This window comes from Diabrotica virgifera, chromosome 10 (assembly GCF_917563875.1).
Source record: "Diabrotica virgifera virgifera chromosome 10, PGI_DIABVI_V3a".
Classification (NCBI taxonomy): Eukaryota; Metazoa; Arthropoda; class Insecta; order Coleoptera; family Chrysomelidae; genus Diabrotica; species Diabrotica virgifera.
The window spans coordinates 79,666,998-79,739,086 of NC_065452.1; the positions used below are offsets into that span (position 1 = coordinate 79,666,998).

General features: G+C 32.9%; 2 protein-coding genes and 1 long non-coding RNA gene across 3 annotated transcripts; 2 read left to right on the forward strand and 1 right to left on the reverse strand.

Moving 5' to 3' along the window:
• Nucleotides 1-18,620: 18,620 nt before the first annotated feature.
• On the reverse strand, nt 18,621-21,016 carry LOC126878731 (uncharacterized). Its single transcript, XR_007695752.1, has 3 exons — nt 20,537-21,016; nt 19,744-19,901; nt 18,621-18,801 (listed from the first exon to the last, which is right to left on the reverse strand). It is a non-coding gene; the product is annotated as an uncharacterized LOC126878731 (long non-coding RNA).
• A 5,570-nt stretch (nt 21,017-26,586) lies between these two features.
• LOC126893081 (uncharacterized) lies at nt 26,587-30,916 on the forward strand. The gene is made up of 2 exons (XM_050663024.1): nt 26,587-27,468; nt 30,905-30,916. The coding sequence occupies exons 1-2, from the start codon at nt 26,587-26,589 to the stop codon at nt 30,914-30,916; spliced, it is 894 nt and encodes a 297-aa protein (XP_050518981.1).
• Nucleotides 30,818-41,665, forward strand: LOC126878722 (uncharacterized protein K02A2.6-like). Its single transcript, XM_050641596.1, has 2 exons — nt 30,818-34,834; nt 39,858-41,665. Exon 1 carries the CDS (start codon nt 31,053-31,055, stop codon nt 34,062-34,064), a length of 3,012 nt encoding a protein of 1,003 aa, XP_050497553.1. The 5' UTR covers nt 30,818-31,052; the 3' UTR covers nt 34,065-34,834; nt 39,858-41,665.
• The last annotated feature ends 30,424 nt before the right edge of the window (nt 41,666-72,089 follow it).

Sequence of the window (72,089 nt, forward strand, 5' to 3'; positions counted from 1 at the left end):
TGGAGTTGTTTTAGACTATACTACACCATATACGCCACAACAAAATGGCAAAGCTGAAAGGAAAAATAGAACATTGGTAGAACGGGCTAGAGCAATTATTTCAGAATTAGGGGTACCAAAACAATTATGGGGAGAAGCAATATGGTATTCAAATTATGTAATAAATAGATGTACAGCTAATACATTAAATGAAAATAAAACACCTGCTGAAATTTGGGACAACAAGAAAGTTAATGTAAGTAATCTTAGAGTATTTGGAAGTTTGGCATACAGTCATGTAAGAAAAGAAGAAAGAGGTAAGTTTGACTCGAAAGCAAATAAATGTATAATGATAGGATATGCTCCAACAGGATATAGATTATGGGATATTGAAAAGAAAAAGGTTATTGTATCTAGGGATGTCATTTTTAAGGAAAATTGTTTTGTTTATGGTAAAAGTAAAACAGAAGTTGAAGTCGAGGGAGAAATGTTGGAAGATGAATTAAATGAATCTGAGAATTCAGTAAATAACAAAGTTGAAAGTTTTGAGGAGAATGAGAATATGCATAAAAGGTATAGTGAAACTGAGAATAACCGAGAAAGCAGACGCCAGGTGAAACCTCATCCAAAATATGACGATTATGAGCTTTATATGGCATTTGATGCAATGAGATTTATTGATGATGTTCCTGAGAACTTTAATGATCTAAGAAATAGGACAGATAAAATACAATGGGAACTGGCTATAAAAAGGGAACTCGATTCCATAGAAAAAAATAAAACTTGGTTAGTAATGGATAGGCCAAATGACAAAATATTAGATACCAAGTGGGTATTTAATTACAAGATGAATGAAGAGAAAGAGGAGGATAAATATAAAGCTAGGTTAGTAGTCAGGGGCTTTGCACAAGAAAATTTAGACTATAATGAGATATATTCACCAGTGGCGAGGTTAACAACTATCAGGGCATTATTAAGTATCGGAAATCAATATGGTTATCATTTCAGACAGTTAGATGTTAAGACAGCATTTTTAAATGCAAAATTAAATGAGGATATTTACATTTATCCACCTGATGGATTTTTTACTAAGAATAATCAAGTTTTAAAGTTACAGAAATCTTTATATGGTTTAAAACAATCGTCTAAGTGTTGGAATAATGAAATAAATAATTATTTGATTGAATTAGGGTTTAATAGATCTATGAATGATCATTGTTTGTATGTATTAACTGACCAAAATACTAAAATATATTTACTGATATATGTTGATGACATAATGATAGTAGGATCAGACTTAACAAAAATTAATGAAGTTGTGAGCAAACTAATGAATAAATTTGAAATAAAGGACAAGGGGAAGCTTAAAAATTTTTTGGGAATTGAAATAGAATATAAAAGAGATATTGGAATTTTAAAAATAAATCAGTCAAAATACATTGATAAAATTCTTAATAAGTTCAACATGATAGAATGTAAGGGTTGTAATTTACCAATTGACCCAAAATTAAAAATCGTCTTATCTAATAATGATACCTTAACAACCAAGCCAATTAGACAGCTTATAGGTTCTATTATGTATTTAATGTTAGGATCTCGTCCTGATATTTGTTATGCATTAAATTTCTTTAGTAGATATCAAGATAAAGCAACAGATGAAGTTTGGGTATATTTAAAAAGGGTATTGAGATATTTAAAGAAAACACAACATGTGGGATTAGAATTTAAACGGCAACACGATGAAAGTCTAATTTGCTTTGTGGATGCTGATTGGGGAATTGATGTAAATGACCGGAAATCTATTACTGGGTATTTGTTCAAGCTATTTGGGAATACTATACATTGGGTTACTAAAAAGCAAAACTGTGTAACACTATCTACAACTGAAGCCGAGCTAGTTTCTTTATGTAGTGCTGTGAGTGAGGGCATTTGGTTAAAGAAATTGATGATGGATTTTGGAATTCATTTTAATAAAATAACTTACTTAGAAGATAATCAGGGATGCATTGCTCTTATTAAAAATCCAGAGAACAATCGTAGGGTTAAGCACATCGATTTAAAATATCATTTTGTAAATGAACAGTTTAAGAAAAATGAGATAGACTTGAAGTATGTTGATACAAAATGTCAGGAAGCCGATATTCTAACTAAAGGTTTACCATATATATCATTCTCAAATTTAAAATTGAATTTAGGTCTTAGAGATTTTTAGCGAGGGAGGGTGTTGAGTGAATCGCTAAAAACCTCCTAGTTACATTCTGTGTCATACAGGCTACTTTAGGTCAATGTCAATTGTCATGTCAAGAAGATAGAAGTTATGAATTATATTTTGTATATGAAAGATGTAAATGTAAAGAGTTTGATTTAAATAAATGTAGTAAATAGGAAGAAACTATTATTTGCTCCAGCTAATCCCAAGGGAAAATACTACAGATATCAAAAATACCTACATAGGTAGACAAATTAAAGAACAATAAATCACTGGGATCGGATCAAGTAGCATCAGAATTACTGAAGGAAGGAGGAGACGCACTACAGAAAACAATACATGTATTGATAACAAAGATATGGTCAAATAAACAGCTACCAGCGGAGTGGAATATAGTGGTATTATTGTACCATTACATAAAAAAGGGAATCAGTTAGAATGTGGAAACTACCGTGGAATCACGCTGCTGAATGCAGCATACAAAATAATGTCCAACGTCATTTATGAAAGACTTAGACCACACGCTGAAAAAATAGTTGGCAGGTACCAAAGTGGCTTCTGTAGACAGAAGTCAACAATAGACCAGATATTTGTTCTGCGACAGATCCTCGAAAAAACAAGTGAACATAACATCGACACACATCATCTCTTCATAGACTTCGAAAGCGCATATGACAATATAAACCGAGAATTCTTAACCCGCCATTACACGCGTCTTCAATTGTGACGTGGTTGCACGCGTATGAGCGTCGCCCTCACCTACATAAATTCGACTTATTTCGAGGAAGAATGAATGTCAACATGTAAAAATATAAAATGGGTTGTACTCACATATTATAGAAAGTCTCGTAAACCAATTTTTTTTTATTAATTTAACAAAACAAAAGTAACAATAATATAGATCAAAAGCAAGTTTTCTTAATTTTCAATTTCAGCAAGCCACTGAAGAAATTAACGTTCTTTACGCGAATTCATTTTACTAAAAATACAAATTAAAATTTTAAAACTGTTCTGAAGTTATTTCTTTGTGGCATTTATGTAACTAACTATTAATATTTTGTATTTTGATAACGACGTCCGAGGTGGAATTCGAAACGTCAATAAAATCAATTTTTCCAGTTAAATTGTGGCTTATTTCCCAATTAGAATAGGTAAATTTAAAAATGGATTCTTAACCAGTGGCGCACGTAGAATTTTCCTCTGGAGGGGGGTTTGCTTGGGCACCGAAAGTTTTTTGTATTATTTGTGAAAGACAAGTTACATTTTCCTACTTTCTTTTATATATGCTCTGGGTGGGAGTTTAACCCCCAAACCCCCCCTCGGTGTGCCACTGTTCCTAACCTAATCCAAACAATAATATTTTAATTAAACCTACCTAAATATTAAATAAAAACCTAAAAGTTTCTTTGAGATAATAGAAACGTGATTTCACTGTGATTGCACGCGCAGTGAGGAATTCCCTCACTTGAAGAGGGATGTCTCTTCTTTCAACTATCACACAGCACACTGGCCGCCTGAAATATTCTATAACTTTTTCATACCCTCTCATAAACCATGCTAAAGGCATTCCTGGGTGCTTAAGGTTATCGTATTAGTTTACACAATTTCATTGGTTATAAACAAATATGGTGAGGGATTTCCTCATAGCGCGTGTAATGGCGGGTTAATAAAAGCAATGAAAGAATTTAATATACCAACACAACTAATAGAACTGATAAAAGAATCTCTAAAAGTAGAGTCTCTAAAAGTAAAAGTCTCTAAAAGTAAAATCCAGATACAAAACGAACTAACGGAAACAATAGATGGGAAAAAGGGACTACGCCAGGGAGACGCTCTATCATGCATCTTGTTCAACATTGTACTCGAGAAAATAATGAGGGACACAACAGTCAATACTCGAGGAACAATAATTAATAAAAGTGTGCAAATACTAGCATTTGCAGATGATGTTGACATAATCGCAAGATCAAGAAAAGAAATGATAGAGGCATTCAATCAAATAGAACGAGCTACACAAAATAGTGGCCTTAAAATCAACCAGAACAAAACAAAATATATGCAGGTAAGTAAAAACACAGAAATAAGGCATTCACAAAATATAACAATAGGAGAATACAACATTGAGGGGGTAAAAAACTTTACATACTTGGGATCCCTAGTCACATCTGATAATAATGTAGCAGAGGAAGTGAAGAGGCGAATATTTATTGCCAATAAAAGTTACCATGGCTTAATTCGGCAACTAAGATCAGACAACGTAGCAAGGAAAACAAAATGCCAAATATACAAAACCCTAATAAGACCGGTACTCACATACGGCTCAGAAACCTGGACACTCACTAAAAGAGAGGAAACATTGATAGCCACCTTTGAAAGAAAAATCTTGCGACACATATATAAGGGCACAAAAGAAAATGGAATTTGGCGAAGAAGGTACAACTTTGAACTATACGAAATATACCAGGATCTGGATATCATAACATTCATTAAAATAGGACGGCTGCGTTGGATGGGACATGTAAAAAGAATGGAAGAAGGCGAAATACCAAACAAAATATTCAAACAGATGCCAGTAGGAAAAAGAACAAGAGGAAGACCGAAGCTGAGATATTTAGAACAAATAGAAAATGATATAAAAACCTTAAAAATAAAAACTGGAGAAAAAAAGCACAAAACAGATCAGAGTGGAGAAGAATCCTGGAACAGGCCAAGACCCAGAAAGGGCTGTCGAGCCAATGATGATGATAAAAATTTTATGGGGGTTTTGTTCCCTTTAACCCCCCAAACTGTTGGGTACGTTCCAATTAAATTATTTCTGCGGTACCATTAGTTAAACACTGTGTTTTTAAAACTTTTTTACCTCTTTTTATTTTTTCGATAAAGCTCTTTTTATCAAGATATGGCTTCTTTTTAAAATGGTTCAAAATATACCTAAAAATGTAAATCATAAATAAATTTTCATATTATTAGTCTCTACAATCGTACTTAAGCATATACAAATATGTGATGGATTTGACAAATATTCAAAATATCACGATAAAAACTGACTTCAAAAAAGTACCAAGAGGCAAAAAAGTTTTAAAAACATTGTGTTTAATAGTACCACAATAATAATTCAATTGTAACTTACACAAAAGTTTGGGGGGGTTTAAACGAACAAAACCCCCATAAAATTTGTATGGGGTGTCGGGTGTCCAAATTTCACTATACAGTGGAACCTCGATTATCTGTCTCTCTATTAACTGTCACCTCTGTTAACTGTTTTGTAAGAGAGACTAAAAACTTTTTTTACAGTCACCTTCTGTTTTCATATGATATTTTTTGACATGTTTTGTAGTAAATTCAATTATCTATTTACTACAAAACATGTCAAAATTTACATGTGAAAACAGAGATGACCCTAAAAATGGTTTTTCGTCTCCTACAAAATTCATGAAAAAGCAGATAGGAGGTATTGTCACATCACCGACGATATACCAGAAGTATATGTGGCCATATCAAATAATACATCCTTGATAAATATAAACATTTTTATTGCACAAAATCTTGTCATATATTTTTTTCCATAATCATCACTAGGATGATGATTCATTTGTATTGAATTGTACATTGCAATTCTCTGATGTTTGGGAAAAAGGGCTTAAGTCAGAATTGCACATCGATAATGTTTTGATGGTACATACAGTTTAAGTCTGCAACACTTTTTTTATAGTCCAGAAATCATCAAAACATTATTGATGTGCAATTCTGACTAAGCCCTTTTTGCCAAACATCAGAGAATTACAATCTGGTCATAACTGACCAATGAGCAAATTTAATTTAACCTAAATTACTACTGTTCCTTAAAATGAAGAGCTTACCCCATAGCGTCTCTTATCTAATCTAACAAGATCGTGCACTATTCTAACATACACAGGCACACAAGCACTACGCTCTGCTTTTCACTATCACCTATCACTCAAACTAGTTCAAAAGGCTTTGTCCTCTTCAATCTTCTAGTTTGTCCAGTAGTAGATATCGATGAGTGTGGATTTCCTCAATATTCTCATACTTATGAAGTTGTTGTTGCTCATTACTTCCTGCTATCTTCTTGATGACTATATTATCCAGGTTCCATTCCTAGGTCTTGATATTTGTTTATAAAGTAATATCTTATTATGCATCGACAATGTGGAGTTTCTTCCAACTAGTCAATACACTTTTTATAGGTATCTTTCTTTTGCCTTTCATAGCCACAACAAGGCTATAATACGTTTCCTTCCTGGTTTTTTTGTAGACCACTTTCAGCTGATTCTAAAAAATTAAAATGAATGGTAATTTTTCTATTCTTTACAATTAAAAATCAAAAGAAATAGGTACTACTATTTACAGGTAATAATATGCATAAATAATTCGTTTCCTAAAGAATACAGAAAATTGAAAACGTTTTTATAATACTTACATAATTGTTTAAACAAAAGAGACCCAGCCAGAGCAAAACGCAAAACTAACAGACAGAACTGCAAAAAAAGCCACTAATTTCCATTTTCCCACCCCCTTATCTTATATGCATTTTCCAATCAAAATTTTTAGTTGTCATGAACATGAAAGACTCAACCTCAACAAATAATAATAAACAAAAAGCTTTACTTCCACTTCCCGCCAAATGGACACAGGTTGGTGACACTGAATTCACGCCAAATAAATGAAAAAATAGAACGACGATGGTATGAGCTTTCGTAACGTTCGGTTGTGTGACAGTTCAGTGTGGAAGTGATAATTCAAAAAAAACGCAGGCGGCAAAAACAAAATAGGAACTACATAATAGAGGTAACTAACAAATTTCCTATCTGTTGAATTCCTAAATTTCCTGTACTTTCTTTGAATAAAATAAATTATACATTATCTAGTTAGGTAAAAAAGAGACAGCTTTGCATTACACGGTTAATTATGGGGGATACTACGGGGGGGGCTACCCCCCCCCCCCCCCCGGTGATGAGGAGATGTTAGATAATATAGAAAACACTGAAAATAATCGTAGTTTAAATAATACACCATTGCTTGATAGCAATGCTAATTCAATCACTAATAATAACAATGAAATAAAAAAAGGAAAAAAACATTTCTATTATCAGTACACTGATACCGGTCCCTTTGAGGTATTTATGGAGTCAAAAGGCGATAACGTCGGTAATTATAGTTTTTTGAAATTAGCAAAATACATAAATGACAAAAAAATCGAGAATGTACTTAAACTTAGCAAAAAAGGAAAAAACCGAATTAGCGTTGCTTTCAAGAAATGGGAGGATGCTAATAAATTTGTTTTAAATGACGTGGTCAGAAATGATGGATATGAATTGTTTATTCCGGCAAATAACGTAACATGTAGGGGAGTCGTTATTAATGTAGATACTAGTATATCTGATGCAGATCTAATCAAATTTTCGGGATTGGCTTCGGTCAACATTAAAGTACTAGAAATAAGACGATTTAAACGAAGGTCTAAATATGACAAGGAGAAATATATTGATACAGAAACGGTCGCATTTACCTTTTCGGGAAAAGTAATCCCGAAGGAAGTGAATATATATGGGATCCCTTTTAGGGTAAAACCATACATGATACCAGTGGTTCAATGTTATCGGTGTTTTCTTTTTGGACACACAAAAAATCTTTGTAGAGGGGGAGAAAAATGCAAAAACTGCGCGGAAAAAATACATGAAGGGGATTGTTCGATGAAATGTTTACATTGTAATAGCAGCTTTCATATAAGTACCTATGAGGAGTGTCCAGAGTATGTGAGACAGCGGAATATTAAGGCTGTCATGTCTCTGGACAATCTTTCATACTACGAGGCATGCGAGAGATTTCCTTATGTTTCTATCTTCTTGCAAAATCGCAATTGTAAATGAAAATATAGTAACACAAAAAAGTCATAAAAGAAATACAAAGAATGTCAATTGGGAGAATTATGCTTCAAAAATAGAAGACTTGATGAAGAATGGGTGTGAAGACTATAATTCATTTACACAAATTATGGAAATGGTGAGTGATGAGGAAATACCTCTCTTGAAAACAGAAAAATCTATAAGAAAAAAGAAGAGCCCTCCCTGGTGGGATAAGGAATGCTCTAATTTAATAAAAACAAGAAAAGAAAAAATTAAAAAATATAAGGAAGAAGCAAGCAATGAAAATTATATTGAAATCAAAAAAATATTTGCATACAGTAAAAAAATATTTAAAACAAAAAAAAAATAGCTTCAAAAGCTTTTGCAATGGATTGACAAGGGACACTCCTCTATCTGAAATATGGCGAACAGTTAAGCTATTCTCCACATATCAAAATGCTGTAATCCCTGCTAAACTTCCCAACAAAAACATAGCTCAGAACATATTAAATAATTTGGCAATTGACATAACAGATCCTGAGTTCACGGTTACCCTAACTAACGAGGATGTGGAGGACATTTCAAGGCAAGAAATAATAAGTGTCATAAATAAAAAGGATAAGGCTACTGGCTTAGATCTTGTAACATATAGCATGATAAACAGACTTCCCCTGGTGGCGCTAGATGCATTGTCAAAAATATTTAATCAAATAGTTAAAAGAAACACAGGTTTTCCACAAGAATGGAAAAACACCCTTGTCATTCCCTTTTTAAAACCCAATAGAGACCCTTTATGTGAGGATAATTATAGAAACATAGCTCTAGAGTCATGTGTAGGCAAAATTTTGCAAAATATAATTAAATTAAGAATAGAACAAATAACGGAAAAAAAATCGATACTAAGCCCTAAGCAGTTAGGTTTCAGAAGAAACAAAGGGTGCAACGATAACTTAGCTTTAACAATTAATTATATTAGAACTGGATTTAGTAAAAATTTAAATACAATTGGAATTTTTTTGGATATCAGTAGGGCATATGATACAGTCAATATATATTTGCTATATAAATACTTATTAAAGTATGACATCCCAATAACTTATGCAAACTTGATCTTGCAATTTTTGCTCAACAGAAATATCTATGTTAAAGACAAATCAAATAATATATTAGGCCCAATGCAAGCATCCACTGGATTGCCTCAAGGGTCTCCACTCAGTCCAATATTATTCAATCTCTATACTAGATCCCTACATGATTTAATTAACCATGAGATGGAGTGTTTTCAATATGCAGATGATTTTGTAATTCTGGTGCAAGGATCTGATATATATACAAGCTAATTAATTCCTTAAATACCCATATAATAAATTTACAGGAGTGGTTTGAGAAACACAACTTTAAAATTTCAGCACACAAATCAAAAGCAATAATATTTAGAAAAAGAAGTCAGGCTTATAACTTCCCACATTTGATATATCAAAATATGGAAATTCCATGGAAAAATGAAATAAAGTATCTGGGATTTCATTTACAGTGCAATTTGAATATGACAATTCAAATTAACGACATGATAACTAAAGCAAACAAAGGAATAAATGTCATGAGAGCAATTTGTGGTACAAAATGGGGAGCTGACCCGAACATTCTTTTGAGTTTATACAAAGGAATAGTTAGATCTCATTTAGATTACGCAGCCAATCTTTTAAATCCCTGCAGTAAAAGTTTGATGATGAGGTTGGAACAAGTACAGAATGTTGCCTTGAGAATCGTAACGGGTTGTCTACGTTCTACACCCATCTTAATATTGCAAGCAGAATGTTCAGTAACAACGTTACAAGTTAGAAGGGAGATACTAGCACATAAATATATACTCAAACAAATGCCGGAAAAAAACAATATCATAGTAAAGAGTCTAAATAAGCTAAATGAAGCAATAAATGCAAACAATAGATTCTGGAGGAACAAGGTCATACCAGATTACTCACTAGCATATACAAATATACTCAAAAAAACAAAAAACATAATTAGATATAAAATCAATCCTATATATGAGGTAGAAAGAAAAACTCTTCTATACCCCATTACAATTAAAAGTCTAGAATTTGAAAAATATGAAATTGAATCGAACGAAAGGTTCATAGCTAAATATGGTGGAATATATAATAATCATACCCACGTATATACAGATGGATCAATAGACCCACAAACAAATCAATCGGGATTTGGAATTTACATCCCAAGCATCAATTATAAATATTCGTCACGACTCCATAACTACACACAAATCTGCACAACTGAAATAATAGCGGTATACAAAGCCATGTCGGTATGTATTGAAAAGGAAATCATGAAAGCAGTGATCTTTGTAGATTCAAAAAGTGCCTTATCCAAAATATCTAGTCACAAATGGGACCAAATGGATTATGTAACTATAATGACCAAAAAACTACTGGTAGATGCAAATAATATGGGATTTTCAATAGGATTAGAATGGGTACCGGGACATCAGGGGATTAAAGGCAACGAGGTGGCAGATAGCTTGGCCAATATTGGGAGAGAATTAAGAGTACCATATGATGTAAAAAACATCAGCGCAGATATCTTTTGTGTTACAAAAAAGAACATCTTGACTCAATTTTACAATAACTGGTATTCCCAAATTAAAGGTAAATATCCGGACTATTATGGACGGCAGGATAGTTTCCCTATAAAACCTTGGTATAACAAATGTGGATATTTGGGTAGGAACAATATTACTAACCTTAATCGTTTACGAAGTGGACATTGCAAAACTCCTTGTTATCTCCACAAAATAGGCAAAACGGAAACACCGATATGCGAATGCGGTACTATGGGAACATTGGTACACATCATCTTTGAGTGCCCCATAAATAAACATAAAGATATGGATTTGTATCTAGAACTAATAAAAGCTGGAATAGACAGTCCAATATCTTTACAGAGCATTTTATATAAACCCTCGAATAAAGTTATTAAGATAATCAATAAATTTATCAAATTTTTTCAAGTAGATCTATAGAATTTTCAAAAAATAATAATAATAACAATAACAATAAATAAATACTTCAGAAAATACAGGGAATCTCCTAAAATGTCAAAAATTATATTTGTATCCTTAAAATCCTTAATCCTAACCGAAGGTAGCCAGCCCTAAACCTATGTGAAAATGTTTGGAAGCTACCCCCAAACGAGAAAAGTCTTAAGTTAACCTTAAATGTTGTAACACTTTTCCCCCTCTATCTACAGAAAAACAAGAAGAAGGACAAGGACCACATAGGACCAAAAAAAAATAGATCTGAAGTTGACAGGACACCTGGTTGTGCATTGCCTTGAGCAAGACGCGCATAACCAATAACATGTACTGGGTAAATGATTAAAAAAAAATCGAAACCCAAAAAAAAGGAAGAAGAAGAAGAAGAAGAAAAAATAGAACAATTTTTCTTTTTCTTCACGTGAAGTTTATAACGAACAAACTTAGATGTCAAAGTGTGCTTTAACACGTCAAATTTGGCCTTGAATAACTTTGTCAATTTATTGTTCAATTTATTAAGTCCACTTTACATCAACACTAGAGAGTTATTGCCAACGTCTTTTAAGTCGACCTGTAATAAAAGATCCTTTATTTTGACATATAAGCATGCGCAGTATTGCGTCTTTTATTTTTGTCTTTTAATAAAATACAGGCCGCCTGTATTTAAGAAAAATTAGAGGACACCTTTATTTTAATAAAAGTTCCTTTATTTTGACATAACGTGTCAAAAATGTGAAGAAAGGTCTAACTTCACTTGTATTTTGAATTTATCTTGTCGCTTCTTTGGATTGATAATTTATGTATTGTGAGATTGATATTTGATTAAACTTTCATCATTAAAGTTGTATGTTGGGTTTTAATTATTAAAAACAACTCTAAGTAATATTCTGAGATATAGATTATTTATGTTTTGACCCAAACGAATATAGAAAAGAACATTTTATTGAAGCTTGAGTTATTACAAGAAGTTGTAAAAAGGAATATTATGTAAATAATTTTAAATTGTTACTAATTACAATGATCAGACTTAAAATATCAGTAACTCATTTATTAAACTCAATATATTTTACATTTTTCTATAGAAATAAATATTTATTGCAGATATAAGAGATTGAAGATATAAGATCAATAAATTTTAATGAAAGTTAGGATTTGTTAAAATTCTAGATTCAAAATAGAGTTCTATTCAACAGATATATAACAACAGGTTAACAAAATAAAACAAAGGTTCAAGTATTTATTTTTGAAAATTTAATCTTTTATAGATTAGAATCTATAAAGTTTTTAATCAAAAGTATTAATACACTTTCATTTTCATGCCATCTTCTTCTTTTGGTTCTTATCCGTTTCGAATGTTGGAAATCATATAGCAATCGTAACCTTGCTAGCTGCGATTCGAAACAGTTCCATTGATATTCTCCCTCTACCAGGTCTTCGCTTACCTTTGACTGTACCTTGCAATATGTACTGCAGCAGGGAGTAACGGTGCTGATTTATCATATGTGTCCCAGATACTGCAGTTTTATGCGTTTAATGGTAAACACAATCTCCAATTCCTTCTTCATTCCTCCTTGTTCGTGATCCATTTCATGCCATCAGTATTTGTTTATTTAAACATTGCCAAAAAAATTAATAAAAACCAGCATAAAGCTTAATTCTTCTATTATCTTTTTGTATATCGGGAAGTTTATCTGACAGATTAGAGGTCTTTTCATTTTCAGATAACTAATTATTGGGAAGTTTATATAACAGTATCCTTAGTATCTGTCTTTTCAGCTCCGGATAACTAGTTAACGGGAAGTTTTTCTCTGTCAGATATCTATTAGTATCTAATCTGTCAGATAAACTTCCTGATAACTAGTTATCCAGAGGTGAAAAGAAAGAAAGAGAGGGCCATAATGGATAAAAGATCAAACGCCAATAGCATGTATGTATATATTTATAAATTTATTATTTAAAACCTGCTAATGATCATAAAATACTTAAAATCAGTCACCAATATAATATTTATATTTATTTATAAATTTATTAACAAACTGCAGTCCAATAAAAATAAAATTAGTTTAAGCGCTAGCTTTAAATGTCGAACAATAATTTTAAACAAACACACACACAATTTAGTCGCATTAGATTAGCTCCTGGTTGAAAATGTACTGCCACAGCTTCTATATCAATATCAACAGCACACTCATTTGCCAGTATTTCAACGTTTTCTCTATTATGTACTACTGCAATATGTAAAACTGAACAAGCTGATATTATTCTTTGAATAAAAGGTAACTTGCATCTCATTACATATGGTAAAATGGGAAATCTCTTCACAATACCAAATGTTCTTTCAATAACAATTCTTGAAGGGATTTGTGATGGATTATAAAAACACAACTTCTGTCTGAAAATTCTGGAATGGTGTCATTCGGTAGTTGTAGTTGAGGAATGGATATCCACTATTCCCTAATAATATATTCTCCAGAAATTCCCCATTACATATACCCATAATGCAAAAGTATTTAAAAACTCCTAAAATAGTATTTCCAATTTATTGCACTTCCATATTATTGAACGATGAGTATTATGGGATATATTATGTTGTTCTCTAAACATCTTTAAATGACAAAATAATTAAATTTAACGTTTTACTCTTCAATTATCTTATTTTAATTTATATCGACAAATGGAATTTTATAGGTTATTTTTATATTTACAAAAATATTTCATGTCATTTGTCAAAATAAAAGATTCTTTAACTGCGTCTGCAATACCACTCTTTTAGACCCGTCCTGTATTTGTCCTTTATTAAAGTATCCTGTAATAAAGGATCCTTTATTTGCCGGTGGCAATAACTCTCTAATAAATTGGACAAGAAATTGACCAAGTTATTCAAGGCCAAATTTGACGTGTAAAAGCACACTTTGACATCTAAGTTTGTTCGTTATAAACTTCACGTGAAGAAATTGACGAAAAAGAAAATTGTTCTATTTTTTCATTTATTTGGCGTGAATTCAGTGTCACCAACCTGTGTCCATTTGGCGGGAAGTGGAAGTAGAGCTGTAGAGCTTTTTGTTTATTATTAGGTTTGTTCCAACACGACTGAGAACCGTACATGTAACGATCACCGTCCTGCGCAGTACCATGGAACGTATTATTTCGTTCCCATGGAACCCATGGAACGTTAATTATCTAGTAACGAAACGGTAATCTGACGGTTCTTGGTCGTGTTGGAACAAACCTATTATTTGTTGAGGTTGAGTCTTTCATGTTCATGACAACCTAAAAATTTTGATTGGAAAATGCATATAAGATAAGGGGGTGGGAAAATGGAAATTAGTGGCTTTTTTGCAGTTCTGTCTGTTAGTTTTGCTCTGGCTGGGTCTCTTTTGTTTAAACAATTATGTAAGTATTATAAAAACGTTTTCAATTTTCTGTATTCTTTAGGAAACGAATTATTTATGCATATTATTACCTGTAAATAGTAGTACCTATTTCCTATTTCTTTTGATTTTTAATTGTAAAGAATAGAAAAATTACCATTCATTTTAATTTTTTAGAATCAGCTGAAAGTGGTCTACAAAAAAACCAGGAAGGAAACGTATTATAGCCTTGTTGTGGCTATGAAAGGCAAAAGAAAGATACCTATAAAAAGTGTATTGACTAGTTGGAAGAAACTCCACATTGTCGATGCATAATAAGATATTACTTTATAAACAAATATCAAGAGCTAGGAATGGAACCTGGATAATATAGTCATCAAGAAGATAGCAGGAGGTCATGAGCAACAACAACTTCATAAGTATGAGAATATTGAGGAAATCCAGCTCCTCGATATCTACTACTGGACAAACTAGAAGATTGAAGAGGACAAAGCCTTTTGAACTAGTTTGAGTGATAGGTGATAGTGAAAAGCAGAGCGTAGTGCTTGTGTGCCTGTGTATGTTAGAATAGTGCACGATCTTGTTAGATTAGATAAGAGACGCTATAGGGTAAGCTCTTCATTTTAAGGAACAGTAGTAATTTAGGTTAAATTAAAATTGCTCATTGGTCAGTTATGACCAGATTGTAATTCTCTGATGTTTGGCAAAAAGGGCTGAAGTCAGAATTGCACATCAATAATGTTTTGATGATTTCTGGACCATAAAAAAAGTGTTGCAGACTTAAACTGTATGTACCAATAAAAAGAGCCGATTTTTCTGGTCCAGAAATCATCAAAACATTATCGATGTGCAATTCTGACTTAAGCCCTTTTTCCCAAACATCAGAGAATTGCAATGTACAATTCAATACAAATGAATCATCATCGTAGTGATGATTATGGAAAAAAAAATATATATATATATAGAAATATATATATTTTGTGCAATAAAAATGTTTATATTTATCAAGGATGTATTATTTGTATATTATATATTGTACAAGGATATACATATACTTCTGGTATATCGTCGGTGATGTGACAATACCTCCTATCTGCTTTTTCATGAATTTTGTAGGAGACGAAAAACCATTTTTAGGGTCATCTGTTTTCACATGTAAATTTTGACATGTTTTGTAGTAAATAGATAATTGAATTTACTACAAAACATGTCAAAAAATATCATATGAAAACAGGAGGTGACTGTAAAAAAAGTTTTTAGTCTCTCTTACAAAATGGTTAACAGTTAATAGAGAGACAGATAATCGAGGTTCCACTGTATAGTGAAATTTGGACACCCGACACCCCATACAAATTTTATGGGGGTTTTGTTCGTTTAAACCCCCCCCCCCAAACTTTTGTGTAAGTTACAATTGAATTATTATTGTGGTACTATTAAACACAATGTTTTTAAAACTTTTTTGCCTCTTAGTACTTTTTTGAAGTCAGTTTTTATCGTGATATTTTGAATATTTGTCAAATCCACCACATATTTGTATATGGTTAAGTACGATTGTAGAGACTAATAATATGAAAATTTATTTATGATTTACATTTTTAGGTATATTTTGAACCATTTTAAAAAGAAGCCATATCTTGATAAAAAGAGCTTTATCGAAAAAATAGAAAGAGGTAAAAAAGTTTTAAAAACACAGTGTTTAACTAATGGTACCGCAGAAATAATTTAATTGGAACGTACCCAAAAGTTTGGGGGGGTTAAAGGGAACAAAACCCCCATAAAATTTTTATGGGGTGCACAAATTTCACTATAATTTTTCTTTAAGATGTTACTGCAATAATATTGCTTCATGTCCATTTTCAATAAAAAATCTTTAATAGTTTTCGATATATTCGAAAAAATCGAATTTTCATTTTGTATCTTCAAAGGGCTGTAACTTTTTTTGTGTGCATATTTGTACTAAGGTAAGTTAGGTTCATTCAAATTATTTTTGGTCCCAGAATATGTGATTTAATTTACGACCAATCTTTTCGGGACACCCTGTATAATAAATGGGATTAGCTGGCTTAAAAATTCATAATCTACGTTCTGTAGAAAATATACAGTTTTTGGTTTCTTTTTAACTAGATCTTAATATCTAACCAAGCATTTTAAGACCTTTTTATTATTTTTTCGATGATATATTCATGTTTTTAGTTTGTTCAAAATATTCTAGATGATTGTACACTATAATAGATAGCCAACTAAATAAACACAAAAATTTTATTTTTGTTACAGCCTGTATATGAGTTTACCTATATATACAGTGCATTACGCACCACCTTAAAAATTGGGCATTTTTGATGTCTCGAATTTCCTAAACCTGTTGTCCCATCTAAGTGATTTTTTTATAATAATATAGCCTGAGGCTATAGGTTACTGCCTTATGCTTGTCATGCACGGGGAGCTATACTGTAATATATATTATATCACGTCGCTCTCTATAGTAATGAGTGAGCCTGCACATACGGAACCATTAGTTCCCTGTCTGCAGGCTCACTCATTACTATAGAGAGCGATATGATATAATATACATATATTACAGTATAGCTACCAGTGCATGACAAGCTTAAGGATGTAACCTATAGCCTAGGCTATATTATAAAAAAATCACTCAGATGAGACAACAGGTTTAGAAAATTCGAGACATCAAAAATGCCCTATTTTTAAGGTAGTGCGTTAATTTCTTGGAGAAGTGTATTGTAATTTAATGTAAATAATGTAATATCCAATAATTGTAATTTAATATAAGATGTAATATAAGTTCCTTAAAAATATATTTTTTATTTCCCACCATACATTCTCCACAGGTCTAAATATCGATGCTAGACGTCCACCGGAGGTCCTCTCAGGACGTTAGATGGACGTTCGGCAGCAAGACATTGGACCAAACTGGGACATCCTATGAAGGTCCAATTGACATTCATTGAACGTCCCCTCGGACGTTAGGTGGACGTCCATTGGACGTTTGGCAACGTGGCATTTGGACCAAAATAGGACGTCCTGTTAAGGTCCAATTTACGTCCCCTAGGACGTCCGATTAAGGTCCAATGTACGTCCCTTCGGACCTTAAGTGGACGTCCAACAGACATTCGGTAGCGCGACATTTGGACCAAAATAGGACGTTCCTTGGACGAAAACGGACCTCCCTAAAGTCTGTGAAGGACATCCTTGTGCTATTAGGGATGTAGGTATATAGTATCTTTATTCTATTATATTCTACTCTATTTCAAACCTATTCTATATAAGTATCTACACATTACACCTATTATCATCATTCTCTTTGCCTTATCCCTATGCAGTGTCGGCTTCCCTAATTGCATTTCTCCACACAATTCTATCTTGAGTCATATCAATGTTAATCCCCTTTACCAACATGTCCTGCCTTATCGTCTTCTTTGGTCTTCCTCTCCTACTCCTTCCAGGAATCTGCACTTCAGCTATTCTTCGTATTGGGTGATTAACCCTAATAACACAAAACATTCCATGAATGTTCCTAGAATGTACACACAGGACATTGAAAACATTCCTGGAATGTCCCCAAATGCACACGAATGTCCCTGGAAAGTACCAGGAAAGTGCTGTGTCAGCATTTTAAATATTCTTAGAATGTTCTGTTGGAACATTCCATGAATGTCTACGAATGTTCTTTGGACATTCACAGTCTATTTTTTAGACTGAATGTCTTGTTGGAACATTCCATGAATGTTCTTTGGACATTCACAGTATATTTTTAGACTGAATGTCTTGTTAGAACATTCCATGAATGTCTACGAACGTTCTTTGAACATTCACAGTATATTTTTTAGACATTTACTGAAATATATCGTCAGTAATGTGACAATACCTCCTATATGTTTTTTCATGAGGTTTGCAGGAGACGAAAAACATTTTTTAAGGTCACTTTCTGGTTTCGTACGTATTCTGACTTTTTTTGTAGTAAATAGATAGTTGAATTTACTGCAAAACAAGTCAAAAAATATATGAAAACAGGAGGTGGCCGAAACAAGTTTTTAGTCTATCTTACAAATCTCTTGAAAAAAACAGATAGGAGGTACTGTCACATCACTGACGATATATGGCCATACCAAATAATACATCCTTGATAAATATAAACATTTTTATTGCAAAAAATCTTTACATACATTTTTTAATGTAATTTGCTGACATTCCTAAATATTATAAAAAAATGTGTCACATTTGCTTTGTAAACCTTTCTTTTGCTTTTCGTAGCCACATATTCCGTTTCCTTTCTGGTTTTTTGTAGACCACTTCTCTCAGCTGATTCTAAAAGAAAATAAAATAAAAGGTAATTTTTCTATCCTTTACAATTAACAATCAGAAGAAATATTATTTACAGGTAATAATATGCATAAATAATAATAATAAAAAAATAAATATTAAATAATATTTAAATAAATAATAAATAATATTTAATAAATAAAATAATAATAATGAACATTTTGTATTTTGACAACGACATCCGATGTGGAAGTAGAAACCTTAATAAAATTATTTTTTCAAGTAAATTGTGGCTTATTTCCCCATTAGAATAATTAATTACAAAAAAGCCACAAAGAAATAGATTTTTCACAAACAAATAAGTATTTAGTATTCATTATATTTATTGTTTTTATTATTTACTTTAATGTCCTACTGGTACATTATTTGACAAATAATGACATTTCGAAGTCTGTTAAGTACGATATAACGCCCTTGGGCATTAAATTTAAATAACGACTTAGATACTGTCAAGTTGACAAATATCAACCTAAGTAAAACTATGGTTACCACAATTACGTTACTACTGTTACTGGTAAATGTACTTATTTAAAAACTAATCAATTCAAAATTCATTCAAATTTTTCGCATATAAAGAATAATTTAGTCGGGCATTAAACGTTGAAGGCACCACAGGTATTATAATAATAACGCTTTCGGTCAACGTATATCCCTATAATACCCTTGGTACCTTAATAACTGTAACATAAGATTATACCTTAATTCTTGTTTTCGATTTCTGATGTTTTTATTTATTTACATTGAATATTAATCTGTTTTGTTGTATAATCTACTTCGCAATAATTATGTGATATATTTGACTTAAAATGAATTCAAAAATTTTTTGTAGTTGGGCAACAATGTCAACTTAGATCTCCGATGTAGATAATGAATTACAACAGTATCTATATTGTACGGACTGTATTATTAATTAGGTTATGCATATACCTGTGTGACATAAGCTATTGGAACAGCACAGTCTCTCAAACGAACAGATGAAAGTGAAGTTCTGTCAATATCTTTTTCTAAAAAGTGTTTTGAACATACTCCTCTATTAACAAATCTGATCTATACTTCATGTCTTCTTCGCAGGATCTTCTGGAAAGCTAAAAATACAAAATATATGCATTACTAAGCATTATTAACAAATTTTAGTTTTAAATAAAAAATATGATTAATGAACTCACAAAATTATTATAAAACAGCTTAGAAATTGTTTATTAGTATAGTCGGTTCCCCAAACTCAGACACAACTGGCTAGTGATTTTAGTAGGTAATTTTTTTTGTTTTTGGCCAATTTTGCCAAAATTACAGTAATTAGTACTGAGACTGAGTTTAGCAAATCGACTATAATATTCTGTGTATTCATTAGTTGGTACTGCATATTATAGTGTGTGGTCTACCATCCTATTTATAAACGCATACACTAGCAAAAACGCAAAAAGAATTATTTGAGTTTTACAAATCCTTTTGTTATTACCTATCTCTATTTACTATTTTAGTTAGGAATAAGCGAAGTTTGTGGCTTATTCACAATTATTATTAAAATAATAAATGGATATGACCAATTATTAACTTATAAAATAAAATAATAATTCTTCTGATTTATGCCTTTTATTCACTTTGTTATATCTACGTTACTTAAAAGATTTTTTATGAATAGTATTATTAGGGTATTAATAGTATTAATTTATTTTCTGAAATACAGGGCATGCTTTCGTTTACATATTTGCATACTAACCTTTTAATAGGGCTTTTCATTCACAGTCATTTGTTTTGAGCTTCTGTCATAATTGAAACGTTATTCCTGCAGATTTTTTTATCTACATTTGTTTCTGCTACTCCAACTGCGTTAAAAACAGGACACCATTTTATCCACTATGTTAATAATACTATTAAAGCTATTATAAAAGTATCCGAATTAAAAAAATATTCTTAAAAAGCACAAATAATACATACAACTAAAAACAATCCACGGCAAGGCAAGGTCGCCAAGATGAAGATGCCAAGATGGCCGAAGCGAGGTCGTTGGTTGGTCGTTTTTAGTCACGTGATGCCCTCTTAAGCGCCATGCACAAAAATATATGCACGGCGAATTTGAAAATGAACGCAAAAGAAATAAATATAAATGCCTCTCTTGGGTTTTGCATAAGTTATAAGTATTTTTTTTATTAACAAAATCGCATTCCAAATTGAATATTCGCGAACAATAATTTTTATTACATTTGTATGTTTATAATCTTGGGAAACTCTTTAAATTTGACATATTATTGCACTGTAGGCCTAAAATGTCACTTAGTTTGTCTGGTATGTTATAAGTAATGTTGTATCTCTTACACGTATGTATTATTTCGCAACTTAAAATATAGGAACATTGGTAGTATGTTCACAGAATGTCTTATGGTAACATTCCAGGAATAATTTAAACAGATGTTCACCGAATGTTCCCTAAATGTCCAGGACATTCAAATATTGATAGAACTTTGGTAGTACATTCCTGGAATGTTGTGTGTTGTTAGGGAACGTCTCGATGTTGAACATGACCAAACCATCTTAACCTATGCTCTCTCATTTTGGCATCAATTGGTGCCACACCTAGACTTCCCCTAATATACTCATATCTAATTTTATCCTTCTTTGTCACTCCACTCATCCATCTAAGCATTCTCATTTCCACCACATGCATTCGTTGTTCCGCTTTCTTTTTCACTGCCCAACATTCAGTTCCGCGCATCATAGCCGGTCTTGTGGCTGTTTTATAGAATTTTCCCTTCAGCTTCATTGGAATTTTTCTGTCACAACACACCACTCGCTTCTTTCCACTTCATCCATCCAGCCCTAATTCTACTGCATGCATCTCCATCTATTTCTCCATTACTCTGTAATACCGATCCTAGGTACTTAAAACTATTGCTTTTCACAATCATTTCACCTATTATATTATATTTTACTTTATTCTATACTATATATCTATTCTAATCTATCTATATATTTCATTTAATCTGTTACATTCTACTCTATTCTGTTTTAAATCAAATACTTTATTAGTAAGTATCTACATATATATTACATCTATTCTATTATATTCTACTCTATTCTATTTCAGTTTATTTTATACTATATATCTATTCTAATCTATCTCTCTATTTTATTTATTTTATTAATCTGTTCTATTCTATTCTGTTTCAAATCAAACACTTTACTCAAACAAAGAAACAAACGACATTCAAAAGCTTCTAATAAAAAAATCATTGCATTGGTACTACTGAAAATATTGACATTTTTACAACATTTATTCCAAGTTCCTTCAATTTTTGAGGACAAGAAAATTTTGCTTTCAAGAAATTCACGAATTTATTGGCGTCAAGTTAATAACGAACAAACTTGGATGTCAAATTGTGCTTTGAGAACACGTCAAATTTGGCCTTGAATAACTTGGTCAATTTATTGTTCAATTTATTGTTGATGTAAAGTGCACTTTGAGAGTTATTGCCACCGGCAAATAAAGGATCCTTTATTACAGGATACTTTCATAAAGGACAAATACAGGACGGGTCTAAAAGAGTGGTATTGCAAACGCAGTTAAAGAATCTTTTATTTTGACAAATGACATGAAATATTTTTGTAAATATAAAAATAACCTATGAAATTCCATTTGTCGATATAAATTAAAATAAGATAATTGAAGAGTAAAACGTTAAATTTAATTATTTTGTCATTTAAAGATGTTTAGAGAACAACATAATATATCCCATAATACTCATCGTTCAATAATATGGAAGTGCAATAAATTGGAAATACTATTTTAGGAGTTTTTAAATACTTTTGCATTATGGGTATATGTAATGGGGAATTTCTGGAGAATATATTATTAGGGAATAGTGGATATCCATTCCTCAACTACAACTACCGAATGACACCATTCCAGAATTTTCAGACAGAAGTTGTGTTTTTATAATTCATCACAAATCCCTTCAAGAATTGTTATTGAAAGAACATTTGGTATTGTGAAGAGATTTCCCATTTTACCATATGTAATGAGATGCAAGTTACCTTTTATTCAAAGAATAATATCAGCTTGTTCAGTTTTACATATTGCAGTAGTACATAATAGAGAAAACTTTGAAATACTGGCAAATGAGTGTGCTGTTGATATTGATATAGAAGCTGTGGCAGTACATTTTCAACCAGGAGCTAATCTAATGCGACTAAATTGTGTGTGTGTTTGTTTAAAATTATTGTTCGACATTTAAAGCTAGCGCTTAAACTAATTTTATTTTTATTGGACTGCAGTTTGTTAATAAATTTATAAATAAATATAAATATTATATTGGTGACTGATTTTAAATATTTTATGATCATTAGCAGGTTTTAAATAATAAATTTATAAATATATACATACATGCTATTGGCGTTTGATGTTTTATCCATTATGGCCTTCTCTTTCTTTCTTTTCACCTCTGGATAACTAGTTATCAGGAAGTTTATCTGACAGATTAGATACTAATAGATATCTGACAGAGAAAAATTTCCCGTTAACTAGTTATCCGGAGCTGAAAAGACAGATACTAAGGATACTGTTATATAAACTTCCCAATAATTAGTTATCTGAAAATGAAAAGACCTCTAATCTGTCAGATAAACTTCCTGATATACAAAAAGATAATGGAAGAATTAAGCTTTATACTGGTTTTTATTAATTTTTTGGCAATGTTTAAATAAACAAATACTGATGGCATGAAATGGATCACGAACAAGGAGGAATGAAGAAGGAATTGGAGATTGTGTTTACCATTAAACGCATAAAACTGCAGTATCTGGGACACATATGATAAATCAGCACCGTTACTCCCTGCTGCAGTACATATTGCAAGGTACAGTCAAAGGTAAGCGAAGACCTGGAAGAGGGAGAATATCAATGGAACTGTTTCGAATCGCAGCTAGCAAGGTTACGATTGCTATATGATTTCCAACATTCGAAACGGATAAGAACCAAAAGAAGAAGATGGCATGAAAATGAAAGTGTATTAATACTTTTGATTAAAAACTTTATAGATTCTAATCTATAAAAGATTAAATTTTCAAAAATAAATACTTGAACCTTTGTTTTATTTTGTTAACCTGTTGTTATATATCTGTTGAAGAGAACTCTATTTTGAATCTAGAATTTTAACAAATCCTAACTTTCATTAAAATTTATTGATCTTATATCTTCAATCTCTTATATCTTCAATAAATATTTATTTCTATAGAAAAATGTAAAATATATTGAGTTTAATAAATGAGTTACTGATATTTTAAGTCTGATCATTGTAATTAGTAACAATTTAAAATTATTTACGTAATATTCCTTTTTACAACTTCTTGTAATAACTCAAGCTTCAATAAAATGTTCTTTTCTATATTCGTTTGGGTCAAAACATCAATAAAACCCAACCCAAATAAAACCCAACATACAACTTTAATGATGAAAGTTTAATCAAATATCAATCCCACAATACATAAATTATCAATCCAAAGAAGCGACAAGATAAATTCAAAATACAAGTGAAGTTAGACCTTTCTTCACATTTTTGACACGTTATGTCAAAATAAAAGAACTTTTATTAAAATAAAGGTGTCCTCTAATTTTCCTTAAATACAGGCGGCCTGTATTTTATTAAAAGACAAAAATAAAAGACGCAATACTGCGCATGCTTATATGTCAAAATAAAGGATCTTTTATTACAGGTCGACTTAAAAGACGTTGGCAATAACTCTCTATATTGTTGATGTAAAGTGGACTTAAGATACTGCTGTCATAATAATGCCACATGTCCATTTTCAATAAAAAATCTCTAATAGTTTTCGATATATTGGAAAAAATCACTTCATCTTGTAACTTCAAATGAGTGATAAAGGCACAGAGACTTAGATGGCGAGGTCACATTGAAAGGATGCCAAACACGAGGACTCCAAAAAGGGTACTAAACTACACTACAGCTTCAAGAAAGAGAAGAGGAAGGCCGAAAAATAGATGGAAGCAAGAGGTCGAAAAAGATTTGGAAAGAATGGTGCTACAGGGTCAGAAAAGAAAAATGAATAACAGGAAGGAATGGAGAAAAATCACATATCAAGCCAGAGAAGATCTCAGTACATAAAGAAACGTGAAAATGAAGAAAAAAAAAACAAACTTTTCAAGCCATGGGCCTCTAAGGCCCTTAGTGCTATTATAAATATAATATATAACTTCAAAGGGCTGTAACTTTTCTTGTGTGCACATTTGTACTAAGGTAAGTTAGGTCCAATCAAACTATTTTTGGTCCCAGAATATGTGATTAAATTTATGACCTGTATTTTTGTTACACCCTGTATATATCTACATACTTCGTCGAATTTACCAACTGTTGCGCGTCATCCGCATCGTAGCCTGTGACGTCGCATGATACCAACACGAAATATTTAGGCGGTAGGTGTGTTCTTTTTTAGAATCACTTTGCCGAGTACACTGGAATTACAGCATTACTAGACATATTTTATTATATACGCGTAGAAATAATATTTGAAGATTTCTATTAATGTTAACCTAAAGAAATACACAATAATATGTTTCATTTAATTTGTATAAATGGATTATAAAGCGTTTTTATGAAGCAGATTTGTTCGGATCACACTGTAACTGTAATCGAACGAAGGTGACATTTTAGAATAAATTGGTAACATTTATTTGACAGTTGCGGTGATGACACTTCATATTTGTTTATATTCTTTACTATAAGTATCTGTTTTATTTATTATATTTACTGTTTTTATTATTTACTTTACTATAAAAAGATCCTCTACTATAAAAATATAAATTTCAACTAATTTTATAATGACTTGGAATAATCGAGGTATCTGACAACTTTTTTAGTTGTTATTGTAGACATACTTAAGGCGCAGTCTCTCTTATGCGATTGTCGCATGCGTTTGACGCAAGCAGCAGTCGCAAGCAATTAACGCAGTGGTTGGGGTGGTCTCTCTTGTGCGTTTAGACGCATCCGACGCATCAGATATAACAGCTGATGAAAAGCGGGAATTTTAAAAATAATATGTTATATCTAACGTGCTATGTACTAAGAGTATAAGTCATAAAAAAGATTTTTCGGGATGCTTCTATATTTTGAATTATATAATTAATAAGGTATTACCAAAGTAGAAAGTAAAATAGTTAATTACTAATTTATTAATCATATTTCGTCACCATTTTCATATTCAGTTGTAATAGTTATTTCATCAGTGGTAAAAAAGACTTTGAAAAGTCCTAATAAAATATTTTCATTTTTGACTTATACTCTTAATACATAGCACTCTAGATATATTATCTAATAGCACCAATAACAGTAACATTGCTTCAGAGTAATTTATAATAATATTGATATTGCTTCATAGTAATTTATAATAATATTGATATTTAGTAATTTATAATTATAGTAATACTTATTAATTAATAATAATAGGAATATTTAGTAATTTATAATAATGGTAATTGTAGAGTCAGCTCAGTATGCAACCACTTATACGTTTCCTTCAGAAACGTAGTCGGTACTTGAGACAGAACCTCTTTGGGGAGAACGACAGGATGTCAAGATGGGAGTGGAAGTTAGGTTAATAATATGGATTGTCGCTTGGAAATATAATTGTAATAAAGTGCTAAATAAAGATTGTCTCAATAATTCTACATGGTGGCAGCGAACTTGCAAATACTCCGAGGAATATTTGGCAAGTAGAACCTTCTTCGAAGAGCAGAAATAGAGTTAAATAATTCCAGGGATGGCAGAGAATCAAGCAGGAAGCCATGTGCTTGCCAACATGGCAACAGTATCAGCTCCTTCTGAGTTTAATTTCTCCCTTCCAGGATCATGGAATCAGTGGAAAAAGAGGTTAGAAAGATATATGTCGGTTAGTGGTTTTATAAACAAACCAGAAGCTGAAAAAATTGATATGCTAGTGTATCTAATGGGGGCAGAAGCAGAGGAAATTATAACTCAATTTAATCTAACACCCGCACAGCAAGTATATAGTATTATTATCGAGAAGTTTGACGCTCATTTTATACCCCAAAAGAACGTAATATTTGAACGATTCAAGTTCAACACACGTAGTCAACAGCCAGGGGAGTCGGTGGATGCATATATCACTGCACTTCATAGCCTGGCAGAGCATTGTAGTTATGGGGCTCTAAAAGATGAGTTAATAAGAGACCGCATAGTAGTAGGAGTTTTAGATGTAAAAGTAAGTGAGAGGTTACAACTCCAAAAGAACCTAACATTAGGGGAAGCTGTATTAACAGTACGTCAAGCCGAGCTGCAGAATTCTCAAAACAGGATTCTTAGGCAAGAACGAGTACAAGAAGTAGCTACGGTCAATGCACACAGAGGTAACTACTGGTCACAATCACAAGCAGAACCAAATAAATATGGACAACAGAACACATGGGGGAAATCCAACAAAAACTACAAATGTACATACTGTAGTGTACCAAGCTGCAACAGCCGAGAAAGATGTCCAGCAAAAGATAGTCGTTGTCGATTATGTGGAAAGAAAGGACATTGGCAAGCTAGATGTAGATCCGGCAGGAATGTAAGAGTAGTTGAAGGTCAAAACTGTGCTGAAAGTGAGGTAGGAATAGAAAATGAAATGGAAAACTTACAGGTAAATAACTTTGATTTTGGAATCTTTTTTTCAATCTTACGCTTTGGAAATGTGAACAAGAATGGACATCGTCCCATTAAAGTAATTTTTTCTTCAGCAAGTGATGCTCTTCATGTTATTAAAAACAAACAAACAGTTAGTCGTGAAAAAAAGATATATTTTATTTTAGATCAAACCCCTAACCAAAGAAAGCTTTTAGATAGTCTTAGGTCCGAGCTTTCAGAGAGACAAAATGCTGGAGAGGTTAATCTCACGATTAAGTATTTCAATAACATACCTAAAATCATTCAAAAAAACCTTTAAACTCTACTGACTTGGGCAAGTTTACAGTCTATTACCAAAATGTCCGGGGTCTCAGAACAAAACTTACTGAATTAAGCCTCAATGTTTTTAATTGTACCTATGATATTATCATTCTTACAGAAACTTGGCTCAATAGTGACATTGCTGATGCTGAAATTGGTCTTGTCAATTACAATATCTATAGACAGGATCGTACACCTGCCTCTAGTTCATCTCTTAGAGGGGGTGGAGTATTAATAGCTATTTTAAAGAAATATTCATCATTACGAATCCAATCTGATCCTTCTATTGAACAGCTGTTTGTACGGTTCCACGGCAAACTTATTCTGGGAGCTCTATACATTCCACCTCAATCTCCAGCCTACACCTATCAAGTTCATGCTGACCAACTGATGCTTCTAAGTGAACAGTTTTCATCCCTGAAATTTCACTTATTTGGTGACTATAATCTCCCCTCAGCTAGGTGGAGAGTTGAAGATTATTGCTCTTCTGCAACCTCACAAACTTCATCACCTCTAGCTGTAGTTGATGCCATTGAGGTTGTTTCAAATATGTGTGCTTATCATAATCTTTTTCAATGTAACTTTATATTTAATAGCAGGGGTGTTATTCTGGATCTTATCCTGGCCCCAGAAGAGCTTGTCATTTCTGAAGCTGACGATGCTCTGGTTTCACCTGACTCTCATCATCCTCCTCTGTTAACATCATTGCAGCTTAATGTTTTTGATAGGTCAATTTCTGGCAACGAATATTATTATGATTTCCGTAATGCAAACTTTCCAGCAATTCACCAATGTCTAGAATATATAGAATGGGATAACCTGTTTCGTGGTAGAGATCTTTCCGACATGATCGCTATGTTTTATGACATTATTTACTCTCTCATTGAACATTTCACTCCAGTTAAATATTTTAGTACTAAGAAATTTCCTTGTTGGTATTCTTCTGAGCTTAAGCAATTGTTAAAGGAAAAAATAAAAGCTCATAAAATTTATAAAACCTTAAAGACTCCTGAAAGCTATGCTGATTTTTGTCATCTGAGAACAAATTGTAAAAATCTATCTAAATGCTGTTATGACAATTACATACGTTTCACCGAATTTTCTATACAAAATAACGCAAGGCATTTTTGGAAATTTGTAGGTAGCAAGCGTGAAAACAATTGTATACCTGACTCAATGACCCTGAATGACTCTGTAGCTTCATGTGGCAATGATATTGCCAACTTATTTGCAGATCACTTTTCATCAGTTTATAGTGATATTACTTTAAATTGCAATGTTGACCATATTCAGTCTCAACTCAATATCTCATCATATCGTATCCAGATTTCCAAAATTTACGAAAAGCTTTCATCATTAAGTGTCAACAAGGGTCCTGGGCCTGATGGTATACCACCTAATTTTCTTAAGGAATTCAGTTTTGTACTATCGCGACCTTTGTTTCATATATTTAATAAATCTTTGGATGTAGGTCAGTTTCCGGACTTTTGGAAACTTTCTTATGTCACACCAATATATAAATCTGGTAATAAATCTAATATTAGTAATTACCGCCCTATATCTATTCTTAGTGTTATACCAAAGGTGTTTGAGAGTATTATAACTGATTTCCTCACCTTCGATAGCTCCGGGATCCTAAACTCTCAGCAATTTGGTTTTACTACAGGTAAGTCTGCTGAACTGAGTTTGTTGACCTATGTTGATTTTCTGTCTGAAGCCTTGGAGGAGGGACTTCAAGTTGATTCAATTTATACTGACTTTTCCAAGGCCTTTGACAGAGTAAATCATGAACTCCTGATTCAAAAGCTTAGCTCCTATGGCATAAGTGGACCTTTGTTGCAGTGGTTACAGAGTTATTTAACCGAAAGATTTCAATAAGTTCGAGTAAACCACTTTTACTCACAAACCTTTCCAGTTAAGTCAGGTGTACCACAGGGGTCCCATTTGGGTCCATTACTCTTTAATATATTTATTAATGATATTACCAACTGTTTTCACGATTGTAACGCCTTGCTATTTGCTGATGACTTGAAGTGCTTTAAAGTTATAAAAAATCATTATGATGCTGCCATATTGCAATCAGAACTGAATAACCTCTCTGCATGGTGTTCACTTAACGGTATGAACCTTAATTCAATCAAATGTCATGTAATTAACTTTAACCGTACTCACCACCCAATATTATCAAACTATTACATTGATGGCCAATTGCTCAACACTGTTAATAGAATCAAGGACTTGGGGATTACACTGGAAAACTCTCTTTGTTTCAATACTCACATCATCAATGTCATTCAAACATCTATGAAAATGCTGGGTTTTGTAAAAAGAACAACTCGTGATTTTACAAACATATCCAGTATTAGAGTTCTTTACTTCTCTTTGGTCAGGTCTCACCTTGAGTATTGTTCTTCAGTGTGGTCCCCACACTACTTGGTCTACATTAGGAAACTTGAACAAGTCCAAAATAGTTTCTTCCGTTACATTGCTTTTAAGCTTCATACCTATCAAGATTACGCTGTATGGCAGCATCAACTGCAGGTCCCTTCTCTTGCAAGCAGGAGAAAACAAAGGGACCTTTTGCTATTATTCAAGATCTTAAATGGTATATGCAGTTGTTCTCAACTACTTAATAAGATCGCACTGTTTGTACCACCTCGCACCACTAGACAAGTGCGAACATTTTATATACCATTCCACAGGTTTAATTATTCACTTTTTTCATTCGTACCCAGAGTCTTGAATTTAGCAAACTCCCTTTGCAATTTACAACTGTTCGACAACTCCATCAGTCGTTTTAAAAGAAATTTAGATGGGATCAATATTTGAGTGAAGCGTCTGTAATTTGTTAACTTGGTTTTGTAATTTGTTAACTTGGTTTTATGATATTATTTCATAGTACATATTTACTTCTAATATTATATTTATATTTCTGTAAGTCTGTTTTTTATATTATATTATGTTATTGTTTTTTTTTCTGTACACTATGTATTTTTGTAGAATTGGGCTTGCCCGTAAAATAAATAAATAAGATTTTCATCTAGGACACATTTACACTAATGATAAAGATCAGTGGTTTGCAAAAGTTTTAGTTGACAATAAATATGTTATGCCTTTTCTTGTTGATACAGGTGCTGATGTAAGTTGTGTCTCTAGAAATATGTTGTCTGATTTCTACAAAAATAAAATGTATGTTTGCCAGGAGCCCATAGGGGGCCTGATAATAAAAAACTAGAAATTGAGGGTAAAATTGATGTTAATTTGACTTATAATGAGAATATGTGTTCAGAATCTTTATATGTTGTAAAAAATCTAAAGGTGCCTATCCTTGGTCGGCCTGGAATTATAAAATTAAAAATGCTTAATATTAATAAAAATAGTTCACGTTATATTAATAACTTAGTATCTAAAAATATAAATGCATTTGGGGCAGAATCAGAGACCTACAGTGCTAGCAAGTACTCATTAGAAACGATAGCTGAGTCATTTCAAGGAATATTTGATGATATTGGGGAATTTAAAACAGAAATGAAACTTGAGCTAAAATCTAATGTTCAGCCATTTGCTCAGTCAGTACCACGAGTAGTTCCATTACCACTCATGCCCAAGTTAAAAGTTGAGTTAGACCGTCTACTTCAGTTGGGTATAATAAAATCAATTGAAGAACATACCAGGTGGGTAAGTCCTATTGTTTGTGTACCAAAGGGTGACTCTGTTAGGTTGTGCGGAGATTACACAAAACTTAACCAAAGTGTATTAAGAGCTTATTTCCCACTTCCAAAAATAGAGCATACTTTGGCTCAACTGAAAAATTCAATAATATTTTCTAAGCTCGACACAACTAGTGGTTACTTCCAAATTAAACTGAAACCAGAAAGCCAATTGCTAACTACATTCATCACACCATTTGGTCGATACTTTTTTACACGTCTTCCCTTTGGAATTTCATGTTCTCCAGAATATTTTGCACTTAGGTTTTCTAAGATTCTTTCAGGTATGAAAGGGGTAGTCTTTTATATGGATGATATTTTAATCCATGCTAGTTCAGTCAAAGAACATGACGAAATTTTAAACCAAGTTCTAATAAAATTACACAGTGAAGGTATAACCCTTAATAAAAACAAATGTGTCATTGCTGCTAAGTCAGTCAAGTACTTGGGGCATATCATCACTACTTCTGGGGTTAAAATAGATCCTGAACGGGTCAGAGCAATTAGAGAATTCCCAGAACCAGAAAATAAAACAGAACTTTTAAGATTATTAGGTATGATTAATTTTGCGGGTAAATATATTAAAAACAAATCTGAAATTTTAGAACCTTTAACATCTCTTCTAAAAAAGGACTCAGTATTCTTATGGGGACCTGCTCAAATTCAAGCTCTAAAGACTCTAAAAAAATGTTTAGAAAGTTCCCCAAATTTATCATATTTTGATGCGAACAAAACTATTGTTGTAAATTCAGACTCTAGTTGTTTTGGCATAGGAACTTGTCTGATGCAAGAAAATCTAGATAAATCTCGCGAAATAGTGGCATTTTCATCTCGATTATTAAGTCAAGTAGAGGGTCGATACGCGCAGATAGAAAAAGAAGCCCTGGCAATTACGTGGGCAGCTGAAAAGTTTGCTGATTATATAACAGGGGTCAAAGATTTGATTTTTGAAACAGACTCAAAACCCCTTGTTCAAATTTTACAGACGAAAAATGTGGATGAATTATCTCCTAGGTTGCAGCGGTTTCGGATGAGATTAATGCGTTACAATTATAAAGTAGTTTACATCCCAGGAAAACAGTTGGTTGTGTCAGACGCACTAAGTCGAAGTCCCATAAAAAATTCTGTACCTAGTAATGATGAGTTGACAGGTATTGAAGTCGAGGGGTATGTTAAATCGGTAATCCGTAATTTACCCATAAAAGATCGGTTTATAAAGCAAATAATCGAGGAACAAAGCAATGACCCTGTTTTACAAATAATAAAACAATATACGTTGACTTCATGGCCAGAAAAGTCTAAAATTCCTGTGCATGTTTTGCCATATTTTCAATTCAGATATGATATATCATTTTGTGAAAATTTGTTATTAAAAAGTTCTCGAATTATTATACCAGCAGCTTTACAACTTAAATGTCTAGAATATATTCACACAGGTCATCTGGGGGTAGTCAAGTGCAGGGACAGGGCTAAATCTACAGTGTGGTGGATCGGGCTGTCTTCTCAAATAGAAAAAATGATTAGAAATTGTCCCAATTGTGTGGAAAATCGTGAAAATATAAAAGAAACTTTTTACAAAGAAGAATCATGTACCCGACCTTGGGAAAAGATAGCGCTAGATCTTTTTAAACTGGATAAATGGTTCTTGATTGTCGTGGACTACTACTCCAGATATTTTGAAATATTTGAGCTCAGTTCCATGACTGAAATTGTTATTATAAATCACTTGAAAGGTTTATTCTCTAGATATGGTATTCCCAATATTGTGCGTAGTGACAATGGACCACAATTTTCAACATTATTTAAGAAATTTGCTTCAAATTATAATTTTATTCATGTAACTAGTAGCCCATACTTTGCACAGAGCAATGGATTAGTTGAACGGGCAGTTAAGACTGCTAAAGAACTAATCAAAAAGAATAGTGAAGATATATTTTTAGCGCTCTTAGCCTATAGGGCTACACCTTTAAGGTGTGGACTTTCACCAGCAGAGCTGTTTTTCTCTAGAAAATTAAGAACTAATCTACCACAGTTGTCATTAAATTTGGAACAATCGGTTGTTAAGGGGGGAGTGTCATTAAGAGAAAGGGAAAATAAGGAAAAACAAGCAGATAATTATAATAGTAGACACCGAGCCAAGGATATGCAACCTTTATATGTGGGCGATTCTGTCTGGATTATTGATATTAGGCAATATGGAAAGGTAATTGAAATTTGTGAAGAACCACGCTCTTATGTTGGTCAAACTAATAGTGGTCAATTCAGACGTAACAGATGGCATTTGGTCCAGGCACCTTACTATACTCCTGATACCAGTAACCAGTTAGTTCCTAAGAAATTTGTTGACGGCAGCGACTTAGCAACTCCAGGCTTCTCCCACAAAGAAAAGGAGAATGAGAATATAAATAATTCCTCTGATACTTTAGAGACTATACATGGGAGTCAGAGTTGTGGAGTCGATGCTTCACCAAATAAAAGTGATGTCCAAAGTGAACACTTACCTGTACAGGAACCTGATCTGTTATTGAGGCCTAAAAGGAACATTAAAAAGCCAATTTACTTGTCCGACTATAGTTGTTAAGTTATGTATATTATGTTATGTTATGTATTCATTCTATATTTGCTGGGGTCCTGGAATTCTCATAGAGAGCTCTGTGGCTTACCTCATTTAAAAAGAGGAGAATGTAGAGTCAGCTCAGTATGCAACCACTTATACGTTTCCTTCAGAAACGTAGTCGGTACTTGAGACAGAACCTCTTTGGGGAGAACGACAGGATGTCAAGATGGGAGTGGAAGTTAGGTTAATAATATGGATTGTCGCTTGGAAATATAATTGTAATAAAGTGCTAAATAAAGATTGTCTCAATAATTCTACAGTAATAACTTAGTAATTAATAATATTCATTAGTCATTTATAATAATATGTAGTAATATTTAGTAATTTATAATTAGTAGGTAGTAGTAATAGTCGTAAGTAGTAATTAATTTAGTGATAATAATAATATAATTGGTGCATCTACAGAGACAGGTTTATCTTCACATATTAAAAGAGCAAGAATTGGAGGAGAACATTTTAAAAATGATGCTCTCAGATGAAGGTAAACCAAAAAAGAGTAAAACTGATGAAATGTATGTGAATAGGGTTGAAGAAGGATACCAAACCAATTTAATAAGTAAATATATGGTTGATAATGAGACCAAGTTTCATAGTTTCTTTCGCGTGACGAAGAACCAGCTCCATTTCTTGTTATGTGCTATTAAGGAAGACATAACGAAATCTCCTACAAGAATGGTAAAGAGAATGATAACACTATATATAACACCAGAAGAAAAACTTGGTGTCACATTAAGGTTAGTACAAAATGTTTATTTCCTGTGCAATTATGAAAACAACAGAATTGCTTATTTATATCTGGAAATTACGTATTATTAAAATATTAATTAATAAAGCTTTTTAACCTCGAACCTCGTTATCATAATTTGATAAACAATAAACAACAAACTTTTAAATTCTATGTCAAATTTTTTGTTGTTTTATGAAATGGACGCATGCAGTCACTGCAAAGCACTGCTATCATTACCAGTCGATGCAGCAGGCGCATGCGATTCCTCGCGTCGGACGCACAAGACAGACCGGCCGTATAAAGTTTACATTTGAGGAGTGCACAGAACATCGCTTGCGACTGCTGCTTGCGTCAAACGCATGCGACAATCGCATAAGAGAGACTGCGGCTTAAAGCCATTTATATTTACTGTTTTTATTATTTACTTTACTATAAAAAGATCCTCTACTATAAAAATATAAATTTCACCTAATTTTATAACGACTTGGAATAATCGAGGTATCTGACAACTTTTTTAGTTGTTATTGTAGACATACTTATACAAAGAAACCTACCGGCTTTTTGCCAAGAGTTCGGAGCCGTTTTTTAATTATTAACAATGCAGTGCAAAAACGCTTGCACTGCAAATCTTAAAAGATTATAACTTAATTCTCGTTCTCTATTTCTTAAGTTTTTACTTATTTACATTGAATATTAATTTGTTTTGTTGTATAATCCACGTTTACAATAATTATGTGATAAATTTGATTTAAAATGGATTCAGGATCTTTTTATACTTTGGCAACTATGTCAACTTAGATCTCTGGCGTAGATAATGACGTGCAACGGTAAGTAAATTAGATGGACTGTAGGTTATATTTGGTTCTTGGGACATCAAAGTATATTTTTTAGACATTCCCTGGATATAGTCACTGATGTGACATATCTCCGATTTGTTTTTCATGAGTTTTGTAAGAGAGACTAAAAACTTTTTTTATAGTCACCTCCTGTTTTCATATATTTTTTGACATGTTTTGTAGTAAATTCAACTATCTATTTACTACAAAACATGTCAAAATTTACATGTGAAAGCAAATGATCCTAAAAATGGTTTTTCGTCTCCTACAAAATTCATGAAAAAGCAGATAGGAGAATTATTGTACATTACAATTCTCTGATGTTTGGGAAAAAGGGCTTAAGTCAGAACTGCACATCGATAATGTTTTGATGATTTCTACAGTACTGTAGTAGATTCTACTGTACATACAGTTTACATCTACAACAGTTTTTTTCTGGTCCAGAAATCATCAAAACATTATCAATGTGCAATTCTGACTTAAGCCTTTTTTGCCAAACATAAAAAAGCAATCTGGTCATAACTGCCCAATGAGCAATTTTAATTTAACCTAAATTACTACTGTTTCTTAAAATGAAGAGCTTACCCCATAGCGTCTCTTAACTAATCTAACAAGATCGTGCACTATTCTAACATACACAGGCACAGCACACAAGCACTATGCTCCGTTTTTCACTATCACCTATCACTCAAACTAGTTCAAAAGGCTGTGTCCTCTTAATTCTAGTAGTCGTCATACAGGAGGAGTTCTAATTTATACGAAAGAATACATAAAAGTCAATAATATCAAAACATTTATTATTGACAAGAGTTTGTGGGTTTTGTCTTTGGATGTTGTAATTAATGGATCATATTATGGAATAGTGGGTATTTATAGATCGCCAAGTGGTAGTATAAGTGAATTCACTGATGTATTTTTCAAGTGGATGGATGATTATTATGAATCACATAGTAGTTGTAGTATAGTCATTGCTGGAGATTTCAACATACATTATGATAAAAATTGAATATATAGAAAATAATGGAATGAAGCAACTTGTAAATGAATATACAAGAATTTTTAAAGATTCAAAATCTATGATTGATCTTGTCATAAGTAATGACTATACGTTAACTGCTCATGTAGAAAAAAATTACATAATATCTGATCACTGTATTGTCCATGTGCTCAATAATAAAGTAACTAAAAGTGAATTCATTGAAACAAAACAAATTCGTTCTAAAATAATATATGATAATATGGTAAACATGTTGATTGAAAAAGATTGGGCATATTCTTCGGTAAACATCGATGAAGTTACTGATACTTTCATCAATAATATCGTAGATGTTTTGAATAGAGTGTCACCAGTTAAAACTGTGGAAGTTAAGAACTTTGGTAATAAATGGTTTGACAACACTTGTAAATTGGCAGTTAAGAATAAAAATATTGCTTATAAAAGATTTTTGTTTACAAATGATTGCGTAGATTGGAATAACTATAAAATTGAAAGAAATAACTGTGTTAGAATTTTAAAACAAGTTAAAATTAGATTTTATGAGTCAAATATTGATAGGAATAGGGGTAATTCTAAACAAATGTGGAAACATCTCAAACAGTTAGTAGGAACTAATAAAACTATATCACAATTTCAAAGTCTTGAACATGAAGGTGTAACATATAGTGTAAATTTGGCAAACATATTAAATCAATATTATGTTGATAGTATTAAAGATATTATTGTAAGTTTTGACCAAAATAGTGATATTAATTTAAATTTGCAGACAGTTGTTTCATCTGATGTAAATTTTGAAACTTTTGAGAGTATATCACTAAACCAACTATATGATATAATCAAATTACAATATAAAAAAAAATAGTACGGATGAAGTAGGTCTCGATATTATCAAAAATCTATTTCATGTGTTAGGTTATCCTTTATTAAATTTAATTAATATGAGTTTAGAGAAGGGCCTGGTGCCCAAGCAATTTAAAATATCAACTATAGTTCCTGTTCCAAAAGTTCCTAATACTAATAAACTTGATCAATTACGTCCAATAAATATGCTCCCATTTTGTGAAAAAGTTTTAGAAATTGTGGTGTACAATCAGCTGATTAAATTTATTACTTCAAATAATATCCTGTATAATTACCAGTCTGGATTTAGAAATTCTCATTCATGTGAGACCGCATTACAGTTAGTTGTCTCAGATATGAAAAGTATTTTAGATACGACAGGGGTCGGTATATGCGCAGTTTTTATAGATCTCAAAAGAGCATTTGAAACAATAGATCGTCATATACTTCTTTTGAAATTAAAGAAATATGGTTTTAACGGGACAGTTTTTAATTGGCTGGAAAATTATCTGTCAAATAGGTACCAAAGGACTAAATTAAATAGTGAAATGTCAAATCCAAAGTTAAATGATATTGGTGTGCCCCAAGGCAGTGTACTTGGACCTCTACTTTTCATATTATACATTAATGATTTGGGAAACGTATTAAGCAAATGTAAAATTCATCTTTTTGCTGATGACACATTAATATATTTTTATGGGGAAGATTTTGTTGATGTAGTGGACACGATGAATCGTGAATTGCATTTATTAACTGAAAGATTTAAGTTAAACAAATTGAAAGTCAATGAGTTAAAATCCAAATACATGTTATTGGTAATAATACTCTTTTCGGGAAATTCTTAAGTTTGGATGTTCACATTAAATTAAATAATGAAAAAATTGAAATGGTTCAGGAAATAAAGTATTTGGGATTCATATTGGATAGGGAACTAACTTTTAGTAAACATGTTGATTACATTTGCAGAAAGATAGGGAAAAAAATAGGTTTTTTTCGAAGAGTATCACCATTTTTGACATTTCAAACTAAATTAACAATTTATAATTCGTTAATATTACCTCACTTTTTATATTGTTGTTCATTGATTTATACAGGATATTCTAATTATGACAGGCTTCAAATTCTCCAAAATAAGGCTATGCGAGTAATATTGAGATGCAATCGATATACTCGAATTCAAGATATGCTGAAAACTTTAAATTGGTTAAAAGTTGAACATTTTATGTATGTCCAATCTATGACATTCTTATTTAAGATGGTAAACCATTTATTGCCTGAGTATTTGAACAGTCAGTTGGTCCCGATAGCAAATGTTCATGAGCATAGCACTAGAGCTGCAAATTCAATAAATTTTTATGTTAGAACAACCAACAAGTCCAGTTCAATGAAAAGCTTGTTTCATAAAGGAATATTGTACAGTTCAATAATATACCTTATCACACATTAAAAATAGCCATAATGCAACTATCTTTAAGAGATTATTAGTCCATTATATTAAAACTAAGACCTAGAAACCAATTGGCAATGTTTGTTGTACTTCCAGTGTTTTTATTTTTATTTTATTTTTTCTTTTTTTGTTTATATATTGAATGTTTCTGATTAATTTAATTAGACAATGCTTATTTCTTTATTTGTTTAGTCTCATGTTTTTAATTTTTGTAAAAATTTTTTGTAATACTTTATGATAATTATACAACGCTCCTTGCCTTGACAATTCTTATGTAATTTGTACAGGTGTGGAGTGCAATGTTTCTGTTTTGTGTATTATCTATTATGATAAATAAATAAATATCTATCTATCTATCCTCTTCAATCTTCTAGTTTGCCCAGTAGTATCGAAGAGCTGGATTTTTTCAATATTCTTGAACTTATGAAGTTGTTGCTCATGACTTATTCCTGCTATCTTCTTGATATTTGTTGATAAAGTAATAACTTATTATGCATGGACAATGTGGACTTTCTTCCAACTAGCCAATACACTTTTTATATCTCTCTTTTGCCTTTCATAGCCACAAGGCTATACATTTCCTCCTTGGTTTTTTTTGTAGATCACTTTCAGCTGATTCTAAAAAAAATTAAAATGAACGGTAATTTTTCTATTCTTTACAATTAAAAATCAAAAAAATACTTACTATTTACAGGTAATAATATGCATGCATAAATGATTCGTTTCATAAAGAATAAAGAAAATTGAAAACGGATTTTATAATACTTACAAAATTGTTTAAACAAGAGATCCAGCCAGAGACCAGAGCAAAAACTAGCAGAGAGTACAGCAAAAAAGCCACTAATTTCCATTTCCCACACCCCCTTATCGATGCATTTTTTTCCAGTCAAAATTTTTACTAAATTTTTAGGTTATCGGTTATCCATGAAAATGAAATAAATATATGAAATGTGATGACCAATGACCACGCGACGCTACATAGATACTCGCGCGGCAAATTTGAAAATGAACGCAAATTGAATAGTAAATGGCCTCTCTTAAAATCTTGTAATGGAAAATTTTACCCCTCCAGGAAGACATTGTACTATGTTCATAGAATATCTTGTGGTAACTTTCCACCCATAATTTAATCAGATAGATGTTCACGGAATCCGGAATAGAACGGTAGTCTGGAATGTTTTGTGTTGTTAGGATTAAACTTTTATTTTATTTATTCTTGAATATTTCCTATTGTAAAACATTGTAACCAATAATTTACAAATAAGATTTTCATTACATTACATAAAATCAAAAACATGTTTTGGATATTAAACTATATAGTTTATAATTGTAATAATTGTATATACAATTTTGAATTAAGATTTAATCTTTTCGATTTAAACTACAGTAAAACCTGTGTTACCGGCCCCCTGCAAACACCGGCCACCTGTACTAACGGCCAGTTTAAAAATTCCCCAAACCAATTACAGTAAAACCTGTCAGTAACGGCCACTAAAAATGAAAAAGCTATTGGCCGATATAGAAAGGTGACCGGTATTGCCAGTTTTTGTAGTCTAGATATAATTGGTTTGGGGAATTTTTAAACTGGCCGTTAGTACAGGTGGCCAGTAACACAAGTTTTACAGGATATCTAGACTACAAAAACTGGCAATAACGGCCACCTTTCTATATCGGCCAATAGTTCTTTCATTTTAGTGGCCGTTACTGACAGGTTTGACTGTATTTCATTAACGTAAAGTTAACGCGTAAGTTGATATTTTATTGAATTATTTTGCTATTTGATCCCGTAATTGGTATAATGTGTCCAATATAAAATATATAAGCGTTCATAAAACGTCCGTATTTCGTCCAGTATGGACGTCCAAAGGACGTTCAACGTCGGACGTCCATATTTATTCCGTCCGAAGGACGTCCAACGTCGGTCGTCCATATTTATTCCTTCCGAAGGACGTCCAACATGGGACGTCCGTTTATAGTCCATGGACGTAAGGACCAAAAATGGACCTATTTTGGACGTCCGAAGGACGTCGTATGCTATTAGGGTAATATCTAACCAAGCATTTTAAGACCTTTTTATTAATTTTTCGATGATATATTTGTGTTTTTAGTTTGTTCAAAATATTCTAGATTATTGTACACTATAATAGATAGCCAACTAAATAAACACAAAATTTTTATTTTTGTTACAGCCTGTATATAAGTTTACCTATATATACAGTGCATTACGCACCACCTTAAAAATTGGGCATTTTTGATGTCTCGAATTTCCTAAACCTGTTGTCCCATCTAAGTGATTTTTTTATAATAATATAGCCCGAGGCTATAGGTTACTTCCTTATGCTTGTCATGCACGGGGAGCTATACTGTAATATATATTATATCACATCGCTCTCTATAGTAATGAGTGAGCCTGCACATACGGAACCATTAGTTCCCTGTCTGCAGGCTCACTCATTACTATAGAGAGCGATATAATATAATATTACAGTATAGCTCCCAGTGCATGACAAGCTTAAGGATGTAACCTATAGCCTAGGCTATATTATAAAAAAATCACTCAGATGGGACAACAGGTTTAGAAAATTCGAGACATCAAAAATGCCCTATTTTTAAGGTGGTGCGTTAATTTCTTGGAGAAGTGTATTGTAATTTAATGTAAATAATGTAATATCCAATAATTGTAATTTAATATAAGATGTAATATAAGTTCCTTAAAAATATATTTTTTATTTCCCACCATACATTCTCCACAGGTCTAAATATCGATGCTAGATATCCACCGGAGGTCCTCTCAGGACGTTAGATGGATGTTCGGCAGCAAGACATTGGACCAAACTGGGACGTCCTATGAAGGTCCAATTGACGTTCACTGAACGTCCCCTCGGACGTTAGGTGGACGTTTGGCAACGTGGCATTTGGATCAAAATATGACGTCCTGTTAAGGTCCAATTTACGTCCCCTAGGACGTCCGATTAAGGTCCAATGTACGTCCCTTCGGACCTTAAGTGGACGTCCAACGGACATGTCGGTAGCGCGACATTTGGACCAAAATAGGACGTTCCTTGGACGAAAACGGACCTCCCTAAAGTCCGTGAAGGACATCCTTGTGCTATTAGGGATGTATCTATGTAGGTATATAGTCTCTTTATTCTATTATATTCTACTCTATTTCAAACCTATTCTATATAAGTATCTACACATTACACCTATTATCATCATCATCATTCTCTTTGCCTTATCCCTATGCAGTGTCGGCTTCCCTAATTGCATTTCTCCACACAATTCTATCTTGGGTCATATCAATGTTAATCCCCTTTACCAACATGCATATGGCTGTTTTATAGAATTTTCCCTTCAGCTTCATTGGAATTTTTCTGTCACACAACACACCACTCGCTTAAGCGAGTGGTGTGTTGTGTGACAGAAAAATTCCACTTCATCCATCCAGCCCTAATTCTACTGCATGCATCTCCATCTATTTCTCCATTACTCTGTAATACCGATCGTAGGTACTTAAAACTATTGCTTTTCACAATCATTTCACCTATTATATTATATTTTACTTTATTCTATACTATATATCTATTCTAATCTATCCATATATTTCATTTAATCTGTTACATTCTACTGTATTCTGTTTTAAAAGTATCTACTATATTACATAGCAATATTACATCTATTCTATTATATTCTATTCTATTTCAAATCTATTCTATACTATATATCTATTCTAATCTTTCTCTCTATTTTATTTATTTTATTAATCTGTTCTATTCTATTCTGTTTCAAATCAAACACTTTACTCAAACAAAGATACAAACGACATTCAAAAGCTTCTAATAAAAAAATCATTGCATTGGTACTACTGAAAATATTGACATTTTTACAACATTTATTCCAAGTTCCTTCAATTTTTTTGAGGACAAGAAAATTTTGCTTTCAAGAAATTCACGAATTTATTGACGTCAAGTTAATAACGAACAAATATGGATGTCAAATTGTGCTTTGAGAACACTTCAAATTTGGCCTTGAATAACTTGGTCAATTTATTGTTGATGTAAAGTGCACTTAACGTTTTGATGACTGTAATCTTAGAGTATGGAAAATTTTTGAGAGAGAAAAAATTTTCCATGCTCTAAGACTGTAATCAATACACCTTTACCACAGCATAATAAACGAAACCAGCAAGGACACTCCCTGATGCCGCCTTTGAAGTTGAAAAGTACAGGGTCGCCAATTTTCGCGTAGTACATCTCAGATGTGATGTGTTGGTTCATCAGTGTTGCCGATGTCACCAACTTTATTACCCGTAAGAGATTCTTTTTGAATAATTTCTGGAATTTATGCAAAAGATTAACAATACAATCGCCATTCATCGATTTATGTTTGTTATTCGTTATTAAGAATTGCCTAATATTCATATCATACAAAAAGTCTAATTTGTAATATAAAATGATCCGCCTCTGTGATGTTCAACCGGGGATTTCCCGAAGTTTATGCTATTCTTGCATGTGTTCATGCCCTTCTAATTTATGTCTTGGTTTCAGTTAATATCAACATAATATCAATTTTCAATTTATCAGTTTTATCTTTCATGTGTACGCTATAGAGTTTTTAAGTGCTTACTGTTTTTCATATTTGTAGTTTTGTCACGTTTTGTGTTGGTTTGATCATCTAAACTAAAATCTGAAAGGTAGGTATACGTATTACGTTAATTACTAACTATTTTTTCTACTAGGTGTTTCAACAAAAAGATTTGTTGAAACAAAGATGGTCTGTTAGGCCAAGTTTACGACATAAAAGTTTTAAATAGTAAGCAGTGTTGTTAACACCGCAACTGAATATTTCCGTAGAGGGCGCTTCAAAAATCCGTAGAAATCCGTAGTGCAGAAATTTGACATAAAATGACACTTGAGAGACCAAAAAAAGAAGAAGAATGACACTTGACAGACCAAAAAAGAAGAAGAATGGCACAAAAAGAAGAAGAATGACACTTGACAGGCCAAAAGAAGAAGACTGACACTTGACAGACAAAAAAGAAGAAGAATGACACTTGACACACCAAAAAAGAAGAAGAATGACACTTGACAGACCAAAAAAGAAGAAGAATGACACTTGACAGGCCAAAAAGAAGAAGACTGACACTTGACAGACAAAAAAAGAAGAAGAATGACACTTGACGCACCAAAAAGAAGACGAATGTCACTCGACAGACCAAAAAAGAAGCAGAATGACACTTAAAGAGCAAAAAATCCCCATTTTAGCTTCTTGATGGCTGCAGCTGAAAAATCCGTAGAAATGTGGCTGATATCCGAAAATCCGAAATAATTTCTAAAATCCGTAGATCTACGGAAAAATCCGTAGGGTTAACAACTCTGATAGTAGAGAGTTATTGCCACCGGCAAATAAAGGATCCTTTATTACAGGATACTTTAATAAAGGACAAATACAGGACGGGTCTAAAAGAGTGGTATTCGCGATGAAAAACAAAGTAGCTGACCTCTGGTGAAATAAATTTAAACTACTATAAGTGGTTTTAACTATTTAGAATGGGAAATAAGCCACAATATTATTAAAAAATGATTTTTATTAACGTTTCGACGCCCAAATCGGGTGTTTTGTTTCAGAACAACTATAAGTGGTATAAACAAACCAGAAAATTGTTGATTTGAATGGAATTTGGTCATTATTAAGAAATTTTTAGTAAATTTCAGCATTATGAGTACATTAAAATATTTTAAATCAAATCGGTATTGTTCTATTCCTCAATTGAATGTTTGTTTATACCATTTATATCGGCCATTTTCTTGCATTCGACCTGCCCTCTATATTCCGTTTCAATCGCGAATTGCAAACGCAGTTAAAGAATCTTTTATTTTGACAAATGACATGAAATATTTTTGTAAATATAAAAATAACCTATAAAATTCCATATGTCGATATAAATTAAAATAAGATAATTGAAGAGTAAAACGTTAAATTTAATTATTTTGTCATTTAAAGATGTTTAGAGAACAACGTAATATATCCTATAATACTCATCGTTCAATAATATGGAAGTGCAATAAATTGGAAATACTATTTTAGGAGTTTTTAAATACTTTTGCATTATGGGTATATGTAATGGGAATTTCTGGAGAATATATTATTAGGGAATAGTGGATATCCATTCCTCAACTACAACTACCGAATGACACCATTCCAGAATTTTCAGACAGAAGTTGTGTTTTTATAATCCATCACAAATCCCTTCAAGAATTGTTATTGAAAGAACATTTGGTATTGTGAAGAGATTTCCCATTTTACCATATGTAATGAGATGCAAGTTACCTTTTATTCAAAGAATAATATCAGCTTGTTCAGTTTTACATATTGCAGTAGTACATAATAGAGAAAACGTTGAAATACTGGCAAATGAGTGTGCTGTTGATATTGATATAAAAGCTGTGGCAGTACATTTTCAACCAGGAGCTAATCTAATGCGACTAAATTGTGTGTGTGTTTGTTTAAAATTATTGTTCGACATTTAAAGCTAGCGCTTAAACTAATTTTATTTTTATTGGACTGCAGTTTGTTAATAAATTTATAAATAAATATAAATATTATATTGGTGACTGATTTTAAGTATTTTATGATCATTAGCAGGTTTTAAATAATAAATTTATAAATATATACATACATGCTATTGGCGTTTGATCTTTTATCCATTATGGCCCTCTCTTTCTTTCTTTTCACCTCTGGATAACTAGTTATCAGGAAGTTTATCTGACAGGTTAGATACTAATAGATATCTGACAGAGAAAAACTTCCCGTTAACTAGTTATCCGGAGCTGAAAAGACAGAAGGATACTGTTATATAAACTTCCCAATAATTAGTTATCTGAAAATGAAAAGGCCTCTAATCTGTCAGATAAACTTCCCGATATACAAAAAGATAATAGAAGAATTAAGCTTTATGCTGGTTTTTATTAATTTTTTTGGCAATGTTTAAATAAACAAATACTGATGGCATGAAATGGATCACGAACAAGGAGGAATGAAGAAGGAATTGGAGATTGTGTTTACCATTAAACGCATAAAACTGCAGTATCTGGGACACATATGATAAATCAGCACCGTTACTCCCTGCTGCAGTACATATTGCAAGGTACAGTCAAAGGTAAGCGAAGACCTGGTAGAGGGAGAATATCAATGGAACTGTTTCGAATCGCAGCTAGCAAGGTTACGATTGCTATATGATTTCCAACATTCGAAACGGATAAGAACCAAATGAAGAAGATGGCATGAAAATGAAATTGTATTAATACTTTTGATTAAAAACTTTATAGATTCTAATCTATAAAAGATTAAATTTTCAAAAATAAATACTTGAACCTTTGTTTTATTTTGTTAACCTGTTGTTATATCTGTTGAATAGAACTCTATTTTGAATCTAGAATTTTGACAAATCCTTTCATTAAAATTTATTGATCTTATATCTTCAATCTCTTATATCTTCAATAAATATTTATTTCTATAGAAAAATGTAAAATATATTGAGTTTAATAAATGAGTTACTGATATTTTAAGTCTGATCATTGTAAGTAGTAACAATTTAAAATTATTTACATAACATTCCTTTTTACAACTTCTTGTAATAACTCAGCTTCAATAAAATGTTCTTTTCTATATTCGTTTGGGTCAAAACATCAATAATCTATATCTCAGAATATTACTTATAGTTGTTTTTAATAAATAAAACCCAACATACAACTTTAATGATGAAAGTTTAATCAAATATCAATCCCACAATACACAAATTATCAATCCAAAGAAGCGACAAGATAAATTCAAAATACAAGTGAAGTTAGACCTTTCTTCACATTTTTGACACGTTATGTCAAAATAAAGGAACTTTTCTTAAAATAAAGGTGTCCTCTAATTTTCCTTAAATACAGGCGGCCTGTATTTTATTAAAAGACAAAAATAAAAGACGCAATACTGCGCATGCTTATATGTCAAAATAAAGGATCTTTTATTACAGGTCGACTTAAAGAGAGATATCGAAACCCTATTTAACATCGTCCTTTAATAAAAGCTCCTTTATTTTGACATAAATAACCATGCTTATATGTCAAAAGTGTCAAAATAAAGGATCTTTTATTACCAAACGACGGTTTCGATAACTCTCTAATAACTCTCTAGTAAGTAATCTACATTGTCGGGATTTTCAGTACCTAGCGTAAAACGCTGTGTCTAGGTACACGCTAACGTGTACGCAAATAAAAAAGTTAGGTACACGCGAAACGTCATCAATTCAGTGGCGTCACTATTTAGCGTGCACTGTTACTGGTTTTTGGCATACACGCTAACTTGAGCCGCGTGTATGCTGTGGTAAGTATATACCGCGAGTGTCAGAGTGTTGGAATTTGTCTATCGCGTTGTGTTCACATTTTAATATTGATTAGTAGTTTCTTATTTTTTATTTGTTTAGTGTTTTTTTTTAAATTAACTATGGAATGTGGACAATTATTTAGTTCTTTTAATGAGTTGAACATTATTTTAAAACAGTATGAAAAAGATAAGAGACAAAAATTCATGATTAACGGTAGCAGAAGTATTAAGATAAAAGATACAGGGCGATTGATTAGTGTGATAAAGCTCAGTGGACCCGCTATAGTAATAGATAGCAATAAAAGTTAATAACAAAAATTGTAGCAAACTTTGAGCTTCATATTACAAAATTAGTTAAAATGTTACAGGGCGTTCGATAACATAGTGGCAGACCAAACTTATGTTTTTTAAAATGGAACACCCTATATTTTATTTTATGTTCGAAATCTTCTTAACTTCCCCATTACAAAAATATAAAGGTTTATTATGCTATATAGGGTATTTACAAAGTTATAACATATTTTCTATGAAAATCGTAACAAGTTCAATTCCCTGTATAAATAGAAATAAACACAACAGCATTGGTTTACAGTTTATAGTTTATAAACTGGTATAATTAACTTACGTAGTAAACAAATCTTTAACAATATTTTGTACATTTCATGTCAACTAAAATTTATTTTGCTAACGTGAATATAACACTTTTATATACACATTGATTTATTACATTATTAAGTTTGAAACATCTGAATAGTTCCGCTTCCGTTCCCCTCTCCTTAATAACAAATATTTTTCTATCAAACAAACAATAAACATATCAAAATAGCGTGTACCAAAATATAAAGTCACTGCGTACGCTAAATAATGACGTCACTGGCTTGATGAAGTTTAATTCGCGTGTACCTAACTTTTTTATTTCCGTACACGTTAGCGTGTACCTAGACACAGCGTTCATAAAAATGAACACCTACATTTTACATTATATTTTACAAAAAAAATCGTTGTTCTTTTCAAAATTTCGTTTTAAAGAACTTCTTATTTTTTCTTAAGGCCGCGTCTCACCATCAAATAATTTGATCAAACAGTTTGAACAAACTACGGAAGTACGTCAAAGTGACGTCACAATTGCAGTTTTTTTGAAATTCTAAAAATCTGTGCTCTCACTATCAGTCTTGATCAAATTTTTTGTATTGAGTTGTCTAACTTGTTTGTACTTTATTTAAAATTAAAATTTTTCATTATTATCCACAATGAACACTCAGGATGTGATGTCACTAACTGTCACTTTCAGTTTGTTCAAACCAGTTTGATCTAATTATTTGATGGTGGGACGCGGCCTTGTAAGCAACAACTTACATTGTAATAATTTTTATTCTAATTGTTTCATTAGGTTTGTTACGATACACGTTCCAACCCTTCACATACCGTTCTCGAATGGTTACGCGCATGCGCAATAACGTATAATTATGCGCAGTATCATATTTTTCGTTACTGCGCATACTCGTAACAATCTGGTGATTTTTAGCAAAATCTGGCAACTTTTGAAGCGATTGTCTGGTGATTTTTAGTTTTTTGACCTGGCAACCTTCCACTAGTGTTTTCTATGCTGTGCGTTGCCAGGTCTGGTGAAAAATCACCAGATTTGGTGATTTTCTAACCCATTTGGTGATATGGTGAAAACTTTTTTAAAAAGCTTAATATCTGGTGATTTTTTGACCTTATCTATATTATATTTTTTTATTTAAAAAGTACGAATATATGTTTGTTATTCTTTATTAAGAATTGCCTAATATTCATATCATACAAAAAGTCTTATTTGTAATATAAAATGATCCGCCTCTGTGATGTTCAACCGGGGATCTCCCGAAGTTTAGGCTACTCTTGCACGTGTCATGCACTTCCAATAATTTATGTCTTGGTTTTATAAACAAACCAGTTCAGTTAATATCAACATATCAATTTTCAATGTATCAGTTTTAAAGCAGCTTTACATCAAGGCTATGCAAGTCTCATGCTATGCAAGTCCGTCTTGCATGGCATATCTCTTGCCTACCCTGACCTTTTTACATCGGAGCTATTTCTGTGCAATTTTAGATACCACTTTCATTGTTGCCAATAGAAGAAATATATCAAAATATTAACTTTAGATATTTCACTTAAAAACTTCAGTCCATAATTAAATATATTCAAATATAAACCACAAATTATTACATCCAATAAATACCATTTAAACTTACACAATAAGGTTAAGTTTTTTCTAAACAATAAATTTTGTCATATTGGCAACAAATTTTGACAGGACTTGCATCAAAATAGCATGAAAAATAGAACATGTTTTAATTTTTCGTCTAGCACAGGAATTGCATGGAAATAGCGCGTGGGCATGCGCAGTACCGTGATCTGTCTTGCATGGCTCTTGCCTAGCATGAAAATAGCATAATGTAAAACTGTCTTTATATTTCTTGTGTCAGCTGTAGAGTTTTAAGTGATTACTGTTCTTCATATTTTGTAGTTTTGTCACGTTTTGTGTTGGTTTGATCATCTAAAATCTCAAAGGTTATTGGAACTTTTTTTTCAATTTTAATTTGTATTAAAAATTTATTAGCATTATCAAAAATTACAAGGTTTCCAACAAAAGAATTTTGTATAACACCCTGATCGACGAGGGTCGTCTGTAAGGCCAAGTTTAAGACATAAAACGTTAAGATTTGAATAATCTATATTGTCGGGATTATCAGTACATACCTTTCATAAAAATGAACATCTACATTTTGCATTATATTTTACAAAAAAAAATCGTTTCATTGGTATTCTAATTGTTTTATTAGGTTTGTTCCAACCCTTCACATTACCGTTCTCGAATGGTTACGCGTATGCGCATGCGCAAAATTATGCGCAGTAACACATTTTTTGTTACTGCGCATACTCATAACAATCTGGTGATTTTTAACAAAATCTGGCAACTTCTGAAGCAATTGTCTGGTGATTTTTAGTTTTTTGACCTGGCAACCTTGCTAGCTGTGCCTTTACACTTACAGAACAAAAACAGTCTTACATCGTTCTCAAAAATATTTATTTTAATGAATGGTTTTCTTGATTGATATTGACAATATATCATGGATTTCAATTTGGCTGTATTTCAAGAACCCCGAGGGGTAATGAGAATTGTGCAGTTCGTAAGTAGTTTTTAGTTATTTGGTAAATTGAGGATGATTAATATACTTATAAATTGTAATGTTTATTATATTGAGGTGTATGCCTACGTGGGGTGAGCGACCTTATAATTGTATTTTTCTCAGATATCTGTTTGGTAGTACTATTTAGTATAATTACATGAAATCGTATCCAAATAGTAATGAGTCATATTTGGATGCATCAGAACCTCAGAAGTCAAACAGTGTAAGTCACATTCCCTAAAAATAACTGATGAGATATACCTAACACATATTATTTATATAATAATATTATTTCCTTGTTTGTATTTATGACTATCTGTACCCTAGAGGTAATGGGTAGTATAAAGGGTCTATCCATCTAGGCAGAGGCGGCTTTACCTATTGTGCAGGGTGTGCGGTGCACACGGGCGCCGAGATGTTGGGGGCGCCAAGCGCCAAAGAGCGGGTCATGGGCCCTTTACTTTGTTTCAACATAAAATTATCTTCTTCTTCTTCTTGTAATATGACTGTCCTGTTTCTTCTGTTACAGTCTTTGCTGCGATCCGGAGCTCCAACTCTCGTACCATCGTTTTTTGGGTCTTCCTATGGGTCGCTTGGTGTTGGGCTTCTGTGTTTTCGCCCGATGCGCCATACGTTCAGGATCCATCCGATCTACGTGGTCTCTCCACATGCGTCGTCGCGCTCTTGTCCATCTCACTACGTCTTGAACGCCTAGCTCTCTCAATGTGTCTTCGTTTCGTATTCTATCTCTGAGTGTAATACCTTTTATGGATCTTAGGGTTTTCATCTCTGTTGTTCTCATTATTTGTTTGGTCTTTGTTGTATCGGCCCTTGTCTCATATAAAATTATAAAATATGAAATTTTTTTAATTATGAGGCGGAAATGAATCCGTAACTGACGCCAAAATACATTAGTAAACTTTTACTATTACCTATTAGATATCGCAATTATACTAAGTTTGACCAACGCTTCAAACTTTTAAAGCAAAACAGTGACACTTCTTCGGTCCTTCAAAAATTAAAAGACTGGAAGGATTTAGAATTAGATACAAAAAGAGCATATTGTTCTAATTTAGAAAATAAATTGTGTCATGTTGGCTCTTTAGATGTAGATAGGTTTGAGCTCTTTAATGAAATACAATTATATTACCAATCTTTATCGATGATTCTACTACACCTTTGGATATTTTAAATTCTTATTCTCTAAGTGCCATATCCGCGACGGAGGTCGGCAACCATCATAGCTCTTCGGATTTTAGAGACGACTGCTCTGAAATGTTCTCTCAGGTTGCGCAGCCACGATATTCTGCGTCTCCCTATGCTTTTTTTCCTTGAATCCTTCCTTGCATAATCAATTGGAGCAAGTTGTATCCCTCTCCACGTGTAATATGACAGAGATATTCCAATTTTCTTGTTTTGATGGAATTTAAGATTTCCATTTCTTTTTTCAGCTTTCTCAGAACCTCTTTGTTAGTGACGTGTACTGTCCACGATATTTTCAGATTTCTTCTGTACACCCACAGCTCGGAACGATTCTAGTTTTTCATTGATGCAGCATTCAAGGTCCAGCTTCATTTTAAATTACTTGTATACAAATAAATAATTACATTATTACATTCAGTGTTCCCAAATTTGTTCACTGCTCTTAAAATTTACCTCACATTGCCAGAGACAGTAGCGCACAGTGAAAGATCATTTTCTAAATTAAAAATAATTCAAAATTATCTAAGGTCAACATGGTCTTAAAGTCGATTGACAAATTTATCACTAGTAAGTATTGAACATGAAATAAAAATCAAAGTAAGTGATATTATTTCAAGATTTTGCTAATTCAAAAGCACGAAAAGTATCTTTTGTATAATTATAATTATTATATGTTGTAGTAAGTGCATATGTGCGTCCTTTAATATTTAATAATTATTATTTTTTTAAATAATCACAAAGTTGTTCTTTTTTATTATCTAACCAATTCCTTCCAAAAAGTACTATTTACTCGTGTACTCAAACCTGTCAAATTTTATCAACCAACTTTCCTCTATACCTGGGCCTGGATTCCGTGCACTGTAGATATCTACAGACGCCTTCTGTCGATGTCATGAAAATATTTGAATTTTTAGCTTTAATTGAATTATTTTCTAGTTTTGCTAGGTTATATTCTAATTGATGCTGAAGTGACACTTAGTAAAACAAGAAAATATTTGAATTAAAACTAAAAATTCAAATATCTTCATGACAATTGCCATCGACAGAAAGCGACTGTAGATATCTACAGTGCACGGAATCTAGGCCCTGATAGACAAAAAAGTTTCTTTTTAATTAAATATTTTTAACAGATTTGGGTAGGTTGTTCTGACGCCGTGAATACCTATTGGCTCCCGACATAATTTAATATTGCACTATTTGCATCTGGATTTTTGTTTACATTATAAGCGTACCTAATACCCTCTAATACTCTATGTACTATTAGTACAGGTACTAGGTATTATAGGTACCTATTCGACTATTCCATTTTGACTGCGCGTCAAGCGAAGGGCGCCAGGGCATCGATTGCACACGGGCGCTACATGGGCTAGAGCCGCCTCTGCATCTAGGTTTTGAGATAATGGGAAAATTATGTATTTATATAAAATTATGTATATTTATATGAAATTATGTATTTATATAATTGTAAAGTTATATATTATTTAATCAATATTGTCCTACTGTGATAAAAAACTTGTTTATACAGTCAAACCCGCTTATTGGAATAGCCTTCATGAAAAGCAAAAATATTCATATATCCGGGATATTCCAATAACCTATCATTGGTAGCTAGTAAAAACATTTCGGGACCTCAAATTTTTATTCCTTAAACCGGAATATTCTTATAACCGGTATTCTAATAAGCGGGTTCAACTGTATATTGGATAATATTGGGACTTAGTCTTTTGCCTCGGCATGTACCAGCAGATAAAACAGTGTACAAAATAGTAAGTGGCTACATAAACTCAAACAAAAAACACAACAAATGATAAAAAACATTTATTCGTCATCGCTATCATCATCATTTTTTTTGGTAACAACTAAATTTCTGGGGATCCATTGTAAAAAGATTAGTAAGTGATCCTTTTTCTTTTGTTTGAAATTCTTTGAAATTCTTTATTGAAATAGAAATCCTACTAATAATATTTAAATATGAATTTGCTTAATTAAATACAATATACAATACATGCAATATTATACAACACATACAGATTTATTAAAAATTATTTTTTTATCTAGGTAAAATATATGTCTTTAGTAATTTTTTAAAAATTTGAACTGTCAGTGCATTCTTAACACTGGGGGGAAGATGGTTAAATTCATTCATACATTTGTAAAACAGGGATGTCATTGTGCTATGTTTATTAGTTTTTTGAATATCAAAATCTTCAATATTTCTCATGGTATATGAATGAACTTGACCCCTCAATGTAACATATTCATTAAAATATGCAGGCAGCATTCCTTTTTTTAATTTAAAAATGAAAACCATAGTAAGGTAGTAAAGCCTTTGTTGAACTGAAAACCAACCTAAAGTAGAGTACATCATCTCAATTGGCGTGTAGCGATTGCATCGAAGAATTGTTCTCATACCTCTGTTATACAAAATTTGCAATGATTGAATTGATCCTTTATCACCTAAATATAAAGCACTTGAACAGTAGTCAAAATGGGGCTGAATTATACTTCTAAATACAGTGATCCTTGAAAATAATGATAGATCTTTGCTAATTCTATTAAAGAAAAATAATTTTTTAGATATTTTCTTGCAAATATATTGAAAATGAGGTTTCAGAGAGAGTGTGCTATCCAGTATAAATCCAAGATATTTAATTTCATTGACCCATTTGATGCATTCATTATTAACTTTTAGTTTCAAATTTTCCATACTTATATTATTTAATTTATATCGGCTAGAGACTATCATTGACTTTGTTTTACTCGCATTAAGTTTTAACTTGTTAGCATCCAAAAATACCTCAATTCTTTTTAACAAACACTGCATCCTTCTAACAACCTCCACAATATCATCACCACTGCATACAATTAATGTGTCATCTGCAAAAAGACTAATAAATTCCAGACCCTCAACATAATTTACATCATTGATGAAAATAATAAATAATGTGTTATGCCTTTCGGTTTTTCATATCTACGGTGGTTGGTGATAACTGTTCTGGAAGAGTGGTCACAGTTGCTGTTCTTCTAGCGACATGCAATTCTTTGAGTCTACTTTCTTCAAAAGCCTCTTTATAAAAAATTATGGTTGGCGTGTCTTTTTTTACTCGGAATTGGACTTCGTTTAGAATCAAAAAATTATCATTGTCAGTATTTTTCTTTTTACTGATGAATGGGGATTGAGACTGAGCGTAAAGGACTTCAAAATATTTGAAGTCATCTTTGTCGATTTTGATCGCCTGAGCACCTACGGAACTGATTAATTGCTGCCAATCCCAAGGCGTTACGATCTGCATTGTTGGCTGTTTTTTTACAGATCTTTCAATTATAGCGTGCACTTGGTCAGCTTCTAAATGAGTGTGTCCTCTCAATAAATATTTATGGTCAACTACTTTTAAATTAGGGCAGATGTTCAAAAGCCAAAAATAGCTCATCATTACCATAACATTGTGGTTTTGACTAGGGCAATTATCTGACCAAATAACCAATTCTTCCACATCAGTTTGTGATAGAACTGTCATAGCCCATTTAGTTAATGCTGAGGCAATTTCATGGCCACCCCTTCCAGCTTCGGATTCATCCCAGATAAGGCAATACGATTTATTTTCTGTGGCGTTGCATGTCGTGAAATTTATAGTCCATAATTTCAGCTAAAAAAAAAAAGGAGAAGCTGCACCAGGGGGGTCAAAAAAGTAAAAAATAATAATTAACATGAGAAAAATGGTAACGACATGGCTACAATAAGGACGATGAATTCGGAGAAAGGAAAAGAAGATAGGAAAGGAAATAAACAAATTGAAAATGTACTGAAAGTGGGCACATGGAATGTAAGAGGGACCTACGATGAAGGAGCATTAAGAAATTTAGATAAAATACGAGAGAAATATAGAATCGAAATAATGGCCTTGCAAGAGACCAAGCAACTAGGAAGTGAGATAGTAAAAGTTGGGAAAAGTACCCTTTTTAAAAGCGGCGGGCCAAATAGATACCTGGGGACTGGTTTTATAGTATCAGACAGAATAAGACGAGTAGTAACTGACTTCCAAGCAATATCAGAAAGACTGTGCTATTTAAGATTTCGCGGGAAGTATAGAAAAATTAGCATAATTAATGCACATGCTCCTACAGAAGAGAAAGACATGGAAACAAAAAATGAGTTCTGTGAACAACTTGGTGAGCTAATTGGGAAAATACCAAAATATGATATAAAAATAATTGTGGGAGATATGAATGCGAAAGTAGGAAGAGAAGAAATTTATATGAATATAACAGGAGGTAAAAGCCTACATAAAGAAAGTAATGACAATGGCAAAAAACTAATAGAACTTTCAATGGAACATAACCTTAAGATAGTAAGTACACAATTTGATCATAAAGATATACACAAAATAACCTGGATCTCTCCTGATGGAAAAACGAGAAACCAAATAGACCATGTCCTCATTGAAAGAAAACACAACAAATCTGTGACTGATTGTAGAAGTTACAGAGGAGCAGACGCGGATAGCGATCATATATTGACAATAGTCAAACTTAAGCAAGAAATTCCCAAGCTAACAAGAAAAGGAACACAACGGAAAAAATACCAATTAGAGCGACTCCAAGATAAAGAGGTAGCAAAAAGAACAGAGGAAGAGATAAACAAGAGATTGGAAAGAATCACGACCGGGAACCTAGAAGAGGAATGGGAACAAATACAAGCAGCTGTGATAGAAGCGGCAGACCTTAGCATTGGGAAAGCAGAAAAAGAAAATAGAGAACAATGGTTTGATGAGGACTGCAAAAGAATTCTAGAGCAGAAAAACAACGCAAAAATGGAAAATATTAGAAACAACACAGAAAAAAGTAACGAGTATTATAAAGAAAAGAGAAGAGAAGCTAAGCGATTATGTAGGCAAAAGAAGAGAAAAGCACTGGAAAAGCAACTAGAAATAATAGAAGAAAACTATGTCCAAAAAGAAGTTAAAAATTTTTATCAAGGAGTAAAAAAAACACGAGGGACTCAAAATAAATGCACAATGTTTTGCAGAAATAAAGATGGTATGTTGCTGGGAGACAAGACAGAAAAATTGAATAGATGGGCAGAATACTTCGGAGAATTATTAAACGATAAAGCCCAAACAGAAACAGAAATGCAACAGCGAGGGCAAGAAATCGAACAACAACAAATACAAGAAGCGGAACCACAACAAACACAAGCACTGACAGAAAGGGAGATAATAACAGTAATAAAGGACCTAAAAAATAATAAAAGTGCCGGAGAAAGCGGAGTTCCAGCAGAGATATTAAAGGTAGGAGGAAATATACTGCAGCAAAAAATAGCTGGACTTATAAAGAAAATATGGGACAACGAAAAAATGCCGGAGCAATGGAACACAGCACTCATCTGCCCAATTCACAAGAAAGGTGATAAGACCATATGTGAAAATTACAGAGGAATCGCACTGTTAGAAGTGGTGTATAAGGTATTAGCAAAAATTATAAGAACTAGATTGAAAGCTTATGAATCAGAGATAATAGGAGAATACCAGGCTGGTTTCAGACAGGGAAGAGGAACAACCGATAAAATTTTTTTGCTAAAGTTATTGCAAAACAATAGTTATGAACAAAATCTAGGCTTACATATGCTCTTTATCGATTTTAAACAGGCTTACGACTCAATCTCACGAAACGGGCTATACGAAGCAATGAGAGCACTAGGAATATCAGAGAAACTGATACGATTAGTTAAAATGACGTTAACCAACACAGTCATGATCGAAGGCAGTTTTTCAAATCAGTTTAACGTCAACAGAGGATTAAAACAAGGGGACCCTCTGTCAACAGACTTATTCAATCTAGTACTAGAAAATATAATTAGAGGAGCCAATATCCAGACAAGCGGCACGATTCTTAACAGAAGACAACAGTGTATAGGTTTTGCAGATGACTTGGTGTTTCTGACGCGTTCAAGAATAGAACTTCAAAAAATGTTCAAGCAATTTGAAGAAGAAGCAAAAAAATATGGCCTGACTATAAACCAAGGAAAAACCAAGTATATGGAAATGAGAGGAGAAAATGCTGAAGAAAATAAGTGGATTACTCTAAGGACAAATGACAAAGATTATAAATTTGAGAAGGTAACTGAATTTGAGTACCTTGGAGTCACAGTTACAAATAGAGGAGACGAAGAGAGAGAGATAGATAAACGGTTGTTAAAAGGTAGCAAAGCAGTAGGTTCATTAAACGCACTGTTGAAGGCAAAAAACGTGTCCAGGGCAGCCAAGATCCGAGCGTATGAAGCAATAGTGAGACCAACGGTACTGTATGCATGTGAAACTTGGACAATGAACCAGAAAGTAGAAAAGAAGCTAGAGATTTGGGAGAGAAAAATATTGAGAAAAGTTTTTGGTGGTATAAAGGAGGATAACGGGGAATGGCGCAGAAGAACAAACCAGGAGCTAATGGAGATGTATAAGAAACCTAAAATAACTCAGAAAATCAAGGCACAGAGAGTTAGATGGTTGGGCCATGTTTTACGAATGCCACAAGAAAGAAACGTCCTAAAAGTTTTATCAGCAGGAGAACAAGGGAAGAAAAGAAGAGGGAGACCACGAAGGAAGTGGTTTGATGCCGTCCGGACTGACCTAGAAGAAATGGGTACAAGAGACTGGAGAGGACAAGTACAGGACCGCAAAAAGTGGAAGAAATTAGTCAAGTCTATCGAAGCCAAGGGCCTCTAAGGCATAATTTCAGCTTGTAGAAACTTTGGTTATTTGTCAAACAAGGCATAGGCAAGCATTTCTGCAAATCACACAGTATAATTTTAGTTTTTCCAGCTGATTGTCTGCTTTCCTTTTTATCGTTTGCTTTCATTTTGTATCAACTTTCTGCTTCTTGAAGATGTTGTTCATAATTTTTCCGTAATGTTATTGTTTCTTGCTCGGAACAGTTTCTTTAATTGTAGCATAAACCGATCACAAGTATCCACGGAAAACGATTTAAATGCTAAATTAAAATAATTATTGAAAATTTTTTTTATACAGCCATAATTTAACAATTTCATTCTTTGGAATGTGGTCTTCTTCACACTTTAATGTATATAATTGTTAGTGACAAATAAAAGATTTGGGGGTGTTATTTGACAGTTCCTTGTCTGGCATTGTCATTTATCCCACACATTAACAATTTGTCAAATAAAGCATACCGTAATCTAGGTTTTATCACAAGAAATTCTCGAGATCTTTCCGTACCTACATATAGAATTTTATATCTTACTTTCGTCCGTAGCATCCTGTCTAATGCTTCTATAGTATGGTCACCATACTATTTTAACCATATTTACACCCTTGAAAAAATTCAAAATAAGTTTCTCCGGATTTGTGCTTATAGATTAAATTTAAAGAACATGTCTTCCGTGGAATTAAGGTCAAGGCTAAATATCAGTTCCTTAGAAGACTACAGAACTAAATGTGATTTAATTTTTCTCTATAAACTACTTGATCATACCACTGACTGTTCTGATTTATTAAGTCTTATCAACTTTAGATGTAGCACTAGAATTCTTAGAGACATGCCCGTATTTTCTATAAAACACTATCACACCAACTATGGCAAATTCTCTCCAATTAACAGGATTCAGACATTGGGAAATGACTTTAGTCAATCTTATGATCTGGTGGATACAAGATTTGTAAGATTTAAGCACTGCCTGACTGAGTATGTAAGGAATCGAAGATAAGTGACCTTTACCTTGGAGTCTTCATTTCATTTTATTTTAATTGTCAGAGATTTTCATTTTAATAATATTTTCAGTAAGTTTAATTTACTTAAATTATAATCATTTGTTTAACAATATTTATTAATTATTTAATACTTAGTTTAGTATTTGTGTTATGGTTAGGATACTTTATTTTTGTTATTTTTGTAAAAATGGGGACATCCCATAATAAATAAATAAATAATTTGTACATTTTTTCACGGCTTAATTCTGTCCTAGATATTTCTTGGCAGTTTTGGATCGAGAATAATGACTTTCTTAGCACGGAAACGCCTTAATGTGCTCTCGTACTCTATCCAAAATCTCTTCTGGTTGTAAGGGTTTATCAACATCCAAAATTGAGATCAACACATATTCATTTAATTCTTAAATGTACTAGAAACAAAACCAAAACATACACATTTGTTTACATTTTTACTGGGTCACCTAGTTTTGTTAGAAGCACCAGTCGACGATATTGCATAGTCAACTAATTCATATTTTCGTATGTCATGGCCACGCTGAGTCGACAATATAAACAAACTAGATGTTATAAGTTTGTTTATATAAATACGAAGGTATGGTGATTCATTCTCATTCATTCGTATTATTAAAAAGAACATTCTTAATCCAGATGCTCTAGCACAGTGGTTCCCAACCTTTTATGGCTGGCGACCCACCTTCTCATGTTTTTTCATATTCTCGACCCATCCTCCACCCATTATGATATCTTCTTCTTCTTTAAGTACCGTGCCCAAATTTTTAGGCGTGGGTAGCTTCCATAACAATTTGCCGATATCGTTCTCGATCTTGTGCGGCATGTAACAATTGATCTGCTGATAAGCCAGTCCATTGACGAAGGTTTCGGAGCCATGAATATTTTTTTCGACCAATTCCCCTTTTTCCGTCGATCTTTCCATTGAGTATTAACTGCAGCATCCAGTATCTGCTACCTCTCATTATATATATTATGATATATATGTACGTTATTCAGTTACTGTAAGAGCCACGCCGCGACCCACCTGCAATCCGCCCGCGACCCACTAGTGGGTCGGGACCCACCGGTTGGGAAACGCTGCTCTAGCAGATGGTTATAGCCGCGAGCACATCAACTATTTACTGTGGTCTTTATAGTTGGTAATAAATAAGCAGTTATACATATTGTTTAATTCAGCAACCCCTATTGGTAGGGGGTAAGTACCCCCAACTACCCTAAGATGTTTCCCGAGGGTGCATACCCGCATATGGCGATCTAAGACCAGGGACGAACACGGGAACTAGCAGTTTGGGACGAGTATGGAGAAAAACGTCAATGTTCGTGTACCTCGACCACCCTAGATAACAGTGTGGTACCTATATAATAAGGATGGAGACATCAGGCGCGAGACGGAGCTGAGTATGGTATGGAAAATGAAATATGGTATGGAGATGGAACATGGTATGGAAAAGGGACGTGAATCAAGAACTTTTGGGTGATACGAACTTAGACGTTTAAAGTGGTGAGTCCATATTATCTGTTCTTATGGTATTTCCATGATATAGTCGTAATTCACAATATAATAATAATATAATCGTAATTTAAGATACACATAATCTAAGTTTTACCTATTTTTATCTACCAATTCTATTTTAATTACCTTATTGGTATTATAGGGAATTTTTTTTTACAAATATCATGGTTATTTATAGGACGCAATGATACATTTTTATATGATTTTTTATATATTTATTAGCATATATTTTTATCTTTACCGACTTTTTATCCAATTATTATTTTACCTACTGATTTTTATGACATTTTGATTTGACTACTGATTTTTATGGTGATTTATATTGATTGATATAATGATTTTTTATTGCAATCTACTATATTTTTACTTTTTTACTATTTTTGACATAATATTTTATATACATATTTACTATACCTCGTAAGGACTATCGAATTTATGCTTTCGTGTCTCTGATTCTTTTGGAAGACAAATTTATACGCTCATTTCAAGCTGTAAACTTAAGAACAGTAGTTCCAAGTTCAATACATCAGCCCATCGACAAGAAAATAGAAGAAGAACAAAGCTACGAGGAAGTAGAAGAGGAAAAAAGTGACGAGGAGATAGAAGAGGAAAAAATTGACGAGGAAATAGAAGAGGAAAAAAGCGACATAAAACAAGATATAAAAATATTAAACATGGCTCTGACAATCAACGAATTTTTGAATATTGCAAGCAAGGTATTGCCCAACGAGTTTGATGGAAGCGCAGGGAAACTACAACCATTTTTAGATGCACTAGAACTACTGGGAAAAATAGCAGAAGGACATGAAGAAACAGCGATAACATTAATAAAGACAAGATTGACCAATAAGGTTAGAAACCTGATAACTACAGAGGATACGATCCCACTTATAGCCGCGGCACTGAAGAAAGAATTAAGAGGCGACAATCCGAAAACGATAATAGACAAGTTAGTAAAGAAAAGTCAAGGAAACAAAGATGCAGCAGTGTACGCATCTGAAGTAGAGGAACTAGCGGAACAGTTAAAGGTAGCATACATAGCGGAAGGAATGCCATTGGAATTAGCGAAAAAATACACAACGGAAACAGTTGTAGCAACAATGAAACGAAATGTTAATACGGATAGAGCTAAGTTAATACTGGAGGCAGGTAATTTCACAACACCGCAGGAAGTAGTATCTAAATTTTTATCGATTGATACGACAGAGGAGAACACACAGGGAAGAGTATTCAATTATAGGACGAATTATGAAAATAGGAGAGGACAGCAGCAATACCGAAGAGGATACCAGAACAAATACGATAGAGGAAGAAGAAATAACTTCGGACAACGGAACGAAGGAGAAGCAACAGAAAACCAACGGAATTATTCGAACAGAGGATATAGACAATTTAACAACCAAACATACAGAGGGAACCAGAGAGGAGGACGTAACAGAAACGTAAGGCTACTGGAGTTAGAGGACAGCCAAGAGGAACCAGAAAACCAGCAGTTGGGGTTTTGAATGAACGAAACAAGGAAAGTACACAGGCAGAAGTGGAATATAATATTTACAACTTCGACTTAAACCTAACGAATTTTGTACGAATGAAAACAGGAATCCTAGAACATACAAATACATTTATCATAGACACAGGAGCTGATATTTCAATACTGAAATGTTCACAAGATTTTATGAAGGAACATGTGAAACCAAACACAAAGGCGAAAATAAAAGGAGTAACTAAAGGAGAATTACAAACAAGGGGGAGAAGTTGAAACAACACTAGAAGTAAAAGGATCTCGATTTGAGCATATCTTTTTCAATTAGTTGAACCTAGCTTATCTATTCCAACCGACGGAATCATTTGGAGAGACTTTATTTCAAACTTTCAATGCATACTAGACTACGCTAACCTTAAAATGCACATTAAAGAGGACAAAGATTGTTACATTAGTACGAACATTTTGGATAATATAGATACTGACACGATAATAATACCGCCTAGATGTGAAATTTACAGAGTCGTAAAAATTTTTCAAACGCTGAAGAACGACAGGATAGTGGAACAACAGGAAATACAACCAGGAATATTCATAGCGAGAGCAATTATTTCAAGTAATAATCCGTACATCAAAATTTTGAACACAACCTACGAAACAGTAAAAGTAGAGACAAACGTAATCAAAACATTAGACATTAAATTATTCAACATATATAGACTGATCAACGACAGCAAGGATCGGAAAAAGGAATTACGGGAATCATTGAAGTTAGACATTCCAGAGTACATACGCGATAAATTAGTATCTTTATGCGAAGATTATTCAGATATATTCGCCCTAAGGCATGACATGCTAACATGTAACAACTTCTACGAACAGAAAGTGAGAGTTAAAGACCAAACTCCGGTATATATTAAAAATTATAGGACACCTCATGCACAAACAGAGGAATTAAACCGTCAAGTACAAAAACTGAGAGACCAAGGAATAATAGAACCGTCCACATCAGAATACAACAGCCTAATAGTGCTGGTACCGAAAAAAGCGATAGATGGAAATAAAGCATGGAGATTATGCATAGATTTTAGACAACTGAACAAAAAAATAGTCACAGACAAATTTCCTTTACCAAGAATAGACTCGATATTAGATCAACTAGGAAGAGCAAAATGGTTTTCAATTATAGACTTAATGTCAGGTTTTCACCAAATACCATTAGAAAAATCCTCTAGGAAATACACATCGTTTAGCACAGAAAATGGAGCATTTCAATTTACCAGATTACCTTTTGGATTAAATGTAAGCCCAAATAGCTTTTCAAGGATGATGTCAATAGCATTTTCAGGATTAACACCAGACAAAGCATTTCTTTACATGGACGATATAGTAGTAATAGGAATATCCGAAAAACATCACCTAGACAACCTGAAAAAGACATTCGAGACATGTCGAAAATTCAATTTGAAACTTAACCCAGGAAAATGTCAATTTTTTAGAAGAGAAGTAACATATTTAGGACATGATCTTTCTCAGGAAGGAGTATCACCGGACAAAGCGAAATATGCAACGATTGAACAATACCCGACACCTAAGACAGCGGAAGAAACAAAAAGATTCGTAGCATTTTGTAACTATTATAGACGTTTTATTCAAAATTTTGCTGAAATATGCAGACCACTCAACAGATTATCGAGAAAAGGAGTAGAATTTTTTTGGTCAGAAGAATGTGAAAAGGCATTCTATAAGCTTATTATTCAATAAGCTTAAATCATCTCTAATGAAGCCACCGATCCTAAAATATCCAGATTTCAATAAACAATTCATCCTAACAACAGACGCATCCAACGAGAGTTGTTCAGCAATTTTAAGTCAAGATTATAACGGAATAGACCTACCAATAGCATACGCATCAAGAAGTTTCAATTAAAGAGAATGTAATAAACCTATAATCGTTAAGGAATTACTAGCGATTCATTGGGGAATTAATCATTTCAAATGTTATTTATATGGAGCACCAACATTTTTAGTCAAAACGGATCATAAACCACTAACACATTTATTTGCAATGAAAGAACCAACTTCGAAACTTACAAGGATCAGATTAGATTTAGAGGAATATGATTTCGAAATAGAGTATATAACAGGGAAAAATAACTATGCAGACAGTCTTTCAAGAATAACATTACATCAACTAAAGAACCTATACATAGACAATACCCATATATTAGCTATAACACGAGCTCAAGCAAGAGAAAAGAAGAAGGAAGCAAGGCAAACGAAGGCAGAAAGTGAACTCGCACTACAGCCAGAAGCCCCCAGACAGACAGTAAGAAAGGTACTAAATAATTTAGAGGCGCATAGACTACCAATTTTGTCTTTTGGAGCAGAACTAATCTCACCAAGGCTGAGCATTAGAGTCAAAAACAAAATAAAATGCAGCAAGAGCATAGCCGCAGGATCAATCATTTCGATTTAAACCAAATGTTGGCACAGCTTGATAAGCTGCCGGTAGAGAATGCAGTACGTAAAGTAAAAATATACGTAAACGATATTATTTTTAAAGTGTGCACAATTGAGGAATTTATTAAACAAGGAAACAAAATATTAAAGAATGTAGAAATATACATATGTGAAGTACCAGAAACAGTAGAAGATGACAAAGAAAAACACAGATTAATAGAAGAATACCATAACCACCCGATGTTTGGAGGACACGTAGGAAATAATAGACTAATAAAGAAGCTAAAAGCAAGATTTAGATGGAAAAATTTGGAAAAAGACGTAAAAAAATACGTTAAACAATGTCACAAATGTCAAATTAACAAACCGAAAAGAACACATGTCGAAGAATTCGTGATATCGGACACTTCTTCCAAACCATGGGACATAGTATACATAGATACGATAGGTCCATTCACTAAAAGTAACGAAGGTAATAGATACTGTATAACAATATTATGTGAACTTACTAAATACGCGGTCAGCATACCCGTGTGCAATAAAGAAGCAGAGACAATAGCCCGAGGAATTTTTGATCATTTTATACCAACATACGGACTCATGAAGCAAATAAGAACAGACCAAGGCACAGAGTATAAGAATGAAGTAATGCAGGAACTAACAAAGCTACTAAAAATAGAGCACAACTTCTCAACGGCATACCATCCACAGTCCATTGGAAGTTGCGAAAAACTACACAGAACATTAAACGAGTACGTAAGAGCATTCATAGACGAAGACAGAGAAAATTGGGATGTGTGTTGCAGGATGTTCACATACTGCTACAATACAACCCCTAACGTGTATCATGGTTACACACCGTTTGAACTGTTATATGGCAGGAAGGTTAACCTACCAGAAGACCTTACACAGGAGATTCAACCATGTTACAATATAGATGCTTACTACAATGAGTTACGTTACAAACTACAAAGCGCACACGAGAGAGCTAGAACCTTCTTACTAAAGCACAAAAAAGAGCGACAAGAAAAGAATAAGCTCAAAGCAACACCACAACATTTTAAAATAGGAGACCTAGTCCTGGTAAAAAGGGAAGAGAATGGTAAGTTTGATAGTCTTTATGTAGGTCTCTTCGCAATAACAGAGGTAAACAACGTTAATTGTAAGATCAAAACAGAAAACAATAAAATCAAGGAAATACATAAGAATAGATTATATGCTTACTGTCCGAGGACACAGTGAGTGACAGTGAAACGGGAACAGTGTTGATGTAGAACATTTTTTTTGTACCTTACTTTATTTACTAATTAGTTATAGGAAATAAATATTTAATTCTGTATTGATTAAAACACAGTAACCAGTTGGTGGCGCCATTAAACAATAATTTTCTTCCTTGCATGTAGTCAGAAAATTTCCCGAAGGGGATGGATGTAAGGGTTTATCAACATCCAAAATTGAGATCAACACATATTCATTTAATTCTTAAATGTACTAGAAACGAAAACCAAAGCATACACATTTGTTTACATTTTTACTGGGTCACCTAGTTTTGTTAGAAGCACTAGTCGACGATATTGCATAGTCAACTAATTCATATTTTCGTATGTCATGGCCACGCTGAGTCGACAATATAAACAAACTAGATGTTATAAGTTTGTTTATATAAACACGAAGGTATGGTGATTCATTCTCATTCATTCGTATTATTAAAAAGAACATTCTTAATCCAGATGCTCTAGCAGATGGTTATAGCCGCGAGCACATCAACTATTTACTGTGGTCTTTATAGTTGGTAATAAATAAGCAGTTATACATATTGTTTAATTCAGCAACCCCTATTGGTAGGGGGTAACTACCCCCAACTACCCTAAGATGGATATTTTGATAAAACCTCAAAAATGCAACTTGAGTAATAGAAAATCATAGCATGGATAATCCGCAGCACAGATAATCCGCACCCCGATAATCGGAGTTCTACTGTATATGTGTTAAAGTGCCTAAGAGCTCTAGTCATCGGATCATTTCTACCATAATTAGTACGGTGATACTCAATATAGAATAAAGAAGGATTTCGTAAGTTGTAACTGGTTGTATTAATTCGGATTTCAGATAGTAATTCAGGACAGTTAACAAAGTCGTTAATTAGTTTATAGATAAAAAGCATTTCTAGTTTTATTCGTCTATTTACAAGAAGTGACAAATTCAAATGCTGAAGAACATCATTGTTGTTAAAATTATTTTTTAATATGAATATAGAGGAAATAATAAAAATTGGAACCTGGAATGTACGAAGTACGTACGAAGAGGGTGCCTTAAAAAATTTAGATAATATGGAGAATTACAAAGTAGACATCCTGGCATTACAAGAAACAAAACAGTTGGGAACTGAAATAGTCAAAATAGGAAAAAGAACCTTTTTTAAGAGTGCCGGGACAAACAAATATTTTGGAGTTCGATTTATGGCGACAGAAAAGATAAGTAAATTAGTTATAGACTTCCAAGCAATATCAGATAGAATATGTTATTTAAGAATAAGAGGAAAGTACAGAAAAATTAGCATCATTAATGCACATGCCCCCACTGAAGAAAAAGACTTAGAAACCAAGACAGAGTTCTATGAGAAGCTAAGTAATTTGATGGATAAAATTCAGAAATATGACAAAGATAATCGTAGGAGACATGAATGCCAAAATAGGAAGAGAAGAGATTTACAGAAGTATAACGGGTAGGAAAAGTTTGCATAAGGAATCAAATGAAAATGGGAAAAAATTAATTGAATTTGCAACAGAAAATAAAATGAAAATTGTAAGCACAAGATTTGACCATAAGGATATTCAAAAGATAACTTGTATATCTCCAGATGGAAGGACAAAAAACCAGATAGACCACGTATTAATAGAAAGTAAACATATCAGAGCAATTACCGATTCCAGAAGCTACAGAGGGGCAGATACCAATAGCGATCATATTCTAACGATGCGATAGCCAAACTTAAACAAGAGCTGCCAAGAAACCCAAGAACAGCAAAAGAAAGATCAACATACAAGATAGAATTACTTAAAGAAGAAAAAACGGCAAACAGATTTGTGGCAGAGATAAATAAAAGACTTCGTTACCCCACCGCAGAAGATATTGATGAAGAATGGAAGAATATACAGATAGAGATGGCAGAAGCAACGGAACTATGTCTAGGAAAAGTACAAGCAGAGAAACGAAGAGACTGGTTTGACGAGGATTGTAAAATAGCATTGATACGTAGAAATAAAGCAAAAATAGAAAAAGACAAGAAGAGAAGTAAAACAAATCTGCAGAAAAAAGAAAAAAAACATCTTGACAAACAGTTGAAAACAATACATAAACAAGGAAATAAGAAATTTCTACCAAGAAGTAAAAAAATCACGAGGAATTGCAAAGAGTAAAACAAGTTACTGTAGAGGTAAAGACGGTGTGCTTTTAGGAGAAACAACAGAAAAATTGAACAGATGAGCGGATTATTTTGAAGAACTATTAAATGCAAATAAACAAGCAGAACCCCAGGAAATAAAACAACATCAACAGGACAACACAGAACAACAACGTGAAGAAGAACCCACACTACAAGAAGTAAAAGAAACAATATTGAAGCAAGAAAATAACAAAAGCGCAGGACAAAGCGGAATTCCGGCAGAGATCTTTAAAGCAGGAGGAGAAAAGCTGAAAGAAAAAATTTTCCGACTAATATTAACAGTCTGGCAAAAAGAGGAAATGCCGCAACAATGGAACAATGCACTCATCTGTCCAATCTACAAAAAAGGTGATGAAACAAGTTGCGAAAATTATAGAGGAATATCGGTATTAGAAGTGGCCTATAAAATACTTGCAAAAATCATCCGAAATAGATTGAAAACGGAGGTAAATAAGATCGTTGGAGAATACCAAGGAGGTTTTAGACCAGGAAGATCGACAACAGATCAAATATGTTTATTAAAACTAATACAGAACAACAGCTACGAACAAAATTTGGGACTACACATGTTGTTCATTGACTTTAAACAGGCTTACGACTCAGTAGACCGAGATATGCTATATGAAGCAATGATATCCTTAGGTATTTCAGGAAAGCTGGTTAAATTAGTGAGAATGACGCTCAACAATACAAAAAACAGGATAACAATGGAAGGAAATTTTTCAGAACAATTCACAGTGAATAAATGACTGAAACAGGGTGACCCTCTATCCACAGACTTATTTAACTTGGTACTAGAGCACATAGTAAGAAGGATAATAATTAGTACAAGCGGTACCATATTTAACAACAGACAGCAGTTTATAGCTTACGCTGATGATCTAGTCATCATAACAAGAACAAAGGAACATCTCCAAAAAATATTCCAAAAGTTCGAAGCGGAAGCAAAAAGGTATGGATTAAGAATCAACCAAGGAAAAACACAATACATGGTAATGAAAGGAAATATAAATAAAGAGGATAACTGTATAAAATTGAAAGGAGAAGGAGATGAATATAAATTTAAGTATCAGAATTCGAATACCTGGGAGTGACTGTAACCAATACTGGAAGGGAAGAAAAAGAAATAGATAAAAGATTATTGAAGGGAAGTCGAGTTGTGGGTGCCTTAAACACGATATTAAAAGCAAAAAATGTATCAATAAACGCGAAAATCAGAATGTACGAAACGATAATACGGCCCACAGTGTTGTATGCGAGCGAAACGTGGGTAATGAATCAACAAGAGGAGAAGAAGATACAGATATGGGAAAGGAAGGTCCTGAGAAAGATTTTTGGAGGTATACAGATAGCAGAGAAAACCTGGAGGAGACGAACAAATGAAGAAGTAATGAGGATGTATGGGAGACCAAAAATAACGACAAAAATACGAGCCCAAAGAGTTAGGTGGCTGGGACATATTACTCGAATGCCAGAAAGTAGAAACGTCAAACGAATATTGAATGACAGAGCACTGGGAAAAAGCAGACGAGGTCGCCCAAGGAAGAGATGGTTAGAGGCCGCAGAGAGGGATTTAGAAGAAATCGGGGTGAAGGACTGGAGAAAGAGTGCAGAGGATCGAAAAGAATGGAGAAATATTATCCAGAATTTAGAAGCCGTAGGCCTGTAAGGCCTGTTAGCGCTGTTATATATATATATATATATATATATATATATATATATATATATATATATTGATGCACGTTAAGTTGTGACTTCCGGTATACAGAAGAGGCTGTCCGACTTCCACCTTTTCTACTAGGAATTATTTTTTAAAAATTGTGTATTTGGTAAAAGGGGGGCTTATAAAATGGGTCTACCTATTGAGGGGAAAGGATTTACCAAAATAAATTTTGTATATATATACGTATATACCGAAGCGTACAGCATACGTTATGGCTTCCATATATAGGGTAGTTCAAGGTGCGTTGTCACTTCCAGCGGTGTTGTCATATTTTGGAAGTCACAACGACTCGTCTGCTGATTTACCTCTTACTTTAAGCGTAATGTGTGATCTTTTGAAACTTTTACTGTGAATACAGTTGTGAATGCAGTTCTATGTTTTAAAGTTGTCTATTTAAATTAAAAGATTGATATTCTTTTGATTAAACAGGTTTACAAAAAAAATACATTTCGGAATATTTGACGAAACCATATGACTAGGGGGTTTTTGGGGTCGCTGGTCACGAATCCGGGGTCCGCTGACCTCTATCACGTCAGGTAATGGTAATCTCAAGGTCAAATCAAGATAAACCGACAGTCGCTCTGAAAAAGTATATTAGGGGGTTTTTGTGGTCGCTGATGACGAATTTGTGTCCGCTGACCTCTATCACGTCTAGCTCAAGGTCATTTCGAGGTCAAATCAAGATAAATGGACACGATCGCTCTGAAAAAGTATATTAGGGGGTTTTTGGGGTCGCTGATCACAAAACTGGGGTCCGTTGAGCTCAACCGCGACAGGTAAAGGTCATTTCAAGGTCAAATCAGTTTTGTGGACTTGTCCTGATTTGGCCTTGAAATGACCATTACCTTACGTGGTAGAGCTCAACGGACCGCAGTTTTCATGATCAGTGACTCCAAAACCCCTATATTTTCAGAGCGATTGTGTCGATTTATGTTGATTTGACCTTGAACTAGACGTGATAGAGGTCAGCGGACTAATGATTCGTCATCAGCGACACCAAAAACGCCCTAATATACTTTCTCAGAGCGACTGTCGATTTATCTTGATTTGACCTTGAAATGACCTTTACCTGGCGTGAAAGAGGTGAGCGGACCCCGGATTCGTGATCAGCCACCCCAAAAACCCCCTTGTAACATGGTTTCGTCAAATAGTCCGAAATTTAGTTTTTTTTTGTAAACCTGTATTATTTATGATATGATTGATATTTATTTTACAAATACTAATATTTTATTATTGCTGCAAAATGGATTTTTTGGAATTAATTAAAAAAGTGTTATTAGTAAGTAATTTATTTATGAAAATTATATCAAAAATTTTAATAAATAAATTTGAACTTATAGGAAATTTTAATATTTATTATTTTTCTTGATTAAATTTTGAATTTTAGATTTTATTACAGGCACCGTCCTTTTAATTTTTGATGTACCAATAATAATGTTTAATAAGAAAATTAAATGGCTAAATACACCAGGTGGGGTTGAGCTGCTAAAAAGCTATCTAGATCCATCTTTTTAGAGCAGATTAGTCCCAGTCTGCTACTCGATACTATTGACTGTGCTTCTCCAGTTCTTTCTATCCTCTGTCTTTTTCTGCTAGTCTCTAATTCCTGCCCTATATAAATTTTCCTTTACTTCCTGTAACCATTTATTCTAGTTCCTCCGCGTCTCCTTCTAACTCCGGGTTTCCATTGTAAAATTGAGTTTATAGTTGTTACGCTACCTGCTCTCCATATATGCCCCAACCATCTAACACTGTGCTGAAATCTGAAAATCTGGAATAATATCTACCCGGGTCGAAACATTTTTTTTAATATATGAAAATAGTTATTTATGAAACAGTTCGTGAAGTATGCTTTTTACGAATGCACGTGATGTTTAGAGCACAAGCGACAACGGAGCGAGTGCTATACATCGCTTAAGTTCGCAAAAAGTACTTCACGCACAGTTTCATACAATATTTTATCTACGATAAACAAATAAAAAAACTGTAACTCTTCATCACTGGAATTCATTCCTATTCTACAATTTTTA

Excerpts from the sequence above, each read along its gene's own strand:
- LOC126893081 (XM_050663024.1), top strand. The coding sequence starts at position 26,587 with ATGGCAGAGAATCAAGCAGGAAGCCATGTGCTTGCCAACATGGCAACA.
- LOC126878722 (XM_050641596.1), top strand. The coding sequence starts at position 31,053 with ATGTGTTCAGAATCTTTATATGTTGTAAAAAATCTAAAGGTGCCTATC.